This window comes from Mixophyes fleayi, chromosome 1, assembly GCF_038048845.1.
Source record: "Mixophyes fleayi isolate aMixFle1 chromosome 1, aMixFle1.hap1, whole genome shotgun sequence".
In the NCBI taxonomy this organism is placed as follows: domain Eukaryota; kingdom Metazoa; phylum Chordata; class Amphibia; order Anura; family Limnodynastidae; genus Mixophyes; species Mixophyes fleayi.
In genome coordinates, this window is record NC_134402.1 from 161,116,836 (window position 1) to 161,188,924 (window position 72,089).

The window sequence follows — 72,089 nt, forward strand, 5'->3', positions numbered from 1 at the left end:
ACAAGATAAAAAGAGAGCCTGGATAGCTCAGTCGGTAGAGCATCAGACTTTTAATCTGAGGGTCCGGGGTTCAAGTCCCTGTTCAGGCATGTATGCCTTTTAAACTATGGCAATCTATATTCTCTGTGCCATGCAAAACGTATGCTGTTAAGGATTTCCGCGATAAAAGTGAAAAAGGTCATTATCATCATTTCTCACATTGTTGATAAGGAAACAAGTGATTCTGCAGTAAATAGCCATACTATTTGGACAAAAATACAAGAAACTCCACGCATAACACAAGATAATTTATTGATTTAGCTGATGATCTTCTCTTCACATTTTACAAATTCACAGTATGACTGGATTATAATGCCATTACACAAGCATGACATTAGTGTACATCTGTAAATTAAGTGTACAGATGAAATTGAGTCTTGAGGGTATGAATACTTATAGTGTACTAAGATCTCTATGATCAACCAAGGTGAAATAAACTTTTTTTTTTATCGCAAGTGGATTTATTGACTTAGTTGGTCAACTTCTCTTACCATTACACAATTTCACAGTATGATTACATTACACTGTCATGTACTGATAAAAGCTGGACATTAGTGAACATCTGTAAGTGCAAGTCAGGTCAGTCCAATCCAAATACATAATTTCCTAGAAACTTGAGATGCTATGTGGGACTTAAAGTGGTGCAGCATCTAAATAAAATGCTACGAGGCAAATATTACTTGTAGATTAAATTCTAAGTATATTAAGGTTAGACATTTCACCTCATTTCCTATCTAACCCAACTTCATCCCAATTTGTTAGCAACATAGTAATTAAATTAGACAGCAAACAAATTAATCCCCCAAGCAGTATAGTTGAAAATGAATCTTGAAGGGCATTAAGACTTACAGTTTGGTGGGATCTAAATGTTCAACCAAGGGACAATCAAAGCTTTTTGCATCCTGAGACCTTCCAACCAAGCCTTTCGGCTCACACTTTACAGAACATTGGCCACGATTAAATTGGCATTTTTTACAGAACTGCCCATTTTCCAGATGAGTACAAGATAAAAAGAGAGCCTGGATAGCTCAGTCGGTAGAGCATCAGACTTTTAATCTGAGGGTCCAGGGTTCAAGTCCCTGTTCAGGCGTGTATGCCTTTTAAACTATGGCAATCTATATTCTCTGTGCCATGCAAAACGTATGCTGTTAAGGATTTCCGCGATAAAAGTGAAAAAGGTCATTATCATCATTTCTCACATTGTTGATAAGGAAACAAGTGATTCTGCAGTAAATAGCAATACTATTTGGACAAAAATACAAGAAACTCCACGCATAACGCAAGATAATTTATTGATTTAGCTGATGATCTTCTCTTCACATTTTACAAATTCACAGTATGACTGGATTATAATGCCATTACACAAGCATGACATTAGTGTACATCTGTAAATTAAGTGTACAGATGAAATTGAGTCTTGAAGGGTATGAATACTTATAGTGTACTAAGATCTCTATGATCAACCAAGGTGAAATAAACTTTTTTTTTTATCGCAAGTGGATTTATTGACTTAGTTGGTCAACTTCTCTTACCATTACACAATTTCACAGTATGATTACATTACACTGTCATGTACTGATAAAAGCTGGACATTAGTGAACATCTGTAAGTGCAAGTCAGGTCAGTCCAATCCAAATACATAATTTCCTAGAAACTTGAGATGCTATGTGGGACTTAAAGTGGTGCAGCATCTAAATAAAATGCTACGAGGCAAATATTACTTGTAGATTAAATTCTAAGTATATTAAGGTTAGACATTTCACCTCATTTCCTATCTAACCCAACTTCATCCCAATTTGTTAGCAACATAGTAATTAAATTAGACAGCAAACAAATTAATCCCCCAAGCAGTATAGTTGAAAATGAATCTTGAAGGGCATTTAAATGTTCAACCAAGGGACAATCAAAGCTTTTTGCATCCTGAGACCTTCCAACCAAGCCTTTCGGCTCACACTTTACAGAACATTGGCCACGATTAAATTGGCATTGGTTACAGAACTGCCCATTTTCCAGATGAGTACAAGATAAAAAGAGAGCCTTGATAGCTCAGTCGGTAGAGCATCAGACTTTTAATCTGAGGGTCCAGGGTTCAAGTCCCTGTTCAGGCGTGTATGCCTTTTAAACTATGGCAATCTATATTCTCTGTGCCATGCAAAACGTATGCTGTTAAGGATTTCCGCGATAAAAGTGAAAAAGGTCATTATCATCATTTCTCACATTGTTGATAAGGAAACAAGTGATTCTGCAGTAAATAGCAATACTATTTGGACAAAAATACCAGAAACTCCACGCATAACGCAAGATAATTTATTGATTTAGCTGATGATCTTCTCTTCACATTTTACAAATTCACAGTATGACTGGATTATAATGCCATTACACAAGCATGACATTAGTGTACATCTGTAAATTAAGTGTACAGATGAAATTGAGTCTTGAAGGGTATGAATACTTATAGTGTACTAAGATCTCTATGATCAACCAAGGTGAAATAAACTTTTTTTTTTATCGCAAGTGGATTTATTGACTTAGTTGGTCAACTTCTCTTACCATTACACAATTTCACAGTATGATTACATTACACTGTCATGTACTGATAAAAGCTGGACATTAGTGAACATCTGTAAGTGCAAGTCAGGTCAGTCCAATCCAAATACATAATTTCCTAGAAACTTGAGATGCTATGTGGGACTTAAAGTGGTGCAGCATCTAAATAAAATGCTACGAGGCAAATATTACTTGTAGATTAAATTCTAAGTATATTAAGGTTAGACATTTCACCTCATTTCCTATCTAACCCAACTTCATCCCAATTTGTTAGCAACATAGTAATTAAATTAGACAGCAAACAAATTAATCCCCCAAGCAGTATAGTTGAAAATGAATCTTGAAGGGCATTTAAATGTTCAACCAAGGGACAATCAAAGCTTTTTGCATCCTGAGACCTTCCAACCAAGCCTTTCGGCTCACACTTTACAGAACATTGGCCACGATTAAATTGGCATTGGTTACAGAACTGCCCATTTTCCAGATGAGTACAAGATAAAAAGAGAGCCTGGATAGCTCAGTCGGTAGAGCATCAGACTTTTAATCTGAGGGTCCGGGGTTCAAGTCCCTGTTCAGGCATGTATGCCTTTTAAACTATGGCAATCTATATTCTCTGTGCCATGCAAAACGTATGCTGTTAAGGATTTCCGCGATAAAAGTGAAAAAGGTCATTATCATCATTTCTCACATTGTTGATAAGGAAACAAGTGATTCTGCAGTAAATAGCCATACTATTTGGACAAAAATACAAGAAACTCCACGCATAACACAAGATAATTTATTGATTTAGCTGATGATCTTCTCTTCACATTTTACAAATTCACAGTATGACTGGATTATAATGCCATTACACAAGCATGACATTAGTGTACATCTGTAAATTAAGTGTACAGATGAAATTGAGTCTTGAGGGTATGAATACTTATAGTGTACTAAGATCTCTATGATCAACCAAGGTGAAATAAACTTTTTTTTTTATCGCAAGTGGATTTATTGACTTAGTTGGTCAACTTCTCTTACCATTACACAATTTCACAGTATGATTACATTACACTGTCATGTACTGATAAAAGCTGGACATTAGTGAACATCTGTAAGTGCAAGTCAGGTCAGTCCAATCCAAATACATAATTTCCTAGAAACTTGAGATGCTATGTGGGACTTAAAGTGGTGCAGCATCTAAATAAAATGCTACGAGGCAAATATTACTTGTAGATTAAATTCTAAGTATATTAAGGTTAGACATTTCACCTCATTTCCTATCTAACCCAACTTCATCCCAATTTGTTAGCAACATAGTAATTAAATTAGACAGCAAACAAATTAATCCCCCAAGCAGTATAGTTGAAAATGAATCTTGAAGGGCATTTAAATGTTCAACCAAGGGACAATCAAAGCTTTTTGCATCCTGAGACCTTCCAACCAAGCCTTTCGGCTCACACTTTACAGAACATTGGCCACGATTAAATTGGCATTGGTTACAGAACTGCCCATTTTCCAGATGAGTACAAGATAAAAAGAGAGCCTGGATAGCTCAGTCGGTAGAGCATCAGACTTTTAATCTGAGGGTCCGGGGTTCAAGTCCCTGTTCAGGCATGTATGCCTTTTAAACTATGGCAATCTATATTCTCTGTGCCATGCAAAACGTATGCTGTTAAGGATTTCCGCGATAAAAGTGAAAAAGGTCATTATCATCATTTCTCACATTGTTGATAAGGAAACAAGTGATTCTGCAGTAAATAGCCATACTATTTGGACAAAAATACAAGAAACTCCACGCATAACACAAGATAATTTATTGATTTAGCTGATGATCTTCTCTTCACATTTTACAAATTCACAGTATGACTGGATTATAATGCCATTACACAAGCATGACATTAGTGTACATCTGTAAATTAAGTGTACAGATGAAATTGAGTCTTGAGGGTATGAATACTTATAGTGTACTAAGATCTCTATGATCAACCAAGGTGAAATAAACTTTTTTTTTTATCGCAAGTGGATTTATTGACTTAGTTGGTCAACTTCTCTTACCATTACACAATTTCACAGTATGATTACATTACACTGTCATGTACTGATAAAAGCTGGACATTAGTGAACATCTGTAAGTGCAAGTCAGGTCAGTCCAATCCAAATACATAATTTCCTAGAAACTTGAGATGCTATGTGGGACTTAAAGTGGTGCAGCATCTAAATAAAATGCTACGAGGCAAATATTACTTGTAGATTAAATTCTAAGTATATTAAGGTTAGACATTTCACCTCATTTCCTATCTAACCCAACTTCATCCCAATTTGTTAGCAACATAGTAATTAAATTAGACAGCAAACAAATTAATCCCCCAAGCAGTATAGTTGAAAATGAATCTTGAAGGGCATTTAAATGTTCAACCAAGGGACAATCAAAGCTTTTTGCATCCTGAGACCTTCCAACCAAGCCTTTCGGCTCACACTTTACAGAACATTGGCCACGATTAAATTGGCATTGGTTACAGAACTGCCCATTTTCCAGATGAGTACAAGATAAAAAGAGAGCCTGGATAGCTCAGTCGGTAGAGCATCAGACTTTTAATCTGAGGGTCCGGGGTTCAAGTCCCTGTTCAGGCATGTATGCCTTTTAAACTATGGCAATCTATATTCTCTGTGCCATGCAAAACGTATGCTGTTAAGGATTTCCGCGATAAAAGTGAAAAAGGTCATTATCATCATTTCTCACATTGTTGATAAGGAAACAAGTGATTCTGCAGTAAATAGCCATACTATTTGGACAAAAATACAAGAAACTCCACGCATAACACAAGATAATTTATTGATTTAGCTGATGATCTTCTCTTCACATTTTACAAATTCACAGTATGACTGGATTATAATGCCATTACACAAGCATGACATTAGTGTACATCTGTAAATTAAGTGTACAGATGAAATTGAGTCTTGAGGGTATGAATACTTATAGTGTACTAAGATCTCTATGATCAACCAAGGTGAAATAAACTTTTTTTTTTATCGCAAGTGGATTTATTGACTTAGTTGGTCAACTTCTCTTACCATTACACAATTTCACAGTATGATTACATTACACTGTCATGTACTGATAAAAGCTGGACATTAGTGAACATCTGTAAGTGCAAGTCAGGTCAGTCCAATCCAAATACATAATTTCCTAGAAACTTGAGATGCTATGTGGGACTTAAAGTGGTGCAGCATCTAAATAAAATGCTACGAGGCAAATATTACTTGTAGATTAAATTCTAAGTATATTAAGGTTAGACATTTCACCTCATTTCCTATCTAACCCAACTTCATCCCAATTTGTTAGCAACATAGTAATTAAATTAGACAGCAAACAAATTAATCCCCCAAGCAGTATAGTTGAAAATGAATCTTGAAGGGCATTTAAATGTTCAACCAAGGGACAATCAAAGCTTTTTGCATCCTGAGACCTTCCAACCAAGCCTTTCGGCTCACACTTTACAGAACATTGGCCACGATTAAATTGGCATTGGTTACAGAACTGCCCATTTTCCAGATGAGTACAAGATAAAAAGAGAGCCTGGATAGCTCAGTCGGTAGAGCATCAGACTTTTAATCTGAGGGTCCGGGGTTCAAGTCCCTGTTCAGGCATGTATGCCTTTTAAACTATGGCAATCTATATTCTCTGTGCCATGCAAAACGTATGCTGTTAAGGATTTCCGCGATAAAAGTGAAAAAGGTCATTATCATCATTTCTCACATTGTTGATAAGGAAACAAGTGATTCTGCAGTAAATAGCCATACTATTTGGACAAAAATACAAGAAACTCCACGCATAACACAAGATAATTTATTGATTTAGCTGATGATCTTCTCTTCACATTTTACAAATTCACAGTATGACTGGATTATAATGCCATTACACAAGCATGACATTAGTGTACATCTGTAAATTAAGTGTACAGATGAAATTGAGTCTTGAGGGTATGAATACTTATAGTGTACTAAGATCTCTATGATCAACCAAGGTGAAATAAACTTTTTTTTTTATCGCAAGTGGATTTATTGACTTAGTTGGTCAACTTCTCTTACCATTACACAATTTCACAGTATGATTACATTACACTGTCATGTACTGATAAAAGCTGGACATTAGTGAACATCTGTAAGTGCAAGTCAGGTCAGTCCAATCCAAATACATAATTTCCTAGAAACTTGAGATGCTATGTGGGACTTAAAGTGGTGCAGCATCTAAATAAAATGCTACGAGGCAAATATTACTTGTAGATTAAATTCTAAGTATATTAAGGTTAGACATTTCACCTCATTTCCTATCTAACCCAACTTCATCCCAATTTGTTAGCAACATAGTAATTAAATTAGACAGCAAACAAATTAATCCCCCAAGCAGTATAGTTGAAAATGAATCTTGAAGGGCATTAAGACTTACAGTTTGGTGGGATCTAAATGTTCAACCAAGGGACAATCAAAGCTTTTTGCATCCTGAGACCTTCCAGCCAAGCCTTTCGGCTCACACTTTACAGAACATTGGCCACGATTAAATTGGCATTGGTTACAGAACTGCCCATTTTCCAGATGAGTACAAGATAAAAAGAGAGCCTGGATAGCTCAGTCGGTAGAGCATCAGACTTTTAATCTGAGGGTCCAGGGTTCAAGTCCCTGTTCAGGCGTGTATGCCTTTTAAACTATGGCAATCTATATTCTCTGTGCCATGCAAAACGTATGCTGTTAAGGATTTCCGCGATAAAAGTGAAAAAGGTCATTATCATCATTTCTCACATTGTTGATAAGGAAACAAGTGATTCTGCAGTAAATAGCAATACTATTTGGACAAAAATACCAGAAACTCCACGCATAACGCAAGATAATTTATTGATTTAGCTGATGATCTTCTCTTCACATTTTACAAATTCACAGTATGACTGGATTATAATGCCATTACACAAGCATGACATTAGTGTACATCTGTAAATTAAGTGTACAGATGAAATTGAGTCTTGAAGGGTATGAATACTTATAGTGTACTAAGATCTCTATGATCAACCAAGGTGAAATAAACTTTTTTTTTTATCGCAAGTGGATTTATTGACTTAGTTGGTCAACTTCTCTTACCATTACACAATTTCACAGTATGATTACATTACACTGTCATGTACTGATAAAAGCTGGACATTAGTGAACATCTGTAAGTGCAAGTCAGGTCAGTCCAATCCAAATACATAATTTCCTAGAAACTTGAGATGCTATGTGGGACTTAAAGTGGTGCAGCATCTAAATAAAATGCTACGAGGCAAATATTACTTGTAGATTAAATTCTAAGTATATTAAGGTTAGACATTTCACCTCATTTCCTATCTAACCCAACTTCATCCCAATTTGTTAGCAACATAGTAATTAAATTAGACAGCAAACAAATTAATCCCCCAAGCAGTATAGTTGAAAATGAATCTTGAAGGGCATTTAAATGTTCAACCAAGGGACAATCAAAGCTTTTTGCATCCTGAGACCTTCCAACCAAGCCTTTCGGCTCACACTTTACAGAACATTGGCCACGATTAAATTGGCATTGGTTACAGAACTGCCCATTTTCCAGATGAGTACAAGATAAAAAGAGAGCCTGGATAGCTCAGTCGGTAGAGCATCAGACTTTTAATCTGAGGGTCCGGGGTTCAAGTCCCTGTTCAGGCATGTATGCCTTTTAAACTATGGCAATCTATATTCTCTGTGCCATGCAAAACGTATGCTGTTAAGGATTTCCGCGATAAAAGTGAAAAAGGTCATTATCATCATTTCTCACATTGTTGATAAGGAAACAAGTGATTCTGCAGTAAATAGCCATACTATTTGGACAAAAATACAAGAAACTCCACGCATAACACAAGATAATTTATTGATTTAGCTGATGATCTTCTCTTCACATTTTACAAATTCACAGTATGACTGGATTATAATGCCATTACACAAGCATGACATTAGTGTACATCTGTAAATTAAGTGTACAGATGAAATTGAGTCTTGAGGGTATGAATACTTATAGTGTACTAAGATCTCTATGATCAACCAAGGTGAAATAAACTTTTTTTTTTATCGCAAGTGGATTTATTGACTTAGTTGGTCAACTTCTCTTACCATTACACAATTTCACAGTATGATTACATTACACTGTCATGTACTGATAAAAGCTGGACATTAGTGAACATCTGTAAGTGCAAGTCAGGTCAGTCCAATCCAAATACATAATTTCCTAGAAACTTGAGATGCTATGTGGGACTTAAAGTGGTGCAGCATCTAAATAAAATGCTACGAGGCAAATATTACTTGTAGATTAAATTCTAAGTATATTAAGGTTAGACATTTCACCTCATTTCCTATCTAACCCAACTTCATCCCAATTTGTTAGCAACATAGTAATTAAATTAGACAGCAAACAAATTAATCCCCCAAGCAGTATAGTTGAAAATGAATCTTGAAGGGCATTTAAATGTTCAACCAAGGGACAATCAAAGCTTTTTGCATCCTGAGACCTTCCAACCAAGCCTTTCGGCTCACACTTTACAGAACATTGGCCACGATTAAATTGGCATTGGTTACAGAACTGCCCATTTTCCAGATGAGTACAAGATAAAAAGAGAGCCTGGATAGCTCAGTCGGTAGAGCATCAGACTTTTAATCTGAGGGTCCGGGGTTCAAGTCCCTGTTCAGGCATGTATGCCTTTTAAACTATGGCAATCTATATTCTCTGTGCCATGCAAAACGTATGCTGTTAAGGATTTCCGCGATAAAAGTGAAAAAGGTCATTATCATCATTTCTCACATTGTTGATAAGGAAACAAGTGATTCTGCAGTAAATAGCCATACTATTTGGACAAAAATACAAGAAACTCCACGCATAACACAAGATAATTTATTGATTTAGCTGATGATCTTCTCTTCACATTTTACAAATTCACAGTATGACTGGATTATAATGCCATTACACAAGCATGACATTAGTGTACATCTGTAAATTAAGTGTACAGATGAAATTGAGTCTTGAGGGTATGAATACTTATAGTGTACTAAGATCTCTATGATCAACCAAGGTGAAATAAACTTTTTTTTTTATCGCAAGTGGATTTATTGACTTAGTTGGTCAACTTCTCTTACCATTACACAATTTCACAGTATGATTACATTACACTGTCATGTACTGATAAAAGCTGGACATTAGTGAACATCTGTAAGTGCAAGTCAGGTCAGTCCAATCCAAATACATAATTTCCTAGAAACTTGAGATGCTATGTGGGACTTAAAGTGGTGCAGCATCTAAATAAAATGCTACGAGGCAAATATTACTTGTAGATTAAATTCTAAGTATATTAAGGTTAGACATTTCACCTCATTTCCTATCTAACCCAACTTCATCCCAATTTGTTAGCAACATAGTAATTAAATTAGACAGCAAACAAATTAATCCCCCAAGCAGTATAGTTGAAAATGAATCTTGAAGGGCATTTAAATGTTCAACCAAGGGACAATCAAAGCTTTTTGCATCCTGAGACCTTCCAACCAAGCCTTTCGGCTCACACTTTACAGAACATTGGCCACGATTAAATTGGCATTGGTTACAGAACTGCCCATTTTCCAGATGAGTACAAGATAAAAAGAGAGCCTGGATAGCTCAGTCGGTAGAGCATCAGACTTTTAATCTGAGGGTCCGGGGTTCAAGTCCCTGTTCAGGCATGTATGCCTTTTAAACTATGGCAATCTATATTCTCTGTGCCATGCAAAACGTATGCTGTTAAGGATTTCCGCGATAAAAGTGAAAAAGGTCATTATCATCATTTCTCACATTGTTGATAAGGAAACAAGTGATTCTGCAGTAAATAGCCATACTATTTGGACAAAAATACAAGAAACTCCACGCATAACACAAGATAATTTATTGATTTAGCTGATGATCTTCTCTTCACATTTTACAAATTCACAGTATGACTGGATTATAATGCCATTACACAAGCATGACATTAGTGTACATCTGTAAATTAAGTGTACAGATGAAATTGAGTCTTGAGGGTATGAATACTTATAGTGTACTAAGATCTCTATGATCAACCAAGGTGAAATAAACTTTTTTTTTTATCGCAAGTGGATTTATTGACTTAGTTGGTCAACTTCTCTTACCATTACACAATTTCACAGTATGATTACATTACACTGTCATGTACTGATAAAAGCTGGACATTAGTGAACATCTGTAAGTGCAAGTCAGGTCAGTCCAATCCAAATACATAATTTCCTAGAAACTTGAGATGCTATGTGGGACTTAAAGTGGTGCAGCATCTAAATAAAATGCTACGAGGCAAATATTACTTGTAGATTAAATTCTAAGTATATTAAGGTTAGACATTTCACCTCATTTCCTATCTAACCCAACTTCATCCCAATTTGTTAGCAACATAGTAATTAAATTAGACAGCAAACAAATTAATCCCCCAAGCAGTATAGTTGAAAATGAATCTTGAAGGGCATTTAAATGTTCAACCAAGGGACAATCAAAGCTTTTTGCATCCTGAGACCTTCCAACCAAGCCTTTCGGCTCACACTTTACAGAACATTGGCCACGATTAAATTGGCATTGGTTACAGAACTGCCCATTTTCCAGATGAGTACAAGATAAAAAGAGAGCCTGGATAGCTCAGTCGGTAGAGCATCAGACTTTTAATCTGAGGGTCCGGGGTTCAAGTCCCTGTTCAGGCATGTATGCCTTTTAAACTATGGCAATCTATATTCTCTGTGCCATGCAAAACGTATGCTGTTAAGGATTTCCGCGATAAAAGTGAAAAAGGTCATTATCATCATTTCTCACATTGTTGATAAGGAAACAAGTGATTCTGCAGTAAATAGCCATACTATTTGGACAAAAATACAAGAAACTCCACGCATAACACAAGATAATTTATTGATTTAGCTGATGATCTTCTCTTCACATTTTACAAATTCACAGTATGACTGGATTATAATGCCATTACACAAGCATGACATTAGTGTACATCTGTAAATTAAGTGTACAGATGAAATTGAGTCTTGAGGGTATGAATACTTATAGTGTACTAAGATCTCTATGATCAACCAAGGTGAAATAAACTTTTTTTTTTATCGCAAGTGGATTTATTGACTTAGTTGGTCAACTTCTCTTACCATTACACAATTTCACAGTATGATTACATTACACTGTCATGTACTGATAAAAGCTGGACATTAGTGAACATCTGTAAGTGCAAGTCAGGTCAGTCCAATCCAAATACATAATTTCCTAGAAACTTGAGATGCTATGTGGGACTTAAAGTGGTGCAGCATCTAAATAAAATGCTACGAGGCAAATATTACTTGTAGATTAAATTCTAAGTATATTAAGGTTAGACATTTCACCTCATTTCCTATCTAACCCAACTTCATCCCAATTTGTTAGCAACATAGTAATTAAATTAGACAGCAAACAAATTAATCCCCCAAGCAGTATAGTTGAAAATGAATCTTGAAGGGCATTAAGACTTACAGTTTGGTGGGATCTAAATGTTCAACCAAGGGACAATCAAAGCTTTTTGCATCCTGAGACCTTCCAGCCAAGCCTTTCGGCTCACACTTTACAGAACATTGGCCACGATTAAATTGGCATTGGTTACAGAACTGCCCATTTTCCAGATGAGTACAAGATAAAAAGAGAGCCTGGATAGCTCAGTCGGTAGAGCATCAGACTTTTAATCTGAGGGTCCAGGGTTCAAGTCCCTGTTCAGGCGTGTATGCCTTTTAAACTATGGCAATCTATATTCTCTGTGCCATGCAAAACGTATGCTGTTAAGGATTTCCGCGATAAAAGTGAAAAAGGTCATTATCATCATTTCTCACATTGTTGATAAGGAAACAAGTGATTCTGCAGTAAATAGCAATACTATTTGGACAAAAATACCAGAAACTCCACGCATAACGCAAGATAATTTATTGATTTAGCTGATGATCTTCTCTTCACATTTTACAAATTCACAGTATGACTGGATTATAATGCCATTACACAAGCATGACATTAGTGTACATCTGTAAATTAAGTGTACAGATGAAATTGAGTCTTGAAGGGTATGAATACTTATAGTGTACTAAGATCTCTATGATCAACCAAGGTGAAATAAACTTTTTTTTTTATCGCAAGTGGATTTATTGACTTAGTTGGTCAACTTCTCTTACCATTACACAATTTCACAGTATGATTACATTACACTGTCATGTACTGATAAAAGCTGGACATTAGTGAACATCTGTAAGTGCAAGTCAGGTCAGTCCAATCCAAATACATAATTTCCTAGAAACTTGAGATGCTATGTGGGACTTAAAGTGGTGCAGCATCTAAATAAAATGCTACGAGGCAAATATTACTTGTAGATTAAATTCTAAGTATATTAAGGTTAGACATTTCACCTCATTTCCTATCTAACCCAACTTCATCCCAATTTGTTAGCAACATAGTAATTAAATTAGACAGCAAACAAATTAATCCCCCAAGCAGTATAGTTGAAAATGAATCTTGAAGGGCATTTAAATGTTCAACCAAGGGACAATCAAAGCTTTTTGCATCCTGAGACCTTCCAACCAAGCCTTTCGGCTCACACTTTACAGAACATTGGCCACGATTAAATTGGCATTGGTTACAGAACTGCCCATTTTCCAGATGAGTACAAGATAAAAAGAGAGCCTGGATAGCTCAGTCAGTAGAGCATCAGACTTTTAATCTGAGGGTCCGGGGTTCAAGTCCCTGTTCAGGCATGTATGCCTTTTAAACTATGGCAATCTATATTCTCTGTGCCATGCAAAACATATGCTGTTAAGGATTTCCGCGATAAAAGTGAAAAAGGTCATTATCATCATTTCTCACATTGTTGATAAGGAAACAAGTGATTCTGCAGTAAATAGCCATACTATTTGGACAAAAATACAAGAAACTCCACGCATAACACAAGATAATTTATTGATTTAGCTGATGATCTTCTCTTCACATTTTACAAATTCACAGTATGACTGGATTATAATGCCATTACACAAGCATGACATTAGTGTACATCTGTAAATTAAGTGTACAGATGAAATTGAGTCTTGAGGGTATGAATACTTATAGTGTACTAAGATCTCTATGATCAACCAAGGTGAAATAAACTTTTTTTTTTATCGCAAGTGGATTTATTGACTTAGTTGGTCAACTTCTCTTACCATTACACAATTTCACAGTATGATTACATTACACTGTCATGTACTGATAAAAGCTGGACATTAGTGAACATCTGTAAGTGCAAGTCAGGTCAGTCCAATCCAAATACATAATTTCCTAGAAACTTGAGATGCTATGTGGGACTTAAAGTGGTGCAGCATCTAAATAAAATGCTACGAGGCAAATATTACTTGTAGATTAAATTCTAAGTATATTAAGGTTAGACATTTCACCTCATTTCCTATCTAACCCAACTTCATCCCAATTTGTTAGCAACATAGTAATTAAATTAGACAGCAAACAAATTAATCCCCCAAGCAGTATAGTTGAAAATGAATCTTGAAGGGCATTAAGACTTACAGTTTGGTGGGATCTAAATGTTCAACCAAGGGACAATCAAAGCTTTTTGCATCCTGAGACCTTCCAACCAAGCCTTTCGGCTCACACTTTACAGAACATTGGCCACGATTAAATTGGCATTGGTTACAGAACTGCCCATTTTCCAGATGAGTACAAGATTAAAAGAGAGCCTGGATAGCTCAGTCGGTAGAGCATCAGACTTTTAATCTGAGGGTCCAGGGTTCAAGTCCCTGTTCAGGCATGTATGCCTTTTAAACTATGGCAATCTATATTCTCTGTGCCATGCAAAACGTATGCTGTTAAGGATTTCCGCGATAAAAGTGAAAAAGGTCGTTATCATCATTTCTCACATTGTTGATAAGGAAACAAGTGATTCTGCAGTAAATAGCCATACTATTTGGACAAAAATACAAGAAACTCCACGCATAACACAAGATAATTTATTGATTTAGCTGATGATCTTCTCTTCACATTTTACAAATTCACAGTATGACTGGATTATAATGCCATTACACAAGCATGACATTAGTGTACATCTGTAAATTAAGTGTACAGATGAAATTGAGTCTTGAGGGTATGAATACTTATAGTGTACTAAGATCTCTATGATCAACCAAGGTGAAATAAACTTTTTTTTTTATCGCAAGTGGATTTATTGACTTAGTTGGTCAACTTCTCTTACCATTACACAATTTCACAGTATGATTACATTACACTGTCATGTACTGATAAAAGCTGGACATTAGTGAACATCTGTAAGTGCAAGTCAGGTCAGTCCAATCCAAATACATAATTTCCTAGAAACTTGAGATGCTATGTGGGACTTAAAGTGGTGCAGCATCTAAATAAAATGCTACGAGGCAAATATTACTTGTAGATTAAATTCTAAGTATATTAAGGTTAGACATTTCACCTCATTTCCTATCTAACCCAACTTCATCCCAATTTGTTAGCAACATAGTAATTAAATTAGACAGCAAACAAATTAATCCCCCAAGCAGTATAGTTGAAAATGAATCTTGAAGGGCATTAAGACTTACAGTTTGGTGGGATCTAAATGTTCAACCAAGTGACAATCAAAGCTTTTTGCATCCTGAGACCTTCCAACCAAGCCTTTCGGCTCACACTTTACAGAACATTGGCCACGATTAAATTGGCATTGGTTACAGAACTGCCCATTTTCCAAATGAGTACAAGATAAAAAGAGAGCCTGGATAGCTCAGTCGGTAGAGCATCAGACTTTTAATCTGAGGGTCCAGGGTTCAAGTCCCTGTTCAGGCATGTATGCCTTTTAAACTATGGCAATCTATATTCTCTGTGCCATGCAAAACGTATGCTGTTAAGGATTTCCGCGATAAAAGTGAAAAAGGTCATTATCATCATTTCTCACATTGTTGATAAGGAAACAAGTGATTCTGCAGTAAATAGCAATACTATTTGGACAAAAATACAAGAAACTCCACGCATAACGCAAGATAATTTATTGATTTAGCTGATGATCTTCTCTTCACATTTTACAAATTCACAGTATGACTGGATTATAATGCCATTACACAAGCATGACATTAGTGTACATCTGTAAATTAAGTGTACAGATGAAATTGAGTCTTGAAGGGTATGAATACTTATAGTGTACTAAGATCTCTATGATCAACCAAGGTGAAATAAACTTTTTTTTTTATCGCAAGTGGATTTATTGACTTAGTTGGTCAACTTCTCTTACCATTACACAATTTCACAGTATGATTACATTACACTGTCATGTACTGATAAAAGCTGGACATTAGTGAACATCTGTAAGTGCAAGTCAGGTCAGTCCAATCCAAATACATAATTTCCTAGAAACTTGAGATGCTATGTGGGACTTAAAGTGGTGCAGCATCTAAATAAAATGCTACGAGGCAAATATTACTTGTAGATTAAATTCTAAGTATATTAAGGTTAGACATTTCACCTCATTTCCTATCTAACCCAACTTCATCCCAATTTGTTAGCAACATAGTAATTAAATTAGACAGCAAACAAATTAATCCCCCAAGCAGTATAGTTGAAAATGAATCTTGAAGGGCATTAAGACTTACAGTTTGGTGGGATCTAAATGTTCAACCAAGGGACAATCAAAGCTTTTTGCATCCTGAGACCTTCTAGCCAAGCCTTTCGGCTCACACTTTACAGAACATTGGCCACGATTAAATTGGCATTGGTTACAGAACTGCCCATTTTCCAGATGAGTACAAGATAAAAAGAGAGCCTGGATAGCTCAGTCGGTAGAGCATCAGACTTTTAATCTGAGGGTCCGGGGTTCAAGTCCCTGTTCAGGTGTGTATGCCTTTTAAACTATGGCAATCTATATTCTCTGTGCCATGCAAAACGTATGCTGTTAAGGATTTCCGCGATAAAAGTGAAAAAGGTCATTATCATCATTTCTCACATTGTTGATAAGGAAACAAGTGATTCTGCAGTAAATAGCCATACTATTTGGACAAAAATACAAGAAACTCCACGCATAACGCAAGATAATTTATTGATTTAGCTGATGATCTTCTCTTCACATTTTACAAATTCACAGTATGACTGGATTATAATGCCATTACACAAGCATGACATTAGTGTACATCTGTAAATTAAGTGTACAGATGAAATTGAGTCTTGAAGGGTATGAATACTTATAGTGTACTAAGATCTCTATGATCAACCAAGGTGAAATAAACTTTTTTTTTTATCGCAAGTGGATTTATTGACTTAGTTGGTCAACTTCTCTTACCATTACACAATTTCACAGTATGATTACATTACACTGTCATGTACTGATAAAAGCTGGACATTAGTGAACATCTGTAAGTGCAAGTCAGGTCAGTCCAATCCAAATACATAATTTCCTAGAAACTTGAGATGCTATGTGGGACTTAAAGTGGTGCAGCATCTAAATAAAATGCTACGAGGCAAATATTACTTGTAGATTAAATTCTAAGTATATTAAGGTTAGACATTTCACCTCATTTCCTATCTAACCCAACTTCATCCCAATTTGTTAGCAACATAGTAATTAAATTAGACAGCAAACAAATTAATCCCCCAAGCAGTATAGTTGAAAATGAATCTTGAAGGGCATTAAGACTTACAGTTTGGTGGGATCTAAATGTTCAACCAAGGGACAATCAAAGCTTTTTGCATCCTGAGACCTTCCAACCAAGCCTTTCGGCTCACACTTTACAGAACATTGGCCACGATTAAATTGGCATTGGTTACAGAACTGCCCATTTTCCAGATGAGTACAAGATAAAAAGAGAGCCTGGATAGCTCAGTCGGTAGAGCATCAGACTTTTAATCTGAGTGTCCAGGCTTCAAGTCCCTGTTCAGGCATGTATGCCTTTTAAACTATGGCAATCTATATTCTCTGTGCCATGCAAAACGTATGCTGTTAAGGATTTCCGCGATAAAAGTGAAAAAGGTCATTATCATCATTTCTCACATTGTTGATAAGGAAACAAGTGATTCTGCAGTAAATAGCCATACTATTTGGACAAAAATACAAGAAACTCCACGCATAACACAAGATAATTTATTGATTTAGCTGATGATCTTCTCTTCACATTTTACAAATTCACAGTATGACTGGATTATAATGCCATTACACAAGCATGACATTAGTGTACATCTGTAAATTAAGTGTACAGATGAAATTGAGTCTTGAAGGGTATGAATACTTATAGTGTACTAAGATCTCTATGATCAACCAAGGTGAAATAAACTTTTTTTTTTATCGCAAGTGGATTTATTGACTTAGTTGGTCAACTTCTCTTACCATTACACAATTTCACAGTATGATTACATTACACTGTCATGTACTGATAAAAGCTGGACATTAGTGAACATCTGTAAGTGCAAGTCAGGTCAGTCCAATCCAAATACATAATTTCCTAGAAACTTGAGATGCTATGTGGGACTTAAAGTGGTGCAGCATCTAAATAAAATGCTATGAGGCAAATATTACTTGTAGATTAAATTCTAAGTATATTAAGGTTAGACATTTCACCTCATTTCCTATCTAACCCAACTTCATCCCAATTTGTTAGCAACATAGTAATTAAATTAGACAGCAAACAAATTAATCCCCCAAGCAGTATAGTTGAAAATGAATCTTGAAGGGCATTAAGACTTACAGTTTGGTGGGATCTAAATGTTCAACCAAGGGACAATCAAAGCTTTTTGCATCCTGAGACCTTCCAGCCAAGCCTTTCGGCTCACACTTTACAGAACATTGGCCACGATTAAATTGGCATTGGTTACAGAACTGCCCATTTTCCAGATGAGTACAAGATAAAAAGAGAGCCTGGATAGCTCAGTCGGTAGAGCATCAGACTTTTAATCTGAGGGTCCGGGTTTCAAGTCCCTGTTCAGGTGTGTATGCCTTTTAAACTATGGCAATCTATATTCTCTGTGCCATGCAAAACGTATGCTGTTAAGGATTTCCGCGATAAAAGTGAAAAAGGTCATTATCATCATTTCTCACATTGTTGATAAGGAAACAAGTGATTCTGCAGTAAATAGCCATACTATTTGGACAAAAATACAAGAAACTCCACGCATAACGCAAGATAATTTATTGATTTAGCTGATGATCTTCTCTTCACATTTTACAAATTCACAGTATGACTGGATTATAATGCCATTACACAAGCATGACATTAGTGTACATCTGTAAATTAAGTGTACAGATGAAATTGAGTCTTGAAGGGTATGAATACTTATAGTGTACTAAGATCTCTATGATCAACCAAGGTGAAATAAACTTTTTTTTTTATCGCAAGTGGATTTATTGACTTAGTTGGTCAACTTCTCTTACCATTACACAATTTCACAGTATGATTACATTACACTGTCTACACTGTCATGTACTGATAAAAGCTGGACATTAGTGAACATCTGTAAGTGCAAGTCAGGTCAGTCCAATCCAAATACATAATTTCCTAGAAACTTGAGATGCTATGTGGGACTTAAAGTGGTGCAGCATCTAAATAAAATGCTACGAGGCAAATATTACTTGTAGATTAAATTCTAAGTATATTAAGGTTAGACATTTCACCTCATTTCCTATCTAACCCAACTTCATCCCAATTTGTTAGCAACATAGTAATTAAATTAGACAGCAAACAAATTAATCCCCCAAGCAGTATAGTTGAAAATGAATCTTGAAGGGCATTAAGACTTACAGTTTGGTGGGATCTAAATGTTCAACCAAGGGACAATCAAAGCTTTTTGCATCCTGAGACCTTCCAACCAAGCCTTTCGGCTCACACTTTACAGAACATTGGCCACGATTAAATTGGCATTGGTTACAGAACTGCCCATTTTCCAGATGAGTACAAGATAAAAAGAGAGCCTGGATAGCTCAGTCGGTAGAGCATCAGACTTTTAATCTGAGTGTCCAGGCTTCAAGTCCCTGTTCAGGCATGTATGCCTTTTAAACTATGGCAATCTATATTCTCTGTGCCATGCAAAACGTATGCTGTTAAGGATTTCCGCGATAAAAGTGAAAAAGGTCATTATCATCATTTCTCACATTGTTGATAAGGAAACAAGTGATTCTGCAGTAAATAGCCATACTATTTGGACAAAAATACAAGAAACTCCACGCATAACACAAGATAATTTATTGATTTAGCTGATGATCTTCTCTTCACATTTTACAAATTCACAGTATGACTGGATTATAATGCCATTACACAAGCATGACATTAGTGTACATCTGTAAATTAAGTGTACAGATGAAATTGAGTCTTGAAGGGTATGAATACTTATAGTGTACTAAGATCTCTATGATCAACCAAGGTGAAATAAACTTTTTTTTTTATCGCAAGTGGATTTATTGACTTAGTTGGTCAACTTCTCTTACCATTACACAATTTCACAGTATGATTACATTACACTGTCATGTACTGATAAAAGCTGGACATTAGTGAACATCTGTAAGTGCAAGTCAGGTCAGTCCAATCCAAATACATAATTTCCTAGAAACTTGAGATGCTATGTGGGACTTAAAGTGGTGCAGCATCTAAATAAAATGCTACGAGGCAAATATTACTTGTAGATTAAATTCTAAGTATATTAAGGTTAGACATTTCACCTCATTTCCTATCTAACCCAACTTCATCCCAATTTGTTAGCAACATAGTAATTAAATTAGACAGCAAACAAATTAATCCCCCAAGCAGTATAGTTGAAAATGAATCTTGAAGGGCATTTAAATGTTCAACCAAGGGACAATCAAAGCTTTTTGCATCCTGAGACCTTCCAACCAAGCCTTTCGGCTCACACTTTACAGAACATTGGCCACGATTAAATTGGCATTGGTTACAGAACTGCCCATTTTCCAGATGAGTACAAGATAAAAAGAGAGCCTGGATAGCTCAGTCGGTAGAGCATCAGACTTTTAATCTGAAGGTCCAGGGTTCAAGTCCCTGTTCAGGCATGTATGCCTTTTAAACTATGGCAATCTATATTCTCTGTGCCATGCAAAACATATGCTGTTAAGGATTTCCGCGATAAAAGTGAAAAAGGTCATTATCATCATTTCTCACATTGTTGATAAGGAAACAAGTGATTCTGCAGTAAATAGCAATACTATTTGGACAAAAATACCAGAAACTCCACGCATAACGCAAGATAATTTATTGATTTAGCTGATGATCTTCTCTTCACATTTTACAAATTCACAGTATGACTGGATTATAATGCCATTACACAAGCATGACATTAGTGTACATCTGTAAATTAAGTGTACAGATGAAATTGAGTCTTGAAGGGTATGAATACTTATAGTGTACTAAGATCTCTATGATCAACCAAGGTGAAATAAACTTTTTTTTTATCGCAAGTGGATTTATTGACTTAGTTGGTCAACTTCTCTTACCATTACACAATTTCACAGTATGATTACATTACACTGTCATGTACTGATAAAAGCTGGACATTAGTGAACATCTGTAAGTGCAAGTCAGGTCAGTCCAATCCAAATACATAATTTCCTAGAAACTTGAGATGCTATGTGGGACTTAAAGTGGTGCAGCATCTAAATAAAATGCTACGAGGCAAATATTACTTGTAGATTAAATTCTAAGTATATTAAGGTTAGACATTTCACCTCATTTCCTATCTAACCCAACTTCATCCCAATTTGTTAGCAACATAGTAATTAAATTAGACAGCAAACAAATTAATCCCCCAAGCAGTATAGTTGAAAATGAATCTTGAAGGGCATTAAGACTTACAGTTTGGTGGGATCTAAATGTTCAACCAAGGGACAATCAAAGCTTTTTGCATCCTGAGACCTTCCAGCCAAGCCTTTCGGCTCACACTTTACAGAACATTGGCCACGATTAAATTGGCATTGGTTACAGAACTGCCCATTTTCCAGATGAGTACAAGATAAAAAGAGAGCCTGGATAGCTCAGTCGGTAGAGCATCAGATTTAATCTGAGTGTCCAGGCTTCAAGTCCCTGTTCAGGCATGTATGCCTTTTAAACTATGGCAATCTATATTCTCTGTGCCATGCAAAACGTATGCTGTTAAGGATTTCCGCGATAAAAGTGAAAAAGGTCATTATCATCATTTCTCACATTGTTGATAAGGAAACAAGTGATTCTGCAGTAAATAGCCATACTATTTGGACAAAAATACAAGAAACTCCACGCATAACACAAGATAATTTATTGATTTAGCTGATGATCTTCTCTTCACATTTTACAAATTCACAGTATGACTGGATTATAATGCCATTACACAAGCATGACATTAGTGTACATCTGTAAATTAAGTGTACAGATGAAATTGAGTCTTGAAGGGTATGAATACTTATAGTGTACTAAGATCTCTATGATCAACCAAGGTGAAATAAACTTTTTTTTTTATCGCAAGTGGATTTATTGACTTAGTTGGTCAACTTCTCTTACCATTACACAATTTCACAGTATGATTACATTACACTGTCATGTACTGATAAAAGCTGGACATTAGTGAACATCTGTAAGTGCAAGTCAGGTCAGTCCAATCCAAATACATAATTTCCTAGAAACTTGAGATGCTATGTGGGACTTAAAGTGGTGCAGCATCTAAATAAAATGCTACGAGGCAAATATTACTTGTAGATTAAATTCTAAGTATATTAAGGTTAGACATTTCACCTCATTTCCTATCTAACCCAACTTCATCCCAATTTGTTAGCAACATAGTAATTAAATTAGACAGCAAACAAATTAATCCCCCAAGCAGTATAGTTGAAAATGAATCTTGAAGGGCATTAAGACTTACAGTTTGGTGGGATCTAAATGTTCAACCAAGGGACAATCAAAGCTTTTTGCATCCTGAGACCTTCCAGCCAAGCCTTTCGGCTCACACTTTACAGAACATTGGCCACGATTAAATTGGCATTGGTTACAGAACTGCCCATTTTCCAGATGAGTACAAGATAAAAAGAGAGCCTGGATAGCTCAGTCGGTAGAGCATCAGATTTAATCTGAGTGTCCAGGCTTCAAGTCCCTGTTCAGGCATGTATGCCTTTTAAACTATGGCAATCTATATTCTCTGTGCCATGCAAAACGTATGCTGTTAAGGATTTCCGCGATAAAAGTGAAAAAGGTCATTATCATCATTTCTCACATTGTTGATAAGGAAACAAGTGATTCTGCAGTAAATAGCCATACTATTTGGACAAAAATACAAGAAACTCCACGCATAACACAAGATAATTTATTGATTTAGCTGATGATCTTCTCTTCACATTTTACAAATTCACAGTATGACTGGATTATAATGCCATTACACAAGCATGACATTAGTGTACATCTGTAAATTAAGTGTACAGATGAAATTGAGTCTTGAAGGGTATGAATACTTATAGTGTACTAAGATCTCTATGATCAACCAAGGTGAAATAAACTTTTTTTTTTATCGCAAGTGGATTTATTGACTTAGTTGGTCAACTTCTCTTACCATTACACAATTTCACAGTATGATTACATTACACTGTCATGTACTGATAAAAGCTGGACATTAGTGAACATCTGTAAGTGCAAGTCAGGTCAGTCCAATCCAAATACATAATTTCCTAGAAACTTGAGATGCTATGTGGGACTTAAAGTGGTGCAGCATCTAAATAAAATGCTACGAGGCAAATATTACTTGTAGATTAAATTCTAAGTATATTAAGGTTAGACATTTCACCTCATTTCCTATCTAACCCAACTTCATCCCAATTTGTTAGCAACATAGTAATTAAATTAGACAGCAAACAAATTAATCCCCCAAGCAGTATAGTTGAAAATGAATCTTGAAGGGCATTAAGACTTACAGTTTGGTGGGATCTAAATGTTCAACCAAGGGACAATCAAAGCTTTTTGCATCCTGAGACCTTCCAGCCAAGCCTTTCGGCTCACACTTTACAGAACATTGGCCACGATTAAATTGGCATTGGTTACAGAACTGCCCATTTTCCAGATGAGTACAAGATAAAAAGAGAGCCTGGATAGCTCAGTCGGTAGAGCATCAGACTTTTAATCTGAGGGTCCGGGGTTCAAGTCCCTGTTCAGGTGTGTATGCCTTTTAAACTATGGCAATCTATATTCTCTGTGCCATGCAAAACGTATGCTGTTAAGGATTTCCGCGATAAAAGTGAAAAAGGTCATTATCATCATTTCTCACATTGTTGATAAGGAAACAAGTGATTCTGCAGTAAATAGCCATACTATTTGGACAAAAATACAAGAAACTCCACGCATAACGCAAGATAATTTATTGATTTAGCTGATGATCTTCTCTTCACATTTTACAAATTCACAGTATGACTGGATTATAATGCCATTACACAAGCATGACATTAGTGTACATCTGTAAATTAAGTGTACAGATGAAATTGAGTCTTGAAGGGTATGAATACTTATAGTGTACTAAGATCTCTATGATCAACCAAGGTGAAATAAACTTTTTTTTTTATCGCAAGTGGATTTATTGACTTAGTTGGTCAACTTCTCTTACCATTACACAATTTCACAGTATGATTACATTACACTGTCTACACTGTCATGTACTGATAAAAGCTGGACATTAGTGAACATCTGTAAGTGCAAGTCAGGTCAGTCCAATCCAAATACATAATTTCCTAGAAACTTGAGATGCTATGTGGGACTTAAAGTGGTGCAGCATCTAAATAAAATGCTACGAGGCAAATATTACTTGTAGATTAAATTCTAAGTATATTAAGGTTAGACATTTCACCTCATTTCCTATCTAACCCAACTTCATCCCAATTTGTTAGCAACATAGTAATTAAATTAGACAGCAAACAAATTAATCCCCCAAGCAGTATAGTTGAAAATGAATCTTGAAGGGCATTAAGACTTACAGTTTGGTGGGATCTAAATGTTCAACCAAGGGACAATCAAAGCTTTTTGCATCCTGAGACCTTCCAACCAAGCCTTTCGGCTCACACTTTACAGAACATTGGCCACGATTAAATTGGCATTGGTTACAGAACTGCCCATTTTCCAGATGAGTACAAGATAAAAAGAGAGCCTGGATAGCTCAGTCGGTAGAGCATCAGACTTTTAATCTGAGTGTCCAGGCTTCAAGTCCCTGTTCAGGCATGTATGCCTTTTAAACTATGGCAATCTATATTCTCTGTGCCATGCAAAACGTATGCTGTTAAGGATTTCCGCGATAAAAGTGAAAAAGGTCATTATCATCATTTCTCACATTGTTGATAAGGAAACAAGTGATTCTGCAGTAAATAGCCATACTATTTGGACAAAAATACAAGAAACTCCACGCATAACACAAGATAATTTATTGATTTAGCTGATGATCTTCTCTTCACATTTTACAAATTCACAGTATGACTGGATTATAATGCCATTACACAAGCATGACATTAGTGTACATCTGTAAATTAAGTGTACAGATGAAATTGAGTCTTGAAGGGTATGAATACTTATAGTGTACTAAGATCTCTATGATCAACCAAGGTGAAATAAACTTTTTTTTTTATCGCAAGTGGATTTATTGACTTAGTTGGTCAACTTCTCTTACCATTACACAATTTCACAGTATGATTACATTACACTGTCATGTACTGATAAAAGCTGGACATTAGTGAACATCTGTAAGTGCAAGTCAGGTCAGTCCAATCCAAATACATAATTTCCTAGAAACTTGAGATGCTATGTGGGACTTAAAGTGGTGCAGCATCTAAATAAAATGCTACGAGGCAAATATTACTTGTAGATTAAATTCTAAGTATATTAAGGTTAGACATTTCACCTCATTTCCTATCTAACCCAACTTCATCCCAATTTGTTAGCAACATAGTAATTAAATTAGACAGCAAACAAATTAATCCCCCAAGCAGTATAGTTGAAAATGAATCTTGAAGGGCATTTAAATGTTCAACCAAGGGACAATCAAAGCTTTTTGCATCCTGAGACCTTCCAACCAAGCCTTTCGGCTCACACTTTACAGAACATTGGCCACGATTAAATTGGCATTGGTTACAGAACTGCCCATTTTCCAGATGAGTACAAGATAAAAAGAGAGCCTGGATAGCTCAGTCGGTAGAGCATCAGACTTTTAATCTGAGGGTCCGGGGTTCAAGTCCCTGTTCAGGCATGTATGCCTTTTAAACTATGGCAATCTATATTCTCTGTGCCATGCAAAACGTATGCTGTTAAGGATTTCCGCGATAAAAGTGAAAAAGGTCATTATCATCATTTCTCACATTGTTGATAAGGAAACAAGTGATTCTGCAGTAAATAGCCATACTATTTGGACAAAAATACAAGAAACTCCACGCATAACACAAGATAATTTATTGATTTAGCTGATGATCTTCTCTTCACATTTTACAAATTCACAGTATGACTGGATTATAATGCCATTACACAAGCATGACATTAGTGTACATCTGTAAATTAAGTGTACAGATGAAATTGAGTCTTGAAGGGTATGAATACTTATAGTGTACTAAGATCTCTATGATCAACCAAGGTGAAATAAACTTTTTTTTTTATCGCAAGTGGATTTATTGACTTAGTTGGTCAACTTCTCTTACCATTACACAATTTCACAGTATGATTACATTACACTGTCATGTACTGATAAAAGCTGGACATTAGTGAACATCTGTAAGTGCAAGTCAGGTCAGTCCAATCCAAATACATAATTTCCTAGAAACTTGAGATGCTATGTGGGACTTAAAGTGGTGCAGCATCTAAATAAAATGCTACGAGGCAAATATTACTTGTAGATTAAATTCTAAGTATATTAAGGTTAGACATTTCACCTCATTTCCTATCTAACCCAACTTCATCCCAATTTGTTAGCAACATAGTAATTAAATTAGACAGCAAACAAATTAATCCCCCAAGCAGTATAGTTGAAAATGAATCTTGAAGGGCATTTAAATGTTCAACCAAGGGACAATCAAAGCTTTTTGCATCCTGAGACCTTCCAACCAAGCCTTTCGGCTCACACTTTACAGAACATTGGCCACGATTAAATTGGCATTGGTTACAGAACTGCCCATTTTCCAGATGAGTACAAGATAAAAAGAGAGCCTGGATAGCTCAGTCGGTAGAGCATCAGACTTTTAATCTGAGGGTCCAGGGTTCAAGTCCCTGTTCAGGCATGTATGCCTTTTAAACTATGGCAATCTATATTCTCTGTGCCATGCAAAACATATGCTGTTAAGGATTTCCGCGATAAAAGTGAAAAAGGTCATTATCATCATTTCTCACATTGTTGATAAGGAAACAAGTGATTCTGCAGTAAATAGCCATACTATTTGGACAAAAATACCAGAAACTCCACGCATAACGCAAGATAATTTATTGATTTAGCTGATGATCTTCTCTTCACATTTTACAAATTCACAGTATGACTGGATTATAATGCCATTACACAAGCATGACATTAGTGTACATCTGTAAATTAAGTGTACAGATGAAATTGAGTCTTGAAGGGTATGAATACTTATAGTGTACTAAGATCTCTATGATCAACCAAGGTGAAATAAACTTTTTTTTTTATCGCAAGTGGATTTATTGACTTAGTTGGTCAACTTCTCTTACCATTACACAATTTCACAGTATGATTACATTACACTGTCATGTACTGATAAAAGCTGGACATTAGTGAACATCTGTAAGTGCAAGTCAGGTCAGTCCAATCCAAATACATAATTTCCTAGAAACTTGAGATGCTATGTGGGACTTAAAGTGGTGCAGCATCTAAATAAAATGCTACGAGGCAAATATTACTTGTAGATTAAATTCTAAGTATATTAAGGTTAGACATTTCACCTCATTTCCTATCTAACCCAACTTCATCCCAATTTGTTAGCAACATAGTAATTAAATTAGACAGCAAACAAATTAATCCCCCAAGCAGTATAGTTGAAAATGAATCTTGAAGGGCATTAAGACTTACAGTTTGGTGGGATCTAAATGTTCAACCAAGGGACAATCAAAGCTTTTTGCATCCTGAGACCTTCCAACCAAGCCTTTCGGCTCACACTTTACAGAACATTGGCCACGATTAAATTGGCATTGGTTACAGAACTGCCCATTTTCCAGATGAGTACAAGATAAAAAGAGAGCCTGGATAGCTCAGTCGGTAGAGCATCAGACTTTTAATCTGAGGGTCCAGGGTTCAAGTCCCTGTTCAGGCGTGTATGCCTTTTAAACTATGGCAATCTATATTCTCTGTGCCATGCAAAACGTATGCTGTTAAGGATTTCCGCGATAAAAGTGAAAAAGGTCATTATCATTATTTCTCACATTGTTGATAAGGAAACAAGTGATTCTACAGTAAATAGCCATACTAATTGGACAAAAATACAAGAAACTCCACGCATAACGCAAGATAATTTATTGATTTAGCTGATGATCTTCTCTTCACATTTTACAAATTCACAGTATGACTGGATTATAATGCCATTACACAAGCATGACATTAGTGTACATCTGTAAATTAAGTGTACAGATGAAATTGAGTCTTGAAGGGTATGAATACTTATAGTGTACTAAGATCTCTATGATCAACCAAGGTGAAATAAACTTTTTTTTTATCGCAAGTGGATTTATTGACTTAGTTGGTCAACTTCTCTTACCATTACACAATTTCACAGTATGATTACATTACACTGTCATGTACTGATAAAAGCTGGACATTAGTGAACATCTGTAAGTGCAAGTCAGGTCAGTCCAATCCAAATACATAATTTCCTAGAAACTTGAGATGCTATGTGGGACTTAAAGTGGTGCAGCATCTAAATAAAATGCTACGAGGCAAATATTACTTGTAGATTAAATTCTAAGTATATTAAGGTTAGACATTTCACCTCATTTCCTATCTAACCCAACTTCATCCCAATTTGTTAGCAACATAGTAATTAAATTAGACAGCAAACAAATTAATCCCCCAAGCAGTATAGTTGAAAATGAATCTTGAAGGGCATTAAGACTTACAGTTTGGTGGGATCTAAATGTTCAACCAAGGGACAATCAAAGCTTTTTGCATCCTGAGACCTTCCAACCAAGCCTTTCGGCTCACACTTTACAGAACATTGGCCACGATTAAATTGGCATTGGTTACAGAACTGCCCATTTTCCAGATGAGTACAAGATTAAAAGAGAGCCTGGATAGCTCAGTCGGTAGAGCATCAGACTTTTAATCTGAGGGTCCAGGGTTCAAGTCCCTGTTCAGGCGTGTATGCCTTTTAAACTATGGCAATCTATATTCTCTGTGCCATGCAAAACGTATGCTGTTAAGGATTTCCGCGATAAAAGTGAAAAAGGTCATTATCATCATTTCTCACATTGTTGATAAGGAAACAAGTGATTCTGCAGTAAATAGCCATACTATTTGGACAAAAATACAAGAAACTCCACGCATAACGCAAGATAATTTATTGATTTAGCTGATGATCTTCTCTTCACATTTTACAAATTCACAGTATGACTGGATTATAATGCCATTACACAAGCATGACATTAGTGTACATCTGTAAATTAAGTGTACAGATGAAATTGAGTCTTGAAGGGTATGAATACTTATAGTGTACTAAGATCTCTATGATCAACCAAGGTAAAATAAACTTTTTTTTTTATCGCAAGTGGATTTATTGACTTAGTTGGTCAACTTCTCTTACCATTACACAATTTCACAGTATGATTACATTACACTGTCATGTACTGATAAAAGCTGGACATTAGTGAACATCTGTAAGTGCAAGTCAGGTCAGTCCAATCCAAATACATAATTTCCTAGAAACTTGAGATGCTATGTGGGACTTAAAGTGGTGCAGCATCTAAATAAAATGCTACGAGGCAAATATAACTTGTAGATTAAATTCTAAGTATATTAAGGTTAGACATTTCACCTCATTTCCTATCTAACCCAACTTCATCCCAATTTGTTAGCAACATAGTAATTAAATTAGACAGCAAACAAATTAATCCCCCAAGCAGTATAGTTGAAAATGAATCTTGAAGGGCATTAAGACTTACAGTTTGGTGGGATCTAAATGTTCAACCAAGGGACAATCAAAGCTTTTTGCATCCTGAGACCTTCCAACCAAGCCTTTCGGCTCACACTTTACAGAACATTGGCCACGATTAAATTGGCATTGGTTACAGAACTGCCCATTTTCCAGATGAGTACAAGATTAAAAGAGAGCCTGGATAGCTCAGTCGGTAGAGCATCAGACTTTTAATCTGAGGGTCCAGGGTTCAAGTCCCTGTTCAGGCGTGTATGCCTTTTAAACTATGGCAATCTATATTCTCTGTGCCATGCAAAACGTATGCTGTTAAGGATTTCCGCGATAAAAGTGAAAAAGGTCATTATCATCATTTCTCACATTGTTGATAAGGAAACAAGTGATTCTGCAGTAAATAGCCATACTATTTGGACAAAAATACAAGAAACTCCACGCATAACGCAAGATAATTTATTGATTTAGCTGATGATCTTCTCTTCACATTTTACAAATTCACAGTATGACTGGATTATAATGCCATTACACAAGCATGACATTAGTGTACATCTGTAAATTAAGTGTACAGATGAAATTGAGTCTTGAAGGGTATGAATACTTATAGTGTACTAAGATCTCTATGATCAACCAAGGTAAAATAAACTTTTTTTTTTATCGCAAGTGGATTTATTGACTTAGTTGGTCAACTTCTCTTACCATTACACAATTTCACAGTATGATTACATTACACTGTCATGTACTGATAAAAGCTGGACATTAGTGAACATCTGTAAGTGCAAGTCAGGTCAGTCCAATCCAAATACATAATTTCCTAGAAACTTGAGATGCTATGTGGGACTTAAAGTGGTGCAGCATCTAAATAAAATGCTACGAGGCAAATATAACTTGTAGATTAAATTCTAAGTATATTAAGGTTAGACATTTCACCTCATTTCCTATCTAACCCAACTTCATCCCAATTTGTTAGCAACATAGTAATTAAATTAGACAGCAAACAAATTAATCCCCCAAGCAGTATAGTTGAAAATGAATCTTGAAGGGCATTAAGACTTACAGTTTGGTGGGATCTAAATGTTCAACCAAGGGACAATCAAAGCTTTTTGCATCCTGAGACCTTCCAGCCAAGCCTTTCGGCTCACACTTTACAGAACATTGGCCACGATTAAATTGGCATTGGTTACAGAACTGCCCATTTTCCAGATGAGTACAAGATAAAAAGAGAGCCTGGATAGCTCAGTCGGTAGAGCATCAGACTTTTAATCTGAGGGTCCGGGGTTCAAGTCCCTGTTCAGGCGTGTATGCCTTTTAAACTATGGCAATCTATATTCTCTGTGCCATGCAAAACGTATGCTGTTAAGGATTTCCGCGATAAAAGTGAAAAAGGTCATTATCATCATTTCTCACATTGTTGATAAGGAAACAAGTGATTCTGCAGTAAATAGCCATACTATTTGGACAAAAATACAAGAAACTCCACGCATAACGCAAGATAATTTATTGATTTAGCTGATGATCTTCTCTTCACATTTTACAAATTCACAGTATGACTGGATTATAATGCCATTACACAAGCATGACATTAGTGTACATCTGTAAATTAAGTGTACAGATGAAATTGAGTCTTGAAGGGTATGAATACTTATAGTGTACTAAGATCTCTATGATCAACCAAGGTGAAATAAACTTTTTTTTTTATCGCAAGTGGATTTATTGACTTAGTTGGTCAACTTCTCTTACCATTACACAATTTCACAGTATGATTACATTACACTGTCATGTACTGATAAAAGCTGGACATTAGTGAACATCTGTAAGTGCAAGTCAGGTCAGTCCAATCCAAATACATAATTTCCTAGAAACTTGAGATGCTATGTGGGACTTAAAGTGGTGCAGCATCTAAATAAAATGCTACGAGGCAAATATAACTTGTAGATTAAATTCTAAGTATATTAAGGTTAGACATTTCACCTCATTTCCTATCTAACCCAACTTCATCCCAATTTGTTAGCAACATAGTAATTAAATTAGACAGCAAACAAATTAATCCCCCAAGCAGTATAGTTGAAAATGAATCTTGAAGGGCATTAAGACTTACAGTTTGGTGGGATCTAAATGTTCAACCAAGGGACAATCAAAGGTTTTTGCATCCTGAGACCTTCCAACCAAGCCTTTCGGCTCACACTTTACAGAACATTGGCCACGATTAAATTGGCATTGGTTACAGAACTGCCCATTTTCCAAATGAGTACAAGATAAAAAGAGAGCCTGGATAGCTCAGTCGGTAGAGCATCAGACTTTTAATCTCAGGGTCCAGGGTTCAAGTCTCTGTTCAGGCGGTGTATGCCTTTTAAACGATGGCAATCTATATTCTCTGTGCCATGCAAAACGTATACTGTGAATGATTTCTGCAATAAAAGTGAAAAAGGTCATTATCATCATTTCTCAAATTGTTGATGAGGAAACAAGTGATTCTGCAGTAAATAGCCATATTATTTAAACAAAAATACAAGAAACTCCACGCATAACGCAAGATAATTTATTGATTAAGCTGATGAACTTCTCTTCACATTTTACAAATTCACAGTATGACTGGATTATAATGCCATTACACAAGCATGACATTAGTGTACATCTGTAAATTAAGTGTACAGATGAAATTGAGTCTTGAAGGGTATGAATACTTATAGTGTACTAAGATCTCTATGATCAACCAAGGTGAAATAAAAAATTTTTTATCGCAAGTGGATTTATTGACTTAGTTGGTCAACTTCTCTTACCATTACACAATTTCACAGTATGATTACATTACGCTGTCATGTACTGATAAAAGCTGGACATTAGTGAACATCTGTAAGTGCAAGTCAGGTCAGTCCAATCCAAATACATAATTTCCTAGAAACTTGAGATGCTATGTGGGACTTAAAGTGGTGCAGCATCTAAATAAAATGCTACGAGGCAAATATTACTTGTAGATTAAATTCTAAGTATATTAAGGTTAGACATTTCACCTCATTTCCTATCTATCCCAACTTCATCCCAATTTGTTAGCAACATAGTAATTAAATTAGACAGCAAACAAATTAATCCCCCAAGCAGTATAGTTGAAAATGAATCTTGAAGGGCATTAAGACTTACAGTTTGGTGGGATCTAAATGTTCAACCAAGGGACAATCAAAGGTTTTTGCATCCTGAGACCTTCCAACCAAGCCTTTCGGCTCACACTTTACAGAACATTGGCCACGATTAAATTGGCATTTGTTACAGAACTGCCCATTTTCCAAATGAGTACAAGATAAAAAGAGAGCCTGGATAGCTCAGTCGGTAGAGCATCAGACTTTTAATCTGAGGGTCCAGGGTTCAAGTCCCTGTTCAGGCGGTGTATGCCTTTTAAACGATGGCAATCTATATTCTCTGTGCCATGCAAAACGTATACTGTGAATGATTTCCGCGATAAAAGTGAAAAAGGTCATTATCATCATTTCTCAAATTGTTGATGAGGAAACAAGTGATTCTGCAGTAAATAGCCATATTATTTAAACAAAAATACAAGAAACTCCACGCATAAAGCAAGATAATTTATTGATTAAGCTGATGAACTTCTCTTCACATTTTACAAATTCACAGTATGACTGGATTATAATGCCATTACACAAGCATGACATTAGTGTACATCTGTAAATTAAGTGTACAGATGAAATTGAGTCTTGAAGGGTATGAATACTTATAGTGTACTAAGATCTCTATGATCAACCAAGGTGAAATAAAAAATTTTTTATCGCAAGTGGATTTATTGACTTAGTTGGTCAACTTCTCTTACCATTACACAATTTCACAGTATGATTACATTACGCTGTCATGTACTGATAAAAGCTGGACATTAGTGAACATCTGTAAGTGCAAGTCAGGTCAGTCCAATCCAAAAACATAATTTCCTAGAAACTTGAGATGCTATGTGGGACTTAAAGTGGTGCAGCATCTAAATAAAATGCTACGAGGCAAATATTACTTGTAGATTAAATTCTAAGTATATTAAGGTTAGACATTTCACCTCATTTCCTATCTAACCCAACTTCATCCCAATTTGTTAGCAACATAGTAATTAAATTAGACAGCAAACAAATTAATCCCCCAAGCAGTATAGTTGAAAATGAATCTTGAAGGGCATTAAGACTTACAGTTTGGTGGGATCTAAATGTTCAACCAAGGGACAATCAAAGGTTTTTGCATCCTGAGACCTTCCAACCAAGCCTTTCGGCTCACACTTTACAGAACATTGGCCACGATTAAATTGGCATTGGTTACAGAACTGCCCATTTTCCAAATGAGTACAACATAAAAAGAGAGCCTGGATAGCTCAGTCGGTAGAGCATCAGACTTTTAATCTCAGGGTCCAGGGTTCAAGTCTCTGTTCAGGCGGTGTATGCCTTTTAAACGATGGCAATCTATATTCTCTGTGCCATGCAAAACGTATACTGTGAATGATTTCCGCAATAAAAGTGAAAAAGGTCATTATCATCATTTCTCAAATTGTTGATGAGGAAACAAGTGATTCTGCAGTAAATAGCCATATTATTTAAACAAAAATACAAGAAACTCCACGCATAACGCAAGATAATTTATTGATTAAGCTGATGAACTTCTCTTCACATTTTACAAATTCACAGTATGACTGGATTATAATGCCATTACACAAGCATGACATTAGTGTACATCTGTAAATTAAGTGTACAGATGAAATTGAGTCTTGAAGGGTATGAATACTTATAGTGTACTAAGATCTCTATGATCAACCAAGGTGAAATAAACTTTTTTTTTTATCGCAAGTGGATTTATTGACTTAGGTGGTCAACTTCTCTTACCATTACACAATTTCACAGTATGATTACATTACGCTGTCATGTACTGATAAAAGCTGGACATTAGTGAACATCTGTAAGTGCAAGTCAGGTCAGTCCAATCCAAATACATAATTTCCTAGAAACTTGAGATGCTATGTGGGACTTAAAGTGGTGCAGCATCTAAATAAAATGCTACGAGGCAAATATTACTTGTAGATTAAATTCTAAGTATATTAAGGTTAGACATTTCACCTCATTTCCTATCTAACCCAACTTCATCCCAATTTGTTAGCAACATAGTAATTAAATTAGACAGCAAACAAATTAATCCCCCAAGCAGTATAGTTGAAAATGAATCTTGAAGGGCATTAAGACTTACAGTTTGGTGGGATCTAAATGTTCAACCAAGGGACAATCAAAGGTTTTTGCATCCTGAGACCTTCCAACCAAGCCTTTCGGCTCACACTTTACAGAACATTGGCCACGATTAAATTGGCATTGGTTACAAAACTGCCCATTTTCCAAATGAGTACAAGATAAAAAGAGAGCCTGGATAGCTCAGTCGGTAGAGCATCAGACTTTTAATCTGAGGGTCCAGGGTTCAAGTCCCTGTTCAGGCGGTGTATGCCTTTTAAACGATGGCAATCTATATTCTCTGTGCCATGCAAAACGTATACTGTGAATGATTTCTGCGATAAAAGTGAAAAAGGTCATTATCATCATTTCTCAAATTGTTGAAGAGGAAACAAGTGATTCTGCAGTAAATAGCCATATTACTTAAACAAAAATACAAGAAACTCCACGCATAACGCAAGATTATTTATTGATTAAGCTGATGAACTTCTCTTCACATTTTACAAATTCACAGTATGACTGGATTATAATGCCATTACACAAGCATGACATTAGTGTACATCTGTAAATTAAGTGTACAGATGAAATTGAGTCTTGAAGGGTATGAATACTTATAGTGTACTAAGATCTCTATGATCAACCAAGGTGAAATAAAAATTTTTTTATCGCAAGTGGATTTATTGACTTAGTTGGTCAACTTCTCTTACCATTACACAATTTCACAGTATGATTACATTACGCTGTCATGTACTGATAAAAGCTGGACATTAGTGAACATCTGTAAGTGCAAGTCAGGTCAGTCCAATCCAAATACATAATTTCCTAGAAACTTGAGATGCTATGTGGGACTTAAAGTGGTGCAGCATCTAAATAAAATGCTACGAGGCAAATATTACTTGTAGATTAAATTCTAAGTATATTAAGGTTAGACATTTCACCTCATTTCCTATCTATCCCAACTTCATCCCAATTTGTTAGCAACATAGTAATTAAATTAGACAGCAAACAAATTAATCCCCCAAGCAGTATAGTTGAAAATGAATCTTGAAGGGCATTAAGACTTACAGTTTGGTGGGATCTAAATGTTCAACCAAGGGACAATCAAAGGTTTTTGCATCCTGAGACCTTCCAACCAAGCCTTTCGGCTCACACTTTACAGAACATTGGCCACGATTAAATTGGCATTTGTTACAGAACTGCCCATTTTCCAAATGAGTACAAGATAAAAAGAGAGCCTGGATAGCTCAGTCGGTAGAGCATCAGACTTTTAATCTGAGGGTCCAGGGTTCAAGTCCCTGTTCAGGCGGTGTATGCCTTTTAAACGATGGCAATCTATATTCTCTGTGCCATGCAAAACGTATACTGTGAATGATTTCTGCGATAAAAGTGAAAAAGGTCATTATCATCATTTCTCAAATTGTTGAAGAGGAAACAAGTGATTCTGCAGTAAATAGCCATATTACTTAAACAAAAATACAAGAAACTCCACGCATAACGCAAGATTATTTATTGATTAAGCTGATGAACTTCTCTTCACATTTTACAAATTCACAGTATGACTGGATTATAATGCCATTACACAAGCATGACATTAGTGTACATCTGTAAATTAAGTGTACAGATGAAATTGAGTCTTGAAGGGTATGAATACTTATAGTGTACTAAGATCTCTATGATCAACCAAGGTGAAATAAAAAATTTTTTATCGCAAGTGGATTTATTGACTTAGTTGGTCAACTTCTCTTACCATTACACAATTTCACAGTATGATTACATTACGCTGTCATGTACTGATAAAAGCTGGACATTAGTGAACATCTGTAAGTGCAAGTCAGGTCAGTCCAATCCAAATACATAATTTCCTAGAAACTTGAGATGCTATGTGGGACTTAAAGTGGTGCAGCATCTAAATAAAATGCTACGAGGCAAATATTACTTGTAGATTAAATTCTAAGTATATTAAGGTTAGACATTTCACCTCATTTCCTATCTATCCCAACTTCATCCCAATTTGTTAGCAACATAGTAATTAAATTAGACAGCAAACAAATTAATCCCCCAAGCAGTATAGTTGAAAATGAATCTTGAAGGGCATTAAGACTTACAGTTTGGTGGGATCTAAATGTTCAACCAAGGGACAATCAAAGGTTTTTGCATCCTGAGACCTTCCAACCAAGCCTTTCGGCTCACACTTTACAGAACATTGGCCACGATTAAATTGGCATTTGTTACAGAACTGCCCATTTTCCAAATGAGTACAAGATAAAAAGAGAGCCTGGATAGCTCAGTCGGTAGAGCATCAGACTTTTAATCTCAGGGTCCAGGGTTCAAGTCTCTGTTCAGGCGGTGTATGCCTTTTAAACGATGGCAATCTATATTCTCTGTGCCATGCAAAACGTATACTGTGAATGATTTCTGCAATAAAAGTGAAAAAGGTCATTATCATCATTTCTCAAATTGTTGATGAGGAAACAAGTGATTCTGCAGTAAATAGCCATATTATTTAAACAAAAATACAAGAAACTCCACGCATAACGCAAGATAATTTATTGATTAAGCTGATGAACTTCTCTTCACATTTTACAAATTCACAGTATGACTGGATTATAATGCCATTACACAAGCATGACATTAGTGTACATCTGTAAATTAAGTGTACAGATGAAATTGAGTCTTGAAGGGTATGAATACTTATAGTGTACTAAGATCTCTATGATCAACCAAGGTGAAATAAACTTTTTTTTTTATCGCAAGTGGATTTATTGACTTAGTTGGTCAACTTCTCTTACCATTACACAATTTCACAGTATGATTACATTACACTGTCATGTACTGATAAAAGCTGGACATTAGTGAACATCTGTAAGTGCAAGTCAGGTCAGTCCAATCCAAATACATAATTTCCTAGAAACTTGAGATGCTATGTGGGACTTAAAGTGGTGCAGCATCTAAATAAAATGCTACGAGGCAAATATTACTTGTAGATTAAATTCTAAGTATATTAAGGTTAGACATTTCACCTCATTTCCTATCTATCCCAACTTCATCCCAATTTGTTAGCAACATAGTAATTAAATTAGACAGCAAACAAATTAATCCCCCAAGCAGTATAGTTAAAAATGAATCTTGAAGGGCATTAAGACTTAGTTTGGTGGGATCTAAATGTTCAACCAAGGGACAATCAAAGGTTTTTGCATCCTGAGACCTTCCAACCAAGCCTTTCGGCTCACACTTTACAGAACATTGGCCACGATTAAATTGGCATTGGTTACAGAACTGCCCATTTTCCAAATGAGTACAAGATAAAAAGAGAGCCTGGATAGCTCAGTCGGTAGAGCATCAGACTTTTAATCTGAGGGTCCAGGGTTATAGTCCCTGTTCAGGCGGTGTATGCCTTTTAAACGATGGCAATCTATATTCTCTGTGCCATGCAAAACGTATACTGTGAATGATTTCTGCGATAAAAGTGAAAAAGGTCATTATCATCATTTCTCAAATTGTTGAAGAGGAAACAAGTGATTCTGCAGTAAATAGCCATATTATTTAAACAAAAATACAAGAAACTCCACGCATAACGCAAGATAATTTATTGATTAAGCTGATGAACTTCTCTTCACATTTTACAAATTCACAGTATGACTGGATTATAATGCCATTACACAAGCATGACATTAGTGTACATCTGTAAATTAAGTGTACAGATGAAATTGAGTCTTGAAGGGTATGAATACTTATAGTGTACTAAGATCTCTATGATCAACCAAGGTGAAATAAAAATTTTTTTATCGCAAGTGGATTTATTGACTTAGTTGGTCAACTTCTCTTACCATTACACAATTTCACAGTATGATTACATTACACTGTCATGTACTGATAAAAGCTGGACATTAGTGAACATCTGTAAGTGCAAGTCAGGTCAGTCCAATCCAAATACATAATTTCCTAGAAACTTGAGATGCTATGTGGGACTTAAAGTGGTGCAGCATCTAAATAAAATGCTACGAGGCAAATATTACTTGCAGATTAAATTCTAAGTATATTAAGGTTAGACATTTCACCTCATTTCCTATCTAACCCAACTTCATCCCAATTTGTTAGCAACATAGTAATTAAATTAGACAGCAAACAAATTAATCCCCCAAGCAGTATAGTTGAAAATGAATCTTGAAGGGCATTAAGACTTACAGTTTGGTGGGATCTAAATGTTCAACCAAGGGACAATCAAAGGTTTTTGCATCCTGAGACCTTCCAACCAAGCCTTTCGGCTCACACTTTACAGAACATTGGCCACGATTAAATTGGCATTGGTTACAGAACTGCCCATTTTCCAGATGAGTACAAGATAAAAAGAGAGCCTGGATAGCTCAGTCGGTAGAGCATCAGACTTTTAATCTCAGGGTCCAGGGTTCAAGTCCCTGTTCAGGCGTGTATGCCTTTTAAACTATGGCAATCTATATTCTCTGTGCCATGCAAAACGTATGCTGTGAAGGATTTCCGCAATAAAAGTGAAAAAGGTCATTATCATCATTTCTCACATTGTTGATAAGGAAACAAGTGATTCTGCAGTAAATAGCCATACTATTTGGACAAAAATACCAGAAACTCCACGCATAACGCAAGATAATTTATTGATTTAGCTGATGATCTTCTCTTCACATTTTACAAATTCACAGTATGACTGGATTATAATGCCATTACACAAGCATGACATTAGTGTACATCTGTAAATTAAGTGTACAGATGAAATTTAGTCTTGAAGGGTATGAATACTTATAGTGTACTAAGATCTCTATGATCAACCAAGGTGAAATAAACTTTTTTTTTTATCGCAAGTGGATTTATTGACTTAGTTGGTCAACTTCTCTTACCATTACACAATTTCACAGTATGATTACATTACGCTGTCATGTACTGATAAAAGCTGGACATTAGTGAACATCTGTAAGTGCAAGTCAGGTCAGTCCAATCCAAATACATAATTTCCTAGAAACTTGAGATGCTATGTGGGACTTAAAGTGGTGCAGCATCTAAATAAAATGCTACGAGGCAAATATTACTTGTAGATTAAATTCTAAGTATATTAAGGTTAGACATTTCACCTCATTTCCTATCTAACCCAACTTCATCCCAATTTGTTAGCAACATAGTAATTAAATTAGACAGCAAACAAATTAATCCCCCAAGCAGTATAGTTGAAAATGAATCTTGAAGGGCATTAAGACTTACAGTTTGGTGGGATCTAAATGTTCAACCAAGGGACAATCAAAGGTTTTTGCATCCTGAGACCTTCCAACCAAGCCTTTCGGCTCACACTTTACAGAACATTGGCCACGATTAAATTGGCATTGGTTACAGAACTGCCCATTTTCCAAATGAGTACAAGATAAAAAGAGAGCCTGGATAGCTCAGTCGGTAGAGCATCAGACTTTTAATCTCAGGGTCCCAGGGTTCAAGTCTCTGTTCAGGCGGTGTATGCCTTTTAAACTATGGCAATCTATATTCTCTGTGCCATGCAAAACGTATACTGTGAATGATTTCCGCAATAAAAATGAAAAAGGTCATTATCATCATTTCTCAAATTGTTGATGAGGAAACAAGTGATTCTGCAGTAAATAGCCATATTATTTAAACAAAAATACAAGAAACTCCACGCATAACGCAAGATAATTTATTGATTAAGCTGATGAACTTCTCTTCACATTTTACAAATTCACAGTATGACTGGATTATAATGCCATTACACAAGCATGACATTAGTGTACATCTGTAAATTAAGTGTACAGATGAAATTGAGTCTAGAAGGGTATGAATACTTATAGTGTACTAAGATCTCTATGATCAACCAAGGTGAAATAAACTTTTTTTTTTATCGCAAGTGGATTTATTGACTTAGTTGGTCAACTTCTCTTACCATTACACAATTTCACAGTATGATTACATTACACTGTCATGTACTGATAAAAGCTGGACATTAGTGAACATCTGTAAGTGCAAGTCAGGTCAGTCCAATCCAAATACATAATTTCCTAGAAACTTGAGATGCTATGTGGGACTTAAAGTGGTGCAGCATCTAAATAAAATGCTACGAGGCAAATATTACTTGTAGATTAAATTCTAAGTATATTAAGGTTAGACATTTCACCTCATTTCCTATCTAACCCAACTTCATCCCAATTTGTTAGCAACATAGTAATTAAATTAGACAGCAAACAAATTAATCCCCCAAGCAGTATAGTTGAAAATGAATCTTGAAGGGCATTAAGACTTACAGTTTGGTGGGATCTAAATGTTCAACCAAGGGACAATCAAAGGTTTTTGCATCCTGAGACCTTCCAACCAAGCCTTTCGGCTCACACTTTACAGAACATTGGCCACGATTAAATTGGCATTGGTTACAGAACTGCCCATTTTCCAAATGAGTACAAGATAAAAAGAGAGCCTGGATAGCTCAGTCGGTAGAGCATCAGACTTTTAATCTGAGGGTCCAGGGTTCAAGTCCCTGTTCAGGCGTGTATGCCTTTTAAACTATGGCAATCTATATTCTCTGTGCCATGCAAAACGTATGCTGTGAAGGATTTCCGCGATAAAAGTGAAAAAGGTCATTATCATCATTTCTCAAATTGTTGATGAGGAAACAAGTGATTCTGCAGTAAATAGCCATATTATTTAAACAAAAATACAAGAAACTCCACGCATAACGCAAGATAATTTATTGATTAAGCTGATGAACTTCTCTTCACATTTTACAAATTCACAGTATGACTGGATTATAATGCCATTACACAAGCATGACATTAGTGTACATCTGTAAATTAAGTGTACAGATGAAATTGAGTCTAGAAGGGTATGAATACTTATAGTGTACTAAGATCTCTATGATCAACCAAGGTGAAATAAACTTTTTTTTTTATCGCAAGTGGATTTATTGACTTAGTTGGTCAACTTCTCTTACCATTACACAATTTCACAGTATGATTACATTACACTGTCATGTACTGATAAAAGCTGGACATTAGTGAACATCTGTAAGTGCAAGTCAGGTCAGTCCAATCCAAATACATAATTTCCTAGAAACTTGAGATGCTATGTGGGACTTAAAGTGGTGCAGCATCTAAATAAAATGCTACGAGGCAAATATTACTTGTAGATTAAATTCTAAGTATATTAAGGTTAGACATTTCACCTCATTTCCTATCTAACCCAACTTCATCCCAATTTGTTAGCAACATAGTAATTAAATTAGACAGCAAACAAATTAATCCCCCAAGCAGTATAGTTGAAAATGAATCTTGAAGGGCATTAAGACTTACAGTTTGGTGGGATCTAAATGTTCAACCAAGGGACAATCAAAGGTTTTTGCATCCTGAGACCTTCCAACCAAGCCTTTCGGCTCACACTTTACAGAACATTGGCCACGATTAAATTGGCATTGGTTACAGAACTGCCCATTTTCCAAATGAGTACAAGATAAAAAGAGAGCCTGGATAGCTCAGTCGGTAGAGCATCAGACTTTTAATCTCAGGGTCCAGGGTTCAAGTCTCTGTTCAGGCGGTGTATGCCTTTTAAACGATGGCAATCTATATTCTCTGTGCCATGCAAAACGTATACTGTGAATGATTTCCGCGATAAAAGTGAAAAAGGTCATTATCATCATTTCTCAAATTGTTGATGAGGAAACAAGTGATTCTGCAGTAAATAGCCATATTATTTAAACAAAAATACAAGAAACTCCACGCATAACGCAAGATAATTTATTGATTAAGCTGATGAACTTCTCTTCACATTTTACAAATTCACAGTATGACTGGATTATAATGCCATTACACAAGCATGACATTAGTGTACATCTGTAAATTAAGTGTACAGATGAAATTGAGTCTTGAAGGGTATGAATACTTATAGTGTACTAAGATCTCTATGATCAACCAAGGTGAAATAAACTTTTTTTTTATCGCAAGTGGATTTATTGACTTAGTTGGTCAACTTCTCTTACCATTACACAATTTCACAGTATGATTACATTACACTGTCATGTACTGATAAAAGCTGGACATTAGTGAACATCTGTAAGTGCAAGTCAGGTCAGTCCAATCCAAATACATAATTTCCTAGAAACTTGAGATGCTATGTGGGACTTAAAGTGGTGCAGCATCTAAATAAAATGCTACGAGGCAAATATTACTTGTAGATTAAATTCTAAGTATATTAAGGTTAGACATTTCACCTCATTTCCTATCTATCCCAACTTCATCCCAATTTGTTAGCAACATAGTAATTAAATTAGACAGCAAACAAATTAATCCCCCAAGCAGTATAGTTGAAAATGAATCTTGAAGGGCATTAAGACTTACAGTTTGGTGGGATCTAAATGTTCAACCAAGGGACAATCAAAGGTTTTTGCATCCTGAGACCTTCCAACCAAGCCTTTCGGCTCACACTTTACAGAACATTGGCCACGATTAAATTGGCATTGGTTACAGAACTGCCCATTTTCCAGATGAGTACAAGATAAAAAGAGAGCCTGGATAGCTCAGTCGGTAGAGCATCAGACTTTTAATCTGAGGGTCCAGGGTTCAAGTCCCTGTTCAGGCGTGTATGCCTTTTAAACGATGGCAATCTATGTTCTCTGTGCCATGCAAAACGTATGCTGTGAAGGATTTCCGCGATAAAAGTGAAAAAGGTCATTATCATCATTTCTCAAATTGTTGATGAGGAAACAAGTGATTCTGCAGTAAATAGCCATATTATTTAAACAAAAATACAAGAAACTCCACGCATAACGCAAGATAATTTATTGATTAAGCTGATGAACTTCTCTTCACATTTTACAAATTCACAGTATGACTGGATTATAATGCCATTACACAAGCATGACATTAGTGTACATCTGTAAATTAAGTGTACAGATGAAATTGAGTCTTGAAGGGTATGAATACTTATAGTGTACTAAGATCTCTATGATCAACCAAGGTGAAATAAACTTTTTTTTTATCGCAAGTGGATTTATTGACTTAGTTGGTCAACTTCTCTTACCATTACACAATTTCACAGTATGATTACATTACACTGTCATGTACTGATAAAAGCTGGACATTAGTGAACATCTGTAAGTGCAAGTCAGGTCAGTCCAATCCAAATACATAATTTCCTAGAAACTTGAGATGCTATGTGGGACTTAAAGTGGTGCAGCATCTAAATAAAATGCTACGAGGCAAATATTACTTGTAGATTAAATTCTAAGTATATTAAGGTTAGACATTTCACCTCATTTCCTATCTATCCCAACTTCATCCCAATTTGTTAGCAACATAGTAATTAAATTAGACAGCAAACAAATTAATCCCCCAAGCAGTATAGTTGAAAATGAATCTTGAAGGGCATTAAGACTTACAGTTTGGTGGGATCTAAATGTTCAACCAAGGGACAATCAAAGGTTTTTGCATCCTGAGACCTTCCAACCAAGCCTTTCGGCTCACACTTTACAGAACATTGGCCACGATTAAATTGGCATTGGTTACAGAACTGCCCATTTTCCAAATGAGTACAAGATAAAAAGAGAGCCTGGATAGCTCAGTCGGTAGAGCATCAGACTTTTAATCTCAGGGTCCAGGGTTCAAGTCTCTGTTCAGGCGGTGTATGCCTTTTAAACGATGGCAATCTATATTCTCTGTGCCATGCAAAACCTATACTGTGAATGATTTCTGCAATAAAAGTGAAAAAGGTCATTATCATCATTTCTCAAATTGTTGATGAGGAAACAAGTGATTCTGCAGTAAATAGCCATATTATTTAAACAAAAATACAAGAAACTCCACGCATAACGCAAGATAATTTATTGATTAAGCTGATGAACTTCTCTTCACATTTTACAAATTCACAGTATGACTGGATTATAATGCCATTACACAAGCATGACATTAGTGTACATCTGTAAATTAAGTGTACAGATGAAATTGAGTCTTGAAGGGTATGAATACTTATAGTGTACTAAGATCTCTATGATCAACCAAGGTGAAATAAATTTTTTTTTATCGCAAGTGGATTTATTGACTTAGTTGGTCAACTTCTCTTACCATTACACAATTTCACAGTATGATTACATTACACTGTCATGTACTGATAAAAGCTGGACATTAGTGAACATCTGTAAGTGCAAGTCAGGTCAGTCCAATCCAAATACATAATTTCCTAGAAACTTGAGATGCTATGTGGGACTTAAAGTGGTGCAGCATCTAAATAAAATGCTACGAGGCAAATATTACTTGTAGATTAAATTCTAAGTATATTAAGGTTAGACATTTCACCTCATTTCCTATCTATCCCAACTTCATCCCAAATTGTTAGCAACATAGTAATTAAATTAGACAGCAAACAAATTAATCCCCCAAGCAGTATAGTTGAAAATGAATCTTGAAGGGCATTAAGACTTACAGTTTGGTGGGATCTAAATGTTCAACCAAGGGACAATCAAAGGTTTTTGCATCCTGAGACCTTCCAACCAAGCCTTTCGGCTCACACTTTACAGAACATTGGCCACGATTAAATTGGCATTGGTTATAGAACTGCCCATTTTCCAAATGAGTACAAGACAAAAAGAGAGCCTGGATAGCTCAGTCGGTAGAGCATCAGACTTTTAATCTGAGGGTCCAGGGTTCAAGTCCCTGTTCAGGCGGTGTATGCCTTTTAAACGATGGCAATCTATATTCTCTGTGCCATGCAAAACGTATACTGTGAATGATTTCTGCGATAAAAGTAAAAAAGGTCATTATCATCATTTCTCAAATTGTTGATGAGGAAACAAGTGATTCTGCAGTAAATAGCCATATTATTTAAACAAAAATACAAGAAACTCCACGCATAACGCAAGATAATTTATTGATTAAGCTGATGAACTTCTCTTCACATTTTACAAATTCACAGTATGACTGGATTATAATGCCATTACACAAGCATGACATTAGTGTACATCTGTAAATTAAGTGTACAGATGAAATTGAGTCTTGAAGGGTATGAATACTTATAGTGTACTAAGATCTCTATGATCAACCAAGGTGAAATAAACTTTTTTTTTTATCGCAAGTGGATTTATTGACTTAGTTGGTCAACTTCTCTTACCATTACACAATTTCACAGTATGATTACATTACACTGTCATGTACTGATAAAAGCTGGACATTAGTGAACATCTGTAAGTGCAAGTCAGGTCAGTCCAATCCAAATACATAATTTCCTAGAAACTTGAGATGCTATGTGGGACTTAAAGTGGTGCAGCATCTAAATAAAATGCTACGAGGCAAATATTACTTGTAGATTAAATTCTAAGTATATTAAGGTTAGACATTTCACCTCATTTCCTATCTATCCCAACTTCATCCCAATTTGTTAGCAACATAGTAATTAAATTAGACAGCAAACAAATTAATCCCCCAAGCAGTATAGTTGAAAATGAATCTTGAAGGGCATTAAGACTTACAGTTTGGTGGGATCTAAATGTTCAACCAAGGGACAATCAAAGGTTTTTGCATCCTGAGACCTTCCAACCAAGCCTTTCGGCTCACACTTTACAGAACATTGGCCACGATTAAATTGGCATTGGTTACAGAACTGCCCATTTTCCAAATGAGTACAAGATAAAAAGAGAGCCTGGATAGCTCAGTCGGTAGAGCATCAGACTTTTAATCTCAGGGTCCAGGGTTCAAGTCTCTGTTCAGGCGGTGTATGCCTTTTAAACGATGGCAATCTATATTCTCTGTGCCATGCAAAACGTATACTGTGAATGATTTCTGCAATAAAAGTGAAAAAGGTCATTATCATCATTTCTCAAATTGTTGATGAGGAAACAAGTGATTCTGCAGTAAATAGCCATATTATTTAAACAAAAATACAAGAAACTCCACGCATAACGCAAGATAATTTATTGATTAAGCTGATGAACTTCTCTTCACATTTTACAAATTCACAGTATGACTGGATTATAATGCCATTACACAAGCATGACATTAGTGTACATCTGTAAATTAAGTGTACAGATGAAATTGAGTCTTGAAGGGTATGAATACTTATAGTGTACTAAGATCTCTATGATCAACCAAGGTGAAATAAAAATTTTTTTATCGCAAGTGGATTTATTGACTTAGTTGGTCAACTTCTCTTACCATTACACAATTTCACAGTATGATTACATTACGCTGTCATGTACTGATAAAAGCTGGACATTAGTGAACATCTGTAAGTGCAAGTCAGGTCAGTCCAATCCAAATACATAATTTCCTAGAAACTTGAGATGCTATGTGGGACTTAAAGTGGTGCAGCATCTAAATAAAATGCTACGAGGCAAATATTACTTGTAGATTAAATTCTAAGTATATTAAGGTTAGACATTTCACCTCATTTCCTATCTAACCCAACTTCATCCCAATTTGTTAGCAACATAGTAATTAAATTAGACAGCAAACAAATTAATCCCCCAAGCAGTATAGTTGAAAATGAATCTTGAAGGGCATTAAGACTTACAGTTTGGTGGGATCTAAATGTTCAACCAAGGGACAATCAAAGGTTTTTGCATCCTGAGACCTTCCAACCAAGCCTTTCGGCTCACACTTTACAGAACATTGGCCATGATTAAATTGGCATTGGTTACAGAACTGCCCATTTTCCAAATGAGTACAACATAAAAAGAGAGCCTGGATAGCTCAGTCGGTAGAGCATCAGACTTTTAATCTCAGGGTCCAGGGTTCAAGTCTCTGTTCAGGCGGTGTATGCCTTTTAAACGATGGCAATCTATATTCTCTGTGCCATGCAAAACGTATACTGTGAATGATTTCCGCAATAAAAGTGAAAAAGGTCATTATCATCATTTCTCAAATTGTTGATGAGGAAACAAGTGATTCTGCAGTAAATAGCCATATTATTTAAACAAAAATACAAGAAACTCCACGCATAACGCAAGATAATTTATTGATTAAGCTGATGAACTTCTCTTCACATTTTACAAATTCACAGTATGACTGGATTATAATGCCATTACACAAGCATGACATTAGTGTACATCTGTAAATTAAGTGTACAGATGAAATTGAGTCTTGAAGGGTATGAATACTTATAGTGTACTAAGATCTCTATGATCAACCAAGGTGAAATAAACTTTTTTTTTTATCGCAAGTGGATTTATTGACTTAGTTGGTCAACTTCTCTTACCATTACACAATTTCACAGTATGATTACATTACACTGTCATGTACTGATAAAAGCTGGACATTAGTGAACATCTGTAAGTGCAAGTCAGGTCAGTCCAATCCAAATACATAATTTCCTAGAAACTTGAGATGCTATGTGGGACTTAAAGTGGTGCAGCATCTAAATAAAATGCTACGAGGCAAATATTACTTGTAGATTAAATTCTAAGTATATTAAGGTTAGACATTTCACCTCATTTCCTATCTATCCCAACTTCATCCCAATTTGTTAGCAACATAGTAATTAAATTAGACAGCAAACAAATTAATCCCCCAAGCAGTATAGTTGAAAATGAATCTTGAAGGGCATTAAGACTTACAGTTTGGTGGGATCTAAATGTTCAACCAAGGGACAATCAAAGGTTTTTGCATCCTGAGACCTCCCAACCAAGCCTTTCGGCTCACACTTTACAGAACATTGGCCACGATTAAATTGGCATTGGTTACAGAACTGCCCATTTTCCAAATGAGTACAACATAAAAAGAGAGCCTGGATAGCTCAGTCGGTAGAGCATCAGACTTTTGATCTGAGGGTCCAGGGTTCAAATCCCTGTTCAAGCAGTGTATGCCTTTTAAACGATGGCAATCTATATTCTCTGTGCCATGCAAAACGTATACTGTGAATGATTTCCGCGATAAAAGTGAAAAAGGTCATTATCATCATTTCTCAAATTGTTGATGAGGAAACAAGTGATTCTGCAGTAAATAGCCATATTATTTAAACAAAAATACAAGAAACTCCACGCATAACGCAAGATAATTTATTGATTAAGCTGATGAACTTCTCTTCACATTTTACAAATTCACAGTATGACTGGATTATAATGCCATTACACAAGCATGACATTAGTGTACATCTGTAAATTAAGTGTACAGATGAAATTGAGTCTTGAAGGGTATGAATACTTATAGTGTACTAAGATCTCTATGATCAACCAAGGTGAAATAAACTTTTTTTTTATCGCAAGTGGATTTATTGACTTAGTTGGTCAACTTCTCTTACCATTACACAATTTCACAGTATGATTACATTACACTGTCATGTACTGATAAAAGCTGGACATTAGTGAACATCTGTAAGTGCAAGTCAGGTCAGTCCAATCCAAATACATAATTTCCTAGAAACTTGAGATGCTATGTGGGACTTAAAGTGGTGCAGCATCTAAATAAAATGCTACGAGGCAAATATTACTTGTAGATTAAATTCTAAGTATATTAAGGTTAGACATTTCACCTCATTTCCTATCTAACCCAACTTCATCCCAATTTGTTAGCAACATAGTAATTAAATTAGACAGCAAACAAATTAATCCCCCAAGCAGTATAGTTGAAAATGAATCTTGAAGGGCATTAAGACTTACAGTTTGGTGGGATCTAAATGTTCAACCAAGGGACAATCAAAGGTTTTTGCATCCTGAGACCTTCCAACCAAGCCTTTCGGCTCACACTTTACAGAACATTGGCCACGATTAAATTGGCATTGGTTACAGAACTGCCCATTTTCCAAATGAGTACAAGATAAAAAGAGAGCCTGGATAGCTCAGTCGGTAGAGCATCAGACTTTTAATCTGAGGGTCCAGGGTTCAAGTCCCTGTTCAGGCGGTGTATGCCTTTTAAACGATGGCAATCTATATTCTCTGTGCCATGCAAAACGTATACTGTGAATGATTTCTGCGATAAAAGTGAAAAAGGTCATTATCATCATTTCTCAAATTGTTGAAGAGGAAACAAGTGATTCTGCAGTAAATAGCCATATTATTTAAACAAAAATACAAGAAACTCCACGCATAACGCAAGATAATTTATTGATTAAGCTGATGAACTTCTCTTCACATTTTACAAATTCACAGTATGACTGGATTATAATGCCATTACACAAGCATGACATTAGTGTACATCTGTAAATTAAGTGTACAGATGAAATTGAGTCTTGAAGGGTATAAATACTTATAGTGTACTAAGATCTCTATGATCAACCAAGGTGAAATAAACTTTTTTTTTTATCGCAAGTGGATTTATTGACTTAGTTGGTCAACTTCTCTTACCATTACACAATTTCACAGTATGATTACATTACACTGTCATGTACTGATAAAAGCTGGACATTAGTGAACATCTGTAAGTGCAAGTCAGGTCAGTCCAATCCAAATACATAATTTCCTAGAAACTTGAGATGCTATGTGGGACTTAAAGTGGTGCAGCATCTAAATAAAATGCTACGAGGCAAATATTACTTGTAGATTAAATTCTAAGTATATTAAGGTTAGACATTTCACCTCATTTCCTATCTATCCCAACTTCATCCCAATTTGTTAGCAACATAGTAATTAAATTAGACAGCAAACAAATTAATCCCCCAAGCAGTATAGTTGAAAATGAATCTTGAAGGGCATTAAGACTTACAGTTTGGTGGGATCTAAATGTTCAACCAAGGGACAATCAAAGGTTTTTGCATCCTGAGACCTCCCAACCAAGCCTTTCGGCTCACACTTTACAGAACATTGGCCACGATTAAATTGGCATTGGTTACAGAACTGCCCATTTTCCAAATGAGTACAACATAAAAAGAGAGCCTGGATAGCTCAGTCGGTAGAGCATCAGACTTTTGATCTGAGGGTCCAGGGTTCAAATCCCTGTTCAAGCAGTGTATGCCTTTTAAACGATGGCAATCTATATTCTCTGTGCCATGCAAAACGTATACTGTGAATGATTTCCGCGATAAAAGTGAAAAAGGTCATTATCATCATTTCTCAAATTGTTGATGAGGAAACAAGTGATTCTGCAGTAAATAGCCATATTATTTAAACAAAAATACAAGAAACTCCACGCATAACGCAAGATAATTTATTGATTAAGCTGATGAACTTCTCTTCACATTTTACAAATTCACAGTATGACTGGATTATAATGCCATTACACAAGCATGACATTAGTGTACATCTGTAAATTAAGTGTACAGATGAAATTGAGTCTTGAAGGGTATGAATACTTATAGTGTACTAAGATCTCTATGATCAACCAAGGTGAAATAAACTTTTTTTTTATCGCAAGTGGATTTATTGACTTAGTTGGTCAACTTCTCTTACCATTACACAATTTCACAGTATGATTACATTACACTGTCATGTACTGATAAAAGCTGGACATTAGTGAACATCTGTAAGTGCAAGTCAGGTCAGTCCAATCCAAATACATAATTTCCTAGAAACTTGAGATGCTATGTGGGACTTAAAGTGGTGCAGCATCTAAATAAAATGCTACGAGGCAAATATTACTTGTAGATTAAATTCTAAGTATATTAAGGTTAGACATTTCACCTCATTTCCTATCTAACCCAACTTCATCCCAATTTGTTAGCAACATAGTAATTAAATTAGACAGCAAACAAATTAATCCCCCAAGCAGTATAGTTGAAAATGAATCTTGAAGGGCATTAAGACTTACAGTTTGGTGGGATCTAAATGTTCAACCAAGGGACAATCAAAGGTTTTTGCATCCTGAGACCTTCCAACCAAGCCTTTCGGCTCACACTTTACAGAACATTGGCCACGATTAAATTGGCATTGGTTACAGAACTGCCCATTTTCCAAATGAGTACAAGATAAAAAGAGAGCCTGGATAGCTCAGTCGGTAGAGCATCAGACTTTTAATCTGAGGGTCCAGGGTTCAAGTCCCTGTTCAGGCGGTGTATGCCTTTTAAACGATGGCAATCTATATTCTCTGTGCCATGCAAAACGTATACTGTGAATGATTTCTGCGATAAAAGTGAAAAAGGTCATTATCATCATTTCTCAAATTGTTGAAGAGGAAACAAGTGATTCTGCAGTAAATAGCCATATTATTTAAACAAAAATACAAGAAACTCCACGCATAACGCAAGATAATTTATTGATTAAGCTGATGAACTTCTCTTCACATTTTACAAATTCACAGTATGACTGGATTATAATGCCATTACACAAGCATGACATTAGTGTACATCTGTAAATTAAGTGTACAGATGAAATTGAGTCTTGAAGGGTATAAATACTTATAGTGTACTAAGATCTCTATGATCAACCAAGGTGAAATAAAAAATTTTTTATCGCAAGTGGATTTATTGACTTAGTTGGTCAACTTCTCTTACCATTACACAATTTCACAGTATGATTACATTACGCTGTCATGTACTGATAAAAGCTGGACATTAGTGAACATCTGTAAGTGCAAGTCAGGTCAGTCCAATCCAAATACATAATTTCCTAGAAACTTGAGATGCTATGTGGGACTTAAAGTGGTGCAGCATCTAAATAAAATGCTATGAGGCAAATATTACTTGTAGATTAAATTCTAAGTATATTAAGGTTAGACATTTCACCTCATTTCCTATCTATCCCAACTTCATCCCAATTTGTTAGCAACATAGTAATTAAATTAGACAGCAAACAAATTAATCCCCCAAGCAGTATAGTTGAAAATGAATCTTGAAGGGCATTAAGACTTACAGTTTGGTGGGATCTAAATGTTCAACCAAGGGACAATCAAAGGTTTTTGCATCCTGAGACCTTCCAACCAAGCCTTTCGGCTCACACTTTACAGAACATTGGCCACGATTAAATTGGCATTTGTTACAGAACTGCCCATTTTCCAAATGAGTACAAGATAAGAAGAGAGCCTGGATAGCTCAGTTGGTAGAGCATCAGACTTTTGATCTGAGGGTCCAGGGTTCAAGTCCCTGTTCAAGCAGTGTATGCCTTTTAAACGATGGCAATCTATATTCTCTGTGCCATGCAAAACGTATACTGTGAATGATTTCCGCGATAAAAGTAAAAAAGGTCATTATCATCATTTCTCAAATTGTTGATGAGGAAACAAGTGATTCTGCAGTAAATAGCCATATTATTTAAACAAAAATACAAGAAACTCCACGCATAACGCAAGATTATTTATTGATTAAGCTGATGAACTTCTCTTCACATTTTACAAATTCACAGTATGACTTGTAATGTGCGTATTGTCGCTAACCAATAACGATTGTCGAACCTCGATTTGTGTTTCCAACGCACAAATATTTATTCGCAATAAGTTGAAAAAATATGCTCAAGCGATGTAATAGTAAATACAGCCGTTACTTAACGCAGGCGCTCTGGATCCAGTGCAGTCATTCAATCCTGAAGTCTGGGGACAAGAAGTCTGCACTCTGGATCACAAGCTGCTGCTTATATACACAATCAAGTACAGTAATACAATGAAGATGGTATGGCTTGCATCTATTGGTCCGGGTCTCAGGAATGTCCAAGGGGTCGTCAATCATTGGCTGGTTCATCCTAAGGAATCCAAAGGAGGGGGTCATCTCTGCAGGGGGTATGCTCTGCTCTTCCCGCCAGAATTCCTTACTCTTAAGTAGTTCATAATTCCCTATCATTCATAACTTGCGTATGCACTCTGCGATTCCCTCGCAGAGCGCACCAAACAGTAGGATATGTAACAAGGTTCATTATGATACCACTCATGATGTTATTCCTTTAACCCGTTCTGTGTATTTCACTAATATGCATGTAACTCTGATATAACATATAAATACTACTATATTTCGACATAACTGACTATGTGTTGCAACTACCAATAATGTGTACTATTTTATAAGTATGCGTGTTTGTGCAAATGTATGGTAAAAGACCAATTACTGTTGCTGCCACGTGTAGTGGATGCGTACGCCCTTTCACGCCGTAGCGTGCCCTTGTACGACATAGCGTACCGTACGCATCTTTTCAGACAAAGACAACCAAGTTTGCTAGACTTTAATTGAAATGACTTTATCCAATTTGCTGACTTCGACAGTTCCACCCTTTGATAGTGTAATAAACTATCACCCAATCACCGTTTCAAGTTCAGGATTATACAATACTTCTTCACAGACCATGATCTCGGTATCTGGTACCACCCTTTCAGTCTCTTTCTCAGTGTTACTCTTATGAGACCGTTTTCCACACTTCAACACAGTAGGAACACATTTGACAACTAAACCAATTGCTAAGATGACACCCAGTATAAGGAGAAGGAGCTTACCTACACTCGCAATCATTTCCTGTACCCACTCCCCCAGACCAGAGAACCATTTTGCTGGGTTCAACCATGAGAACCAACCCGCCACCTTTTCCCCGACCTCATATAACGAAGAATTATGGCTCTTTCGAAATTCCCATTTCAGCTGCAAAATTTCATCCATCTTCCGGTCTATAACCTCTTTAGGGTCTTCCGTATTATTAGTAATGTACGTGCAACATTTGACACCGAACTGGGTGGCCAGTGTCACACAGTACCCACCAGTAATAGAGGTGAGATAATTTAGTACCAGTCTATGTTGCACCAACTCCTTCTTGTACGCTTGTAGCTCCCTTCCAGTATACCTGAAAGTGTCATCATACATCTCGGTGATATTATCTATTAATTTAGCTAGGTCTTGGATATACTTAAAGTTTAATGTTCCCCGAGCGGTCCTGGTGAGATCTAGAGCAACCATAACTTGGAAACCAGCAGTTTCACTAATCAATTTTGTAGCTATGGGTTCCTCACCAGGAATCATATTTCTCTTGCCACGGTGTTCATACTGTGTGTGTATGTATGGTGGTGATGTAGTCTTGTGAATATCTACCATTTCTTCATGAGTAATAGTCATGATTTCAGGAACCAGTTTAGCTAAGAAACACAAGCCCTTGGAACTCGGAGTCACCCAGCAATAAGCTTTCCTCCCACAAACAAAATACACATCATCAGGGAGAACATAAGGAACAGTATGCCCATGAATTATATCACACAGAGTTTTGATAAAACTACCCATGCCTAGTGTCTCCATCTGCTCTAGACACGTGTCGGCATTAATGATATTTTCACATTTATCTGTAGAGACTTTTCCAATAGATACCTTCTTATGTTTGGTTATACGCCCTAACTTGTGACTTCCATCAGCATTCCTGCCTAGTAGTGACCTTGTAGGTCTCTCTCTAAAATGAGTGTGGCGAGCCATTGTCTGATCTGATAGGTCAGCCTCCCAATTCTCCAGGCGCTTTGCATGAGATATGTTTAGGCACAGCAACGATCTGCCTATGGAGTATTGTCGAAGCGTCAGACTAGGGGACCTAGTGTTATTGTACCTCCCTTCTATGGGCCTCCCACCCCTTAATTCGAGTACTTCGGATATGTTTAGCGGGAATGGCACTAGTCCTATGTTATGCTGCCCTTGAGGCACGTGAGAGCACACCCAACACTCAGTTTGGTTTAGCACCTTACCCACCAGGGAGTGATAATCCTCCAATGGATGCCCGCCTATATTCAGAGTACTGGGGGACTGGCATCGTTGGATGCATCTCTCGTCAACTAGGGAGTTGCAGAACTTGCAGATACAATACTCATCAGACAATAGCCCCTCACACTGCCTCCGAGTTCCTGAGCTAGTGTAACAGATTCTGGATACTATATTACTAATCTTGATTAGCGCTGGCTTACCTGAGGTGCGGAGTCTAACGATCTCCCCGGTGTTCACCAAGAACCGCCGCAAGGCGGGGTGGGCTTCGCTGCCAGGAGTCGCAGGTCGCGGTCCCCAGGTTCGCCTCAAGATGTAGTACAGCGGAGTGAAGCGGTGGTAGCAGAGTCAACAAGCCGGTTCGGTACACAGGAATGGAGTCAGGCAGAATCAGAAGGCAACTCGGAGTCAACAAGCCAGGTTTGGTACACGGGTCACAAGAATAGGAGAATGGTCAGCAAGCCGGGTCGGTACACAGGGATTAGAGAGCCAGGGAAGTCAAACAGGCAGAGATCAGCACACAGGAGACACTGGAAACAGGAAGACACTGCAATCCACGAAGAGCAGGAGCCAGGAACAGGTAAGTGTTGCTCTGACACCCAGCGAGTGTCAGAGTGAGGTTTTTATACTGAAGGGGATTCAAAATCCCCGCCTCTAGGTTGTGGTCATGTGACCGCCTCCGGGTGCGGTCACATGGTCCTGAATGCGGAAGTGCGGCTGGACGGAGCGGCGGGGATAAGGTAAGTCCGTGACAGTACCCCCTGCCATAAAGGTGGACTCCGAACACCTAATAGGGTTTCAAAGGAAATTTTTTATGGAAGGATTTAAGTAGACGGGGAGCATGTAGGTCAATGGCTCTTACCCATGAGCGCTCCTCAGGGCCGTAACCCTTCCAATCCACCAAGAACTGTATGGCACCTTGAACTTTACGAGAATCTAGGATAGTTTTAATCTCGTATTCAACTTGATCCCGATCCACAGCAGGAGGAGGAGTTCTGGATGAGGTGGAGAATCTGTTGGTTACCATCGGTTTTAACAAGGAGACATGGAAGACATTGGGTATGCGTAAGGAGGGAGGCAGACTCAATCTAAAGGCTACGGGATTAATAATCTCAGATATAGCAAATGGGCCAATAAACTTGGGAGCAAATTTTTTACTGGGAACCTTTAAACGAATGTTCTGGGTGGATAGCCATACCCTGTCACCAACTGCAAAACTTGGAGTCATTCTTCTCCTTTTATCGTAGAATTTTTTGGAACGAGTAGTTGCTTGTTTTAAGTTTGTCTTGGTTTGTTCCCAAATATCAGAGAAGTTACGAACCAGAGAGTCCACTGCTGGAACTTCAGAAGATGAGACTTGAGAGAAGGTGGGTAGTCTAGGATGGCAGCCATACAGAACAAAAAAGGGGGAGTTAGAGATGGCCTCATGAAAATGGTTGTTATGGGCGAACTCGGCCCAAGGGAGAAGGTCCACCCAGTTGTCTTGGTTACTAGAAATAAATATTCTTAGAAACTTCTCTAATTCTTGGTTGGTTCTCTCAGTAGCCCCATTAGACTGGGGATGATATGCGGAAGAGAAGTCAAGCTTAATCCCGGATTTATTGCAAAAAGACCGCCAAAATTTTGATATGAATTGTGATCCCCTATCGGAGACAATATGTTGAGGACAGCCATGGAGGCGAAATATTTCTTTAATGAAAATATCGGCTAAGGAGGAGGAAGAAGGAAGGCCTTTGAGAGCAATAAAGTGGGCTGTTTTAGAGAAGCGATCCGTGACCACAAGCACTACAGTACAGGATTTGGAAGGGGGAAGGTCCGTGATAAAATCCATGGAGATCTGTGACCAAGGGTAATCAGGAATGGGTAATGGGAGCAAGCATCCATAAGGTTTCTTCCTAGAGGTCTTGTGTTGAGCACATTTGGAACAAGCAGCAACAAATCTCTTCACATCCTCCAGCAATGAAGGCCACCAGTAGCTTCGGGACAATAAGTCCCAGGTCTTGCGAATGCCGGCATGCCCAGAGAAGAGTGAGTGATGAGCCCAGTGAAGGAGCCGGGTGCGTAGATGTGGCAAGATGAATGTTTTGCCTGGAGGACAACCCTTTTTCAGGTGTGTAGCTGCCAATACTTGACATGGATTTACAATGAATTTCTTATCTTCCGAGGATTCCATGTCAGCTGGATCAAAAGAGCGAAATAAGGCGTCTGCCTTTGTGTTCTTAGATCCTGAGTGAAAAGTGATGTTGAAATCAAAGCGTGAGAAGAATAAGGACCACCTTGCTTGTCGAGGATTTAGACATCGAGCAGTGCGTAAGTAAAGCAAATTCTTATGGTCGGTATATATGGTGATAGGGAATTGCGCTCCTTCTAGTAAATGTCTCCATTCGGAGAGAGCCAATTTGATGGCCAGGAGCTCTTTGTCGCCAATCCCATAATTCCTCTCAGCAGGTAAAAAGCGACGGGAAAAGAATCCGCAGGGATGAAGTTTTCCAGAAGGACCTCGCTGTGATAGTACGGCTCCTGTGCCAACAGAAGAGGCATCTACCTCCAGGACAAAGGGACGAGAACAATCTGGCTGTTGAAGAATGGGTGCGGATGAAAAGAGAGACTTTAATAATATAAAGGCTTGGATAGCCTCAGAGGACCAAATACCAGCATCAGCAGATTTGCGGGTCAATGCTGTGATGGGAGCCACGAGAGAGGAGTACCCCTTGATAAATTGACGATAATAGTTGGAGAATCCTAGGAAGCGTTGAGTGGCTTTAAGGCCTGAAGGTTGGGGCCAGTCAAGTATGGCTTTCAATTTTGTGGGATCCATCTGTAGACCGGTGCCCGAAATAATATATCCCAGGAAGGGAATTTGTCTCTGCTCGAAGGTGCATTTCTCCAACTTGCAAAATAACTGATTTTTTCGGATACGAGAGAGGACCTCCAATACATGAGTACGATGAGATGCTAGATCTTGAGAAAAGATGAGAATGTCGTCCAAGTAGATGACTACAGATTGGTACAAGAGGTCTTGAAACAGCTCATTCATAAAGCTCTGAAATACAGCTGGGGCATTACATAGCCCGAAAGGCATGACCAGATATTCAAAGTGGCCGTCTCGGGTGTTAAACGCCGTCTTCCATTCATCCCCCTCCTTAATGCGTATAAGGTTATACGCTCCTCTGAGGTCAAGTTTAGAAAAGATGGTGGCACCCTTGATCCGGTCAAATAGTTCAGAAATCAGTGGCAGTGGATACCGATTTTTAACGGTAATGGCATTCAGGCCTCTGTAATCAATGCAAGGGCGGAGGCCCCCATCTTTCTTTTTTACGAAGAAGAAGCCAGCCCCAGCTGGGGAGGCAGACTTGCGGATGAAGCCCCTGTTTAGATTTTCTTGGATGTACTCCTCCATAGCCTTAGATTCCGGGAGGGAAAGGGGGTAAACACGGCCCCTGGGAATGGGTTTACCAGGTATCAGATCAATGCCACAGTCCCAGATTCTGTGAGGGGGAAGTCTAGTGGCCTCTTGTTGACAAAAAACATCAGAGAAGGTTTGGTATGGTTCAGGCAGGAGAGTCACAGGAAATTCTTGGGTACGTCTGGGACTATTCGGGGGAACCACTCTCTGTAGGCAGCGAGAGAAGCAGGACTGTCCCCAGGACAATATGTGACCAGATTTCCAGTCCAAAGTGGGAGAGTGGACACGAAGCCAAGGAAGTCCTAGGATGACTGGGTTGGTAGATCTCTGTATTACTAGAAAAGAAATCTTCTCCCGATGAAGTGCTCCTATCTGAAGTAGAAGAGGAATAGTGCGTACCAGGATGGACCCCTCAGGGATTCTTCCCCCATCAATGGCCATCAGAGAGATGGGTTGTTCCAAGGCTTGTGTGGGAATAGCGAATTGTTTAACTACTGTGGCAGAAATGAAATTTCCTGCGGCTCCGGAATCTAGAAGAGCCGACTGCGGGAAGGTCTTTTGTCCTAACTGAAGGGAAATGGGAATAGACAGGCAATCATTGCTATTGGGAACTGACTGACACTGAGAAAAGAGGCCCAACGACACAGCTCCAGAACTCGTTAGGCCCTGTCGTTTCCCGAGCGTTTGGGACAAGAACTCAGAAGATGGCCACTCTCTCCACAATATAAACACAACTTGTTCCGAAATCTCCTCTCCCTCTCTTCGGCTGATAGGCGGGTCCTCCCAAGTTGCATGGGCTCTTCAGGGGGAAGAACAGGGGTTTGGAAGTTGGGGGCCAAGCGAATCATGCTACGCCGCGACTGTTCCTTCTCGGAATTACGTTCCTTGAAACGCAAATCAACTTTGACACAGAGGGAGATAATGTCGTCCAAAGACGTAGGGAGTTCCTGGGATACCAACTCGTCTTTGATTCGGTCTGAAAGGCCCTGCCAGAATGTAGCTACTAGAGCCTCATCGTTCCAGCGAAGTTCAGAGGCCATGGTTCTGAAGTGGACCGCATACTGCCCCACAGACTGGTTTCCCTGGCGGAGACGTAGTAAGCCGGAAGCGGCATTGGACACCCTTCCTGGCTCATCAAATATTTTCTTGAAGGTGGACAAGAAGAGGTTGAAGTTATGTAGAATGGGGTCGTCCCTCTCCCATAAGGGGGAAGCCCATGCTAAAGCTTGACCGGACAATAACGAAATCACATAGGCCACTTTCGTTTTTCCGGAGGGGAAGTTCCCAGGTAGAAGCTCGAATTGTATGGAGCATTGATTTAAAAATCCTCTGCAATTTTTAGGGTCTCCATCGAACTTAGGTGGGTTAGGTAACCGTAGCTGCGAGGAAGAAGCTGCGGCTGCGGCCTGAGGTACAGGGGCCACTGCCGGCCCAGGTGATCCACCAGCCACTAGGGTGTTCTGGACAACATCCAAGCGAGTGGATAGACTATTGAGGAATTTTAAAAGTTGCTCTTGGTTAGCTTCTTGCTTATCCATCCTTCCTACTAAATGCTCCAACAGATCTTTAGCTGTGGTATCCATGGTCAGAGCAAACTGTAACAGATTCTGGATACTATATTACTAATCTTGATTAGCGCTGGCTTACCTGAGGTGCGGAGTCTAACGATCTCCCCGGTGTTCACCAAGAACCGCCGCAAGGCGGGGTGGGCTTCGCTGCCAGGAGTCGCAGGTCGCGGTCCCCAGGTTCGCCTCAAGATGTAGTACAGCGGAGTGAAGCGGTGGTAGCAGAGTCAACAAGCCGGTTCGGTACACAGGAATGGAGTCAGGCAGAATCAGAAGGCAACTCGGAGTCAACAAGCCAGGTTTGGTACACGGGTCACAAGAATAGGAGAATGGTCAGCAAGCCGGGTCGGTACACAGGGATTAGAGAGCCAGGGAAGTCAAACAGGCAGAGATCAGCACACAGGAGACACTGGAAACAGGAAGACACTGCAATCCACGAAGAGCAGGAGCCAGGAACAGGTAAGTGTTGCTCTGACACCCAGCGAGTGTCAGAGTGAGGTTTTTATACTGAAGGGGATTCAAAATCCCCGCCTCTAGGTTGTGGTCATGTGACCGCCTCCGGGTGCGGTCACATGGTCCTGAATGCGGAAGTGCGGCTGGACGGAGCGGCGGGGATAAGGTAAGTCCGTGACAGCTAGCAGACCTTTTCATAACCCCTGGACCAAGTTTGATAATGGGCTGCTCAGGATATCCTATTAACTTTTCTTCGGCCTCCATTTCATCCGTATCACTCCCAGAACTCTCCTCCATCCTCCATTCTCCTTCACAAAAATAGAATGTCCTAGAAAAAGTAAAAACAAGGAAAATCCTGGAACAAAAGAAAAACAAAAACCGCCACTCCATCGCTGGAAAGATAGTTCTGAGGCAACGTCTCTGGTTCAGGTGTCTTAACTGCAGGCTTTAGGTCTCCCGGAACAGGCTCACAAGTGACAGCTCTATGTCGTCTTGTCTTGCACTTTCTCCGGATTATGGACTCTCCTGCAGTGGGTGGAATGGACCCAAGTGTCTCTCTCTGCAACCTTCAGTGATGTAGTACTGGTCAGCAGCACTTTATGTGTTGTGAGTGTGCCACTGGTGTACCTGCTGCTGTCGTAAAGTTTCTAAGACGCCAAAGGGCCCCAAAATCATGCACTACCCCGAAGGCGTACCTAGAGTCAGTATATATGTTGGCTGATTTACCCTCTGCCAATTCACACGCTCTCCTTAGTGCTACTAGTTCCGCCACCTGGGCTGAGTGAGGTGGACCAAGGGGTTCAGCTTCTACCACATCCTGATCGTCTACAACAGCGTAACCAGTACATAGCTCTCCTGTCTCTGTCTGTCTATGGCAACTTCCGTCTATATAAAACGTAAAATCTACATTTTCTAAGGGGGTGTCACGTATGTCGGGCCTTGCAGTAAAGGTCTGATTCAGGTGTTCCATACAGTCATGCGTGTCAGTATTCTTGCCTAACTCATCATCAACCAGGGTCTCCTCACCTCCCACCCTTTGTGTCTCTTGAGACACATACGGAAGGTATGTAGCTGGATTTAGGGTGCTACATCGTTTGATGGTGATGTTTGAGGGTGCCATCAGGGCTAGTTCCCACTTTGTGAATCTAGCTGAAGAAACATGTCTGGTTTGGGCTGAATTTAACAGAGCTGATACAGCATGGGGTGTATAGATGGTTGAATTATGTCCTAATACTACATCCTCGCTCTTACTTACTAGAAGGGCCGTTGCTGCTACACTTCTGAGACATGTTGGGAGTGACCTTGCCACATTGTCTAATTGTGCACTGTAGTATGCTACCGGTCTGCTAGCGTCACCATGTTTCTGTGTGAGGACACCTGCTGCACAGCCATCAGCTTCTGTACAAAATAGCTCAAAAGGCTTTTCATAATCAGGTATTCCCAATGCAGGTGCTCTTGTCAGACTATCTTTAAGATTAAAGAACGCTTGCTCCGACTCTTCTGTGTGTATGACACGTTCTGGTTTTGAGGAAGAGACTAGCTCCTGCAATGGTAATGCCAGAATAGAAAAACCTGGGATCCAGGACCTACAGTATCCACACATCCCCAAGAAAGTATGAATCTGCTTCTGGCTCTGCGGCAGGGTCATGTGTTGTATGGCCTCAATTCTGTCGGTTGTCAGGTGTCTTAGCCCCTTAGTGAGGCAGTGTCCTAAGTATTTGACCTTAGTCTGACATGGCTGTAATTTATCCTTTGCCACCTTGTGCCCTGTTTGTGAAAGATGAAGCAACAACAATTTAGTATCATGTAAACATGACATAAAAGAATCAGAGCACAACAACAAATCGTCCACATATTGAATTAGAACAGACCCATTGTGGGGTTGAAAGGATTGCAAACAGTCATGTAAGGCTTGGGAGAAAATACTGGGGCTGTCAATGAACCCCTGGGGTAGTCTGGTCCATGTGTATTGCACTCCCCTGTAGGAGAATGCAAAAAGGTATTGGCAGTCAGGGTGAAGAGGGACTGAAAAGAAAGCAGAACATAGATCAATGACAGTAAAATGACTGGCAGACGGTGGAATCTGCATGAGGATGACAGCTGGATTCGGCACTACGGGGAATTGGCTCTCAACAACTTTGTTAATTCCCCTTAAGTCCTGGACTAATCTATAGCCCCTCCCCCCACTCTTCTTCACAGGGAAAATGGGACTATTTTCTGTACTGGCTGTACGAATTAAAATCCCTTGTTGTAACAGCCTCTCAATAACAGGATATACCCCTAGTTCCACCTCCGGTTTTAATGGATACTGTGGGATTTTTGGGGCTATCCTACCACTTTTTAGATTGACCATGACAGGGGCTACGTTTGCCATCAGTCCAGTGTCCTGTCCATCTCTGGTCCATAGGGAACCTGGTATTTCCAGCAACATCCCCTTTACTTGAGATGGACTTTGTTCTATAACAGGAGAGTGTAACATTAACCTTGGAGGGGTGTCCAATATGTCCTGTACCTCATGTGCAACCTTCTCGGGTATATCTAGGAACACACCATCTGAAGTACAGTATATGACACATCCCATTTTACATAACAAGTCTCTCCCTAGCAAGTTAGTAGGAGCCGCTGCAGCCAAGAGAAACGAATGCTTAGTATGCAGAGGCCCGATAGTAACTTCGGCGGGTTTAGTTAGAGGATAATGTAACACTTTTCCCGTCACCCCCATAGCTGGAATAGTTTTGCTGGTCACCTGTAGATTGAAAGGAGAGGTTATCACAGATCGGGCCGCCCCTGTATCTACAAGAAAAGTTTGTTTCCTGCCAGCTATGTCAACTATCATTGTTGGTTCTTCACTCTGACTCTCAGTTAACCTCACTGGCTGTAGACTACAGGTATGACCTGACCCCTAGCGTTGACTATTGATTTCCCGCGCAGCATTTGCTGCCGTAATATGCGCGGGTAGATGTGAGTCTTCTAGTCTATGTGAATCCTTTCTTGGAGGATATCTATGTGACCCACCCCTATGTGTATTGGGTCTTTCTTTATTACAATCTCTCTTGTAATGTCCTTCCTCGTTACAGTTGAAACACCTGATCACTTTAGGTTTCCTGTTATATGGGTTGTATGCTGGTGGTCGTGTATGCACCCCTTCTAGAGCCTGTATACTTACCGTCATTAACCTATCACTTTTCTCTTCCCTTTTTCTAAAAAGGTTCTTGTCATGCTCCACAGCAGACTCCCTAAGGAAGTCTACCGTGACGCCTCTCCAATTAGGTAATGTGGTTTGTACTCTCGTCTTTAAATTTTCCCTAAGGCCATCCATCAGTACCCCTACAGCTACCTCTCTGTGATGTGGGTCCTCACTTATGTTGGATATCCCAGTAAATCGTGCAATCGCTGTTATAGCTCTAGCAAAGTAATCTGAGGCAGTTTCACTATCCTTTTGTTTAATGGTGAAAATCTTACTCCAATTTACTACTACTGGAAAACAGATGGCTAAGTGTTTGACAATTTGTTCTATATTCCGTTGGTTAATCTCATCAGTCAGGGTGTCATCTTCCTCCAACAAACAATCTCCAATAAATTTTTGTATGTTAGTATTGGGAGGAAGACACGCCCTCAACACTACCCGCCAATCCTTACTGGTTGGTTCATGAGCATTCCCTAAGTCTTTAACAAATTTCTGACATTTAGCTAACTCTTTTCTAGGATCTGGGAATTCAGTCATAATGGAACGTAATTCTGATCTAGTCCAGGGACAATGCATTGTAACATTTCTTAAAGGAACTATACCATCCTTATCTGGTTTCCCATTGGGAACTGATATTGTGCGGACCGGGAACACACCCTCTGGTACACTAACTTCAGGGGACGCTACAGGATTTACAGGCCCTAGATTTAGAACACTTTCACTCCTAGTGATCACGCTACTCTCACCTATCTCAGCCATTTTCTCATACTTGCGCTGAGCCTCTAGTACATTAACAGCATGGGCAATGGCCGAAATCACAGTGGGTTCATCTTCGTTTTCAGATACACTTGATTGAAACTGATTTAAAACAGGGTACAACTTAGTACTTTTTCTATTTTCAGTTTTAACAACGGCTGTACTTACCCCTCCCGCCACATAAGGTGGCGGGGGCGCGCTTGCGCTGAGTTCGTCACGCTTCTCAATGGTTACATCCGCCTTGCGCGCGCTTTTCGCCACGCCTATTTCCGGTTTGCATTCGCTGCTCTGCAACGTGTTACCTTCCATTTGCCACAATTTTAAACAATCATTATGTCTATTTCTCTTTTTCGTTGACTTGATCAACCATATTCTATCTTTTACAGTATTCAGTACCTCTGCATTAAAACTCCCTATTGTGAAATACAGACACACCGCAATGCTCTGTTCTTTCCACCTAATAATTTCAACTCTGTTGCTATACTCACCGCTAGAGATCTATAATCCTCGGTGAACGTATTTCCTTTAGCCGCGCTCACTCGCTTTTCCCTAATACAGAAATATCACTGTGGGCCCCAAGGGCTATCAGCTCCTCGATACCCTGGCTAAACCACAAAATCTGCTGAGTTTATTATCGCTGGGAGCGCAAAGTCGATACAATCAACCTGCCTTTCCAGTATAATTCCTCCTAGCTGCTTCACCAATTCGCACTAACGGTGCGACCGGATCGCACTGCCTACCAATACTAATTATTAGCAAACCTTGCGATCTATTGGTAGCGCTTTGCGAAAACCCAGTTTTCGCATTCGGTATACCTGCCCTGTATACCGTCCTTCAGTTGGGCAATCCGCCTCGTCAGACAGCAACTGAGCACCTCAACAATAAAACAGTGTATCTACGTTACAACATCACACACTATACACCTTTTCTGCGCAGAAAATCAAAAGTTCCCAACAATAGTAATAATGTCTCAGAGGCTTTCACAAGTAATTATACTATGCATGTATAATAACTATCAACACGATTGTTTAACCACGTGGCAAGTTTACCGGAAGTTCGCGTACGCACAGCAGGAAGTACACATACGCTAAACAATGCAATACAGTTAAAACGCACAATGACAGAAAAAAGAAACAGTTTTCTCTTTTGTCCCTAGGTTCTAGTTAGCGTGCCCTAGATAATGCAAAACGGACATTCGGTTTCGCAACACAGAGTAAAATTCAGGTTTTGAACACCATGCGTTCTTACCCGTTTATGACGCGTCTCCACCCTTTGTTGAGGAACCGAAATCCGTTGGTCTTGCGTATCATCGGCAACGAAACCTCCAAAGCTCACGAGCCCCCAAATTGTAATGTGCGTATTGTCGCTAACCAATAACGATTGTCGAACCTCGATTTGTGTTTCCAACGCACAAATATTTATTCGCAATAAGTTGAAAAAATATGCTCAAGCGATGTAATAGTAAATACAGCCGTTACTTAACGCAGGCGCTCTGGATCCAGTGCAGTCATTCAATCCTGAAGTCTGGGGACAAGAAGTCTGCACTCTGGATCACAAGCTGCTGCTTATATACACAATCAAGTACAGTAATACAATGAAGATGGTATGGCTTGCATCTATTGGTCCGGGTCTCAGGAATGTCCAAGGGGTCGTCAATCATTGGCTGGTTCATCCTAAGGAATCCAAAGGAGGGGGTCATCTCTGCAGGGGGTATGCTCTGCTCTTCCCGCCAGAATTCCTTACTCTTAAGTAGTTCATAATTCCCTATCATTCATAACTTGCGTATGCACTCTGCGATTCCCTCGCAGAGCGCACCAAACAGTAGGATATGTAACAAGGTTCATTATGATACCACTCATGATGTTATTCCTTTAACCCGTTCTGTGTATTTCACTAATATGCATGTAACTCTGATATAACATATAAATACTACTATATTTCGACATAACTGACTATGTGTTGCAACTACCAATAATGTGTACTATTTTATAAGTATGCGTGTTTGTGCAAATGTATGGTAAAAGACCAATTACTGTTGCTGCCACGTGTAGTGGATGCGTACGCCCTTTCACGCCGTAGCGTGCCCTTGTACGACATAGCGTACCGTACGCATCTTTTCAGACAAAGACAACCAAGTTTGCTAGACTTTAATTGAAATGACTTTATCCAATTTGCTGACTTCGACAGACTGGATTATAATGCCATTACACAAGCATGACATTAGTGTACATCTGTAAATTAAGTGTACAGATGAAATTGAGTCTTGAAGGGTATGAATACTTATAGTGTACTAAGATCTCTATGATCAACCAAGGTGAAATAAACTTTTTTTTTTATCGCGAGTGGATTTATTGATTTAGTTGGTCAATTTCTCTTACAATTTCACAAATTCACAGTATGATTACATTACACTGTCATGTACTGATAAAAGCTGGACATTAGTGAACATCTGTAAGTGCAAGTCAGGTCAGTCCAATCCAAATACATAATTTCCTAGAAACTTGAGATGCTATGTGGGACTTAAAGTGGTGCAGTATCTAAATAAAATGCTACGAGGCAAATATTACTTGTAGATTAAATTCTAAGTATATTAAGGTTAGACATTTCACCTCATTTCCTATCTAACCCAACTTCATCCCCATTTGTTAGCAACATAGTAATTAAATTAGACAGCTAACAAATTAATCCCCCAAGCAGTATAGTTGAAATTGAATCTTGAAGGGCATTAATACTTACAGTTTGGTGGGATCTAAATGTTCAACCAAGGGACAATCAAAGCTTTTTGCATCCTGAGACCTTCCAACCAAGCCTTTCGGCTCACACTTTACAGAACATTGGCCACGATTAAATTGGCATTGGTTACAGAACTGCCCATTTTCCAGATGAGTAAAAGATAAAACGAGAGCCTGGATAGCTCAGTCGGTAGAGCATCAGACTTTTAATCTGAGGGTCCAGGGTTCAAGTCCCTGTTCAGGCGGTGTATTTCTTTTAAAAGAGTGACCACCCTCGGATCCTGGCAAAGCGTACGAAGGGCTTCATCCACAAGAGCTATATGCTTTGTGGAATCGCAATGCTTTATCAGCTCCTCCCTCACTTTCTCCAGCTGCTTCTGCAACAGCCTGATCAGGGAAATCACCTGACTCAAGCTGGCAGTGTCGGAACTGACTTCTCGTGTGGCAAGTTCAAACGGCTGGAGAACCTTGCACAACACGGAAATCAGTCTACACTGCGCTTGACTCAGGCGCATCCCCACTCCTTTGCCTATGTCGTAGGTGGCTGTGTAGGCTTGAATGGCCTTTTGCTGCTCCTTCATCCTCTGCAGCATATATAGTGGGTGGAGTTTCAACGCGTCACAACCTCTTGTTTGAGGTGATGGCAGGGCAGGTTCAGCCTTTTTTGATGTAGTGGCAGAATGCCGAAAGTGTCCAGCAATTTTGAGGGCCACCGCAAGCATATCCTGCACACCCTTGTCACTCTTCAGGTAATGCTGCACCACCAAATTTATTGTGTGGGCAAAACATGGGACGTGCTGGAAATTGCCCATATGTAATGCCCGCACAATGTTACTGGCGTTGTCTGACACCACAAATCCCCAGGAGAGTGTAAGTGGGGTAAGCCACTGCGGGATTATTTCCCTCAGTTTCTCTAAGAGGTTGTCAGCATTGTGCCTCTTATTAAAACCGGTGATACACCATTGTGGAGATGCTGCTACTGATGCAGCTCCTGCTGTTGCTGCGGAAGGTGATGCATCTACCCAGTGGGCTGTTACAATCATATAGTCCTTAGTTTCCCTGAACCACTTGTCCACATGTCCGTGGTTAAGTGGACAGTGGGTACAACCGCATTATTTAGAGCACTGAGGACACTTTTTTGTACTTCTATGTACATCCCGGGTATCGCCTGCCTAGTGAAGTGGAATCTCGACGGGATTTGGTACCGGGGACAAAATACCTCCATCAACCGTCTAAATCCCACTCCACTGATGGCGGACACCGGACGCACGTCTAACACCAACATAGCTGTTACGGCCGCAGTTATCCGCTTTGCCATAGGATGACTACTGTCGTACTTTGTGCTCATGGCAAACGACTTTTGTACGCTAAACTGTTTAGTGAAAGACGTAGCGTTTTTACGACTTCCCTCTGGGAAGATGACTGACTACCAGCAGCAACAGCAGCAGCGGCAGTAGTAGGCGTACCGCTGCAGGATCCTCCGGAAGAATCCCGGTTTGAAGAGGACTCAGTCATGCCGGTGACATGGCCTGCAGGACTATCTCTGATCGAGATTGTGGAGGAAATTGATGAGGAGGGTGTTGCTGGTGTGTATACAACAGGACCAAGGGATTTAGGTGTCCCTGGACTGCTGACGGTCCTAGCCACAGGTCCTGAACTAAACACTGAATTATGAAGGTTCTTCAGGTGACGTATAAGGGAGGATGTCCCTAGGTGGCCAAGATCCTTACCCCTGCTTATTTGAGCTTTACATAAGGTACATATGGCCATACATTTGTTGTCCGGATTGGGATAGAAATAACTCCAGACCGAAGAGGTGGATTTTTTGGTCTTCTGACCCGGCATGACGATGGGCTTTTTCATCCCATGGACAACAACTGTTTCCCCCCCTGGTGCCTCATTTAAGATAACCACATCAGCATCCTTCTCGTCAAGTTCCTCCTCAGCGCCAGCTACATCAATATCCTCCTCCCGGTGTACAACATTCACACCTTCATTAGCCAAATCTGTAACTGGACTGTGGGTGATCCTTCCAGCATATGCAAAGGACGTACTGCAAATGGTGGAAGGAGCCACCTCTTCCCGTATAGTGATGGGAAGGTCAGGCTTCGCAACCACCAACACCCTTGGACTCGCCTTGGGGATCTGTGATGCAATCTATGCCAGAAGGCAGAGTTGTTTGCTGTGTTGTTGATGAAAGCTTAAGTCTCTTAAATTTTTTAGAGGGGGGGGAGGAGGAGGGCTTAGATCCTTGGGTGAAGCTGAACCACTAGTCATGAACACGGGCCAGGGCCTCAGCCGTTCCTTGCCACTCCATGTCGTAAATGGCATATTGGCAAGTTTACGTTTCTCCTCAGATGATTTTAATTTTCTCTTTTTGCTAATTTTAGTGAACTTTGGCTTTTTGGATTTTACATGCCCTCTACTAGGAGATTGGGCATCGGCCTTGGCAGATGACGTTGATGGCATTTCATCGTCTATGTCATGACTAGTGGCAGCAGCTTCAGCATTAGGAGGAAGTGGTTCTTGATCTTTCCCTACTTTATCCTCCAAATTTTTGTACTCCATTATAGTTTAATCTCTGGTACTAATATTTCTGGACTGCAGGAACAGTGAACGTAGTTTAATCTCTGGTACTAATATTTCTGGACTGCAGGAACAGTGAACATAGTTTAATCTCTGGTACTAATATTTCTGGACTGCAGGAACAGTGAACGTAGTTTAATCTCTGGTACTAATATTTCTGGACTGCAGGAACAGTGAACGTATTTATATATTGCAGTACTAATATTTCTGGACTACAGGAACAGTGAACGTATTTATATATTGCAGTACTAATATTTCTGGACTGCAGGAACAGTGAACGTATTTATATATTGCAGTACTAATATTTCTGGACTACAGGAACAGTGAACGTATTTATATATTGCAGTACTAATATTTCTGGACTGCAGGAACAGTGAACGTATTTATATATTGCAGTACTAATATTTCTGGACTACAGGAACAGTGAACGTATTTATATATTGCAGTACTAATATTTCTGGACTGCATGAACAGTGGACGTATTTATATATTGCAGTAGAATTTTTTTTAAACTTTTTTATAAAATTTTTTATAATTTATTTATTTATTTATTTATTTATTTTCTTTTAATATTTGTACAATTTTTTAAGAAGTTTTTAATAACAATGGACTTAGCAGGACAGAGCACAGGGCACAGCACCACTGGATTCAGCAGGACAGAGTGACAGGACACAGCACCACTACTAAATCCAACCTCCCTCTTCCCTGTTCTTAGCCTGACTGAAGATGGCGTCGGCAAGCGGGGAATTTATACTATCCGAGTCTCGCGAGAATCCGACGGCGGAATTTGGAGTCTCAGCCTCGCTTTCACTCATTCTCCCCACCGAAAATACCCGAACAGTGCTCGGATCGCCGTCGGATCCGCACTGTTCGGGTGGACTCGGATTACGATAATCCGAGCCCGCTCATCTCTAATTGAAACTATTAGCTAAGAAATATGAATAGGTTGACTTGTCAAGTAAGCTTATCAGTGACAGAATTGTGTGCAGTACTTATGATGATGTCACTTGTACGCATCTCCTGCGGGAGAAGACACTGACACCAGACACTGCTATATACATATTCATGTTACATGAACAGTCCCGCAAAAGTGCAATCGAGTTGAAAAAAGAGTCTTATATATGTGACCTGTGGCACCACAAGCAGCAACAAACATGTTGTGAGAATTGAGGCAGTTGCCATTCCTATGAACGTCACAAATGTCCTGCTTTTAATAAATGCTGCAAAGCTTGTGGTAAACAAAATCATTTTGCTCGCTGGTGCAGGTCCAAGCCCAAAGCTGATAACAGACAACACTACAATGCACGTTAAAGTATCCCGCTGCACCAAGTCCATATGGTAGATATGCACCGAGTCTATATTGTAGATACACCACCAGAAAACAATCCTGACACGGGTCTGCACTGTGAGAGTGTTGACCTCAGGGCTGAAAACGGTGAAATACTTACATAGTTGATAAGGAGACAAATAACACTATCAAAATTAAAATTGACACTGGCGCCAAATGTAATGTCATGTCACATGAACTCCTGTAGTGTACAAACCCCAAGACACCTATTGACTGTTCTCATACAGTGAATCAAATTGCTTAAGTTGACTAGATAATCAAGATTGTGGGTATGGCCACATGTCACTCCACAGGTGTCCTACTGTAGTTTCATATAGTAGATAGTAATTAGAGATGCTCACTAACCCCCGTGAAGTGGGTTTGGTTTTGGTTTTGGATCTGGATTAGCTTCGTGCTTTGGTTTTGGTTTTGGCAAAACCGCCCTTGTGTGTTTTGGTTTTGAATATGTATTTTTTTAGAAAAATTGTTAACATATGCTAAAATCCCATAATTTGGTTCTTTTTTTGATCGTACATAATTATTAACCTCAATAACACTAATTTCAAGTCATTTGCAGTCAATTTTGACCACATCACAGGTCACAATATTATTTTCATACACTTTCAAACAAAGATTGCAGCA

At 38.2% G+C, this 72,089-nt stretch overlaps 19 non-coding genes across 19 annotated transcripts; all 19 read left to right on the top strand.

Moving 5' to 3' along the window:
• The first annotated feature begins 1,056 nt into the window (after nucleotides 1–1,056).
• On the top strand, nucleotides 1,057–1,129 carry TRNAK-UUU (transfer RNA lysine (anticodon UUU)). Its single transcript has one exon. It is a non-coding gene; the product is annotated as a tRNA-Lys (tRNA).
• A 6,054-nt stretch (nucleotides 1,130–7,183) lies between these two features.
• TRNAK-UUU (transfer RNA lysine (anticodon UUU)) lies at nucleotides 7,184–7,256 on the top strand. The gene has a single exon. It is a non-coding gene; the product is annotated as a tRNA-Lys (tRNA).
• A 5,036-nt stretch (nucleotides 7,257–12,292) lies between these two features.
• On the top strand, nucleotides 12,293–12,365 carry TRNAK-UUU (transfer RNA lysine (anticodon UUU)). Its single transcript has one exon. It is a non-coding gene; the product is annotated as a tRNA-Lys (tRNA).
• A 1,985-nt stretch (nucleotides 12,366–14,350) lies between these two features.
• Nucleotides 14,351–14,423, top strand: TRNAK-UUU (transfer RNA lysine (anticodon UUU)). Its single transcript has one exon. It is a non-coding gene; the product is annotated as a tRNA-Lys (tRNA).
• Nucleotides 14,424–15,390: 967 nt separating this feature from the next.
• Nucleotides 15,391–15,463, top strand: TRNAK-UUU (transfer RNA lysine (anticodon UUU)). The gene has a single exon. It is a non-coding gene; the product is annotated as a tRNA-Lys (tRNA).
• Nucleotides 15,464–20,581: 5,118 nt separating this feature from the next.
• TRNAK-UUU (transfer RNA lysine (anticodon UUU)) lies at nucleotides 20,582–20,654 on the top strand. The gene has a single exon. It is a non-coding gene; the product is annotated as a tRNA-Lys (tRNA).
• A 6,131-nt stretch (nucleotides 20,655–26,785) lies between these two features.
• Nucleotides 26,786–26,858, top strand: TRNAK-UUU (transfer RNA lysine (anticodon UUU)). The gene has a single exon. It is a non-coding gene; the product is annotated as a tRNA-Lys (tRNA).
• Nucleotides 26,859–27,826: 968 nt separating this feature from the next.
• On the top strand, nucleotides 27,827–27,899 carry TRNAK-UUU (transfer RNA lysine (anticodon UUU)). Its single transcript has one exon. It is a non-coding gene; the product is annotated as a tRNA-Lys (tRNA).
• Nucleotides 27,900–28,866: 967 nt separating this feature from the next.
• Nucleotides 28,867–28,939, top strand: TRNAK-UUU (transfer RNA lysine (anticodon UUU)). The gene has a single exon. It is a non-coding gene; the product is annotated as a tRNA-Lys (tRNA).
• A 968-nt stretch (nucleotides 28,940–29,907) lies between these two features.
• On the top strand, nucleotides 29,908–29,980 carry TRNAK-UUU (transfer RNA lysine (anticodon UUU)). Its single transcript has one exon. It is a non-coding gene; the product is annotated as a tRNA-Lys (tRNA).
• A 3,049-nt stretch (nucleotides 29,981–33,029) lies between these two features.
• TRNAK-UUU (transfer RNA lysine (anticodon UUU)) lies at nucleotides 33,030–33,102 on the top strand. The gene has a single exon. It is a non-coding gene; the product is annotated as a tRNA-Lys (tRNA).
• Nucleotides 33,103–35,111: 2,009 nt separating this feature from the next.
• TRNAK-UUU (transfer RNA lysine (anticodon UUU)) lies at nucleotides 35,112–35,184 on the top strand. Its single transcript has one exon. It is a non-coding gene; the product is annotated as a tRNA-Lys (tRNA).
• Nucleotides 35,185–36,151: 967 nt separating this feature from the next.
• Nucleotides 36,152–36,224, top strand: TRNAK-UUU (transfer RNA lysine (anticodon UUU)). Its single transcript has one exon. It is a non-coding gene; the product is annotated as a tRNA-Lys (tRNA).
• Nucleotides 36,225–41,355: 5,131 nt separating this feature from the next.
• Nucleotides 41,356–41,428, top strand: TRNAK-UUU (transfer RNA lysine (anticodon UUU)). The gene has a single exon. It is a non-coding gene; the product is annotated as a tRNA-Lys (tRNA).
• Nucleotides 41,429–43,437: 2,009 nt separating this feature from the next.
• On the top strand, nucleotides 43,438–43,510 carry TRNAK-UUU (transfer RNA lysine (anticodon UUU)). The gene has a single exon. It is a non-coding gene; the product is annotated as a tRNA-Lys (tRNA).
• A 2,007-nt stretch (nucleotides 43,511–45,517) lies between these two features.
• On the top strand, nucleotides 45,518–45,590 carry TRNAK-UUU (transfer RNA lysine (anticodon UUU)). Its single transcript has one exon. It is a non-coding gene; the product is annotated as a tRNA-Lys (tRNA).
• Nucleotides 45,591–49,682: 4,092 nt separating this feature from the next.
• On the top strand, nucleotides 49,683–49,755 carry TRNAK-UUU (transfer RNA lysine (anticodon UUU)). The gene has a single exon. It is a non-coding gene; the product is annotated as a tRNA-Lys (tRNA).
• Nucleotides 49,756–51,765: 2,010 nt separating this feature from the next.
• TRNAK-UUU (transfer RNA lysine (anticodon UUU)) lies at nucleotides 51,766–51,838 on the top strand. The gene has a single exon. It is a non-coding gene; the product is annotated as a tRNA-Lys (tRNA).
• A 15,868-nt stretch (nucleotides 51,839–67,706) lies between these two features.
• Nucleotides 67,707–67,779, top strand: TRNAK-UUU (transfer RNA lysine (anticodon UUU)). The gene has a single exon. It is a non-coding gene; the product is annotated as a tRNA-Lys (tRNA).
• Nucleotides 67,780–72,089: the final 4,310 nt, after the last annotated feature.